Raw genomic sequence first — 72,089 nt, forward strand, 5'->3', positions numbered from 1 at the left:
CGATAGAGCCAATCCAACAATAACGAATTTTTTTTTACATTCACATGGTAAATGATTACCTACAGGTGACCTGAGGTGATTACCTAACCTACATCCCCATTACAAATCCGTTATCAAAGAAAATGATAAGAACAATCATTACATTGATACTTAAACCTCTGCACATTTCCAAGATACTGCACAAGAACAAGACTAAGCATTCGTAGAGCGAGATTGATTATACTGTATTACAAAAAGAAAACGCGGGCCGACCGCGCTGCCCAAGGCGCGCTCCGATAGAAAATTATTAAGAAAATTAAATGATCTACCGTGTGCCAGTGTACCGATATGCCAATTATTGATACCATCTCTGCCGCTGGTGCCAGTGAAAAATGTATAGGCAGCCCTAGCATGAGATTCAGTTGTATGCTTTATCTGTTACCCGTTTCTCTTTTAAGACTAATGGTAATTGATTCAAGTTGTAGAAAACTAGTACCGTGAGTTAGTGGACTGCAATTTGTTTATATAATGAAAATCAGCAGCGGAATTTACTACTTTAGTGCGGTTACACTAATAACTTGTAATGGCTTAGTATTTTATTTATGAGCTGTAAAGATTTGTTTTCGTTAAGGGCATTATTTATGTTTACAGCTGACTGGGAACTTAAAATAGAAAGATACGAGCAGATGGCAAAATGTTGGCGCCATTCTAGCTTACTATTCAAAAAAATATGTATGTTTAATCCATACTAATATTATAAATGGGAAAGTGTGTGTGTCTGTTTGTTTGTACGTCTTTCACGGCAGAACGAAGCGACGATTCGACGGAATTTTTTAAGCGGTGATAGTTGAAGGGATGGAGAGTGATATAGGCTACTTTTTGTCTCTTTCTAAGGCGAGCGAAGCCGCGGGAAAAAGCTAGTATAAAATATTTCACGGTTTATATTTCTTTTTCTGTTTCTTTTTTCTTCACTTTAGGAAAAATAAAGTAGGTATTTCTATCCAAAAAAATATTAATTTAAAGTACCTATACTCCGCTGTTAAAGTGGATGGGCACATTGGGCACTTTAGAAATTAATTCCACCGATTATTAATTAACCGATTATTTTTACCGCATCTCCACCAGAAAGCAGAAAAAGTGAAATGCAAGAAGCAGATTATATTATTTATACGTAGTTAGGCAATAATCTTAAATTGGCATTTCATTGGCAACCCTGCTGGTGTCGCTAACCAATGAGCCCATTAAAAGTTACCATAAATAAGGTTGCGCTATCGATGCCTGCAATTTTGAGCCATTGTATGGTATGAATGGTCACACGCATCTAAATTTAACTGACGCCTTCGCCCTTCCACGTGCAGTCAAAAACGGTATTAACCGTTTCTGAAACACTAAAGAAGGCTTTACGAGAATCTTGGCCTGCCGTCAAAGAAGTCGTCACGTAGGCTATAAACCAGAGGCCTGTGGACGGTGGGTCACAAAAACTTGGCTTCGAACTGCAATTGACTTAGGATATTATGGCTACCATCAGCCATGGAATTTTGGATAGGGGTGTGCTAAAATGTGTAATTTCTAGAGTATTTTTTTAAACTATTTTGGCATAAAACAAGTACGAGTACATGGCTCATTTGATGGCATATATATAACCATTTTTTGGTGAGCCAACGAGATCGATTTCTTCTGCGATTTGAAAAACCATCTGTCAGTATTTTAAATTGTTTCGACACGTCTGAAATATTGTGGTATATACAATAAAATGATTTAATACTCTTCAAACAATTGAAGCGCTACATTTGATGTTTCTCTCGGTCACGCGCTGCGGGCACGACCGGCGTACGCGCACAGAACTTAAATGAATTGTAAGCTCGTGTGTACCTACGTAATTTGTATTTTACTCGTGATTTCTGCTTAAAGTTTATTTGGGAACGAAAGCGGAGGATTATGTGAACTGTTTTAATGTTATTGTTGCCCTCGTGAATGTAACTTAATACAAGCATAAAAGGCTTAAAGGCATATGACGGCACAGCCATACACTAGTCAGTTCTGAATAGATTACATAGGTATACCGCCAACATCGAGAAGCGCAATAGCAATATAAAGTTTTTATTTGTTTTAGGTACTGATAGGCATCACGGATGTGATGATGTTTATCACTCGATTCTGTACAGTAGTCGCAACAGCTAACGTGTCACACTCAACACAGGAGCAAATAGTTACATAGTTACAGTCGGAAGAAGGAATAATAATAAATATATAAAGAAGAAGAAGGAAGACTAAAGTTACACTTACGAGAACATAAATAATTAAAACCAAATTCAAAGTTAATCGTTGTAGTAGTTTCGAACTAAAATTGCTTGACAGACAAACAGGCGGACATACGCACCAATTATTCCTAGGTACAAAACCAAAAATGAAATAATAATTTTATAATCTCAGTTGTCAACTCAGTCCTTGGGCATTTCCATATCCTCATTAAGTAGCCGAAAAAGTACATTCCGTCGTCGCGTGCGCGGCCCCGCCTGAGTCGAGACACGGCACGCCCACTCCGCCCCCCACTAATTATTAACCGGTTGTAATTAAACCTGACCGGTGGCGCCACCTGTTACTCGACGAACGTCATAGTTTATTAATTTTGAGATCTAGTTCCGAAATGTGGGGTAAATATTGTGACGACTATTGTCGTGGGCAGCAAAAACATTGACCATAGAGAATTTAATAAGATAGCTGTCATATTCTGAATAACTGTCATCGAGTGTTCTCGGTAGCTTAACAATACGAAGACGGCAGTCAAGATTATTATTTTTGCAATAATTTTCAATGAGTTAACATGTAAGTATACGTTTAAAATAAGTTCCAGTTCTTATCTTCACAATTAGAGTAGGTAAACTTACAACTATGTTCTTGGCTGTGAATATCACTAATTTGTGTGCAGGTAAGTGAATTCGTCCAAGTAAAGTAAACTGTAAACTTTGAGCAGAATTTGTTTGGAGCATTCCAAGAATGCATAAAATTTGGACAGCCTCAAAGTACAGTACACATGAGAGTCATTTTCGCTAAAAAAATAGAGATGTCAACAAGATATTTCCATAAAAGCAGTTCTACCTATGTATTTCTACATGCTTGTATCCCATAAAGGGGTAGGCAGAGCATATGAACTACTAAGTTTCAGCGTCTATGTATTTCTCCAGGTATAAATCTATATGTACCTAGGGAGCGTGTTGACTGAGAAAGGTGGAGCGGACGACGACATCGACAGCAGAATAAAAAAGGCGAAGGCTGCGTTTGCTCAGTTAAAGGCCGTCTGGGAGTCAAATGTGCTCACGCGTCGAATCAAGCTTTCCCTCTTCGAATCCATAGTGAAATCTGTGCTACTGTTTGGCTGCGAAACGTGGAGAGTGACAAAGGGCCTAACGAAAAAGCTCCAAGTATTCGTCAACAAGTCCCTGAGGTCGATCCTTCGCGTTTTCTGGCCAAACACTATCCGAAATCAAGACCTGTGGAGTATATGCCAGCAAACACCCATTGACGAGGAAATCGCGACACGAAAATGGAGATGGATTGGACACACTCTTCGGAGAGGGGAAAGAAATAATGCGAGCATTGCTTTCGACTGGAAACCGCAGAATGCAAGCCGTGGCCCCGGGCGCCCTGTTCACTCATGGAAGCGGTCCGTCGAAAATGAGCTACGAGCGGCTGGTCTGAGCTGGAGCGAGGCCACGAGGGTCGCTGAAGATAGAAAGGCGTGGCGCGAGCTTGTGGAGGCCCTTTGCACCTCTGGGGTGCCTTAGGACTACAACAACAACAACAACAACATAAATCTATATTATAAAATATTTATTTAGTGTATTCAGAAGTTCACTAGCCAAGATAACAATGGGCTGTAAAATTTTTTTTTCATTCCGATATATTTATCTTTTAATTTGGTAATGTTATATTTGGCTAAAAATAACAATGTACTCCAATACTTACATTTTCACTGATTTCGATTCCAATTACTATGTTTACATCAACATATTCTATAATTATGTCAACTACGAGCGAAGTTTATTTTTTTACTATAGATTAGGTACCTACTTATCAAAATTCGTAAGTAGTGTTATAATTATAAAAATACTTCACTGTATGTACGTCACCGGCTTAAAATGTAGGCCTCGCAGAATGGGTATGTACTATCTACTGGTCGCTTACAATTGGGCCAAATTACGCCCCGAAATGGCATAACCAATGCTTAAGCTTGTCCGTTTAGCATCCCCGTATAATTCCAGACCGGTTGTGGCCATCTATTTCAGATAGGCTAATGCCTTACTTCCGCAAATTATAGCAAAGTGCGGCTAAACAGGTTCTACAACGGACGGGCTTTAAATGTATGATAAGTTGCTAGATTAGTGACTGAAGAACGTAACACACCTATACCAGCACAAAGATGTAACGAACACATTTCAATTAAAATTATTGGATAGGAATTTTTCTAATATACGAAGGCTACTGGCAGCATAGCAGAGGAGGATTTAATAAAATACTTTTGTATGCAATTGGGGAAGAAATCAAACTATTAACTAATTAAAAATATGCCATGAACTAAACAGTGCTATATCCAAAATATAACCAGTGGTTTCAGTGTCACGGCTAGTGCCCTGCCACCTAGGAGAAATGAAAACGTATCTGAGCTTTCCAGTAGCTGGGTCTGGAATTGAACTAGGATCCAGCAGATTACTCGTCCAATGCCCTCTGTTGGTCAAGTAGATAGGTGTAGGTAAAATTAAAAAAATTTGAAGTGAAACTTCTAATGCGACTTCCAAATGAGAGCGTTAAACGTTTAACGCTCAGTGTTGATGTTGCCAACTCGAATTATGAAAAACAACTCATTACGAAGTTTCACTTCTTCCTCGCGGAGGGACTCCACGCCCTATTTTTTTTTATTTTAGCCATTTGTTCCATTTACTCTACATTAAATTTAGTATATTTTTCTACCTTCCACAAAAACCAAGAAAATAAACTTACTTGCAAATCAAGTTATACGACAGCCCCTCGAAACATCCCGCTGAAACTCGACAAGAACATTGATTTTAATTATACCCCATTTGATAATACGTTGCATTCACAATTACTGTAATTACTGAAGACAAATATTTACCAAGTTGCATGTGATCTTTAGTTGTGCCCACGCTGACAGCCACTATTACTGCTTTTGCTCCCTGGGGCATGGCTAGTAGGAAGTTCAGTGAAATATTATTGCTTAAGTACCTTGAATACTGGCTGGAGAATTTATTTCTCTGAATACGCAATGTTATAAGTACAATATTTAATTGAGCCTACCTGTCTCACCTAAGGCATTATTAATAAACTATAACATGCATTGACAAAAAAAGTCCACAAGACAGGGGTCCATATTGAGAAATTAAATATAAAGTCATGGGACATTACATGTGAGGTGAGGGTTAAGTGCATAATCCCACAAACAAGTAGGTATTTTGTTCAGCCGGTAGTTCTGGGTTCAAATCCCGGCGAGAACATTATTTGTGCTACGGCCACAAATATTTGCTACTAAGTGGATGTGTTTTATTTATTAATATTACCTATAAATGAACAGATATCATTGTCTATGTACTCTCAACACACGCTTTATAACCGTGAGCCTTAGTCACTTTCCTTAAGAAATTCATGCAATATTTATTTTATTTATTCAGGTTTATTGAACAATATTTGATTCGATTAGCCAACATCTTTGATATCTTGCATGTTATTTAAACCAATAAGGCGTACCAACTTCACAATCACATCAATCACAGCTATTTTAGCCCACAGCCGCCCACAGTTGGGTACCCGCCTATTATTTCTCACGCCTCTTGCCTGTTTGTATTTGTTATGCATTAAAACAGTTATTTTATTACTCATACTCATACTCGAACATGGCAATAGGTACTTACAATAGCCTAAAAACGTGACTTAAGGGCCACATTCTAAAGTGTGTTATCTCACGCTTCGTTGTGTCAAATGTTTTGCAGATGTCCGCCTAACAGTACAAATACTATAAATAGAATAGTAGTTGTTAAACTATGATAAATATTAAGTTTTGAATGATTCACGGTTAGTTTCATTAGATTTATAGTGACCATCATGATTATCATTTTGATTTTTGTTGAGCTCCCGATATGTCGATGCATACATTAAATTCATGATCATTGATCAAGGTAAAGTCAAAAAAATCAAATAGGGTAGGTAATAACGGTCTATATCCCGGTCAATATTATAGTCTTATGAGAAAAAATATTCTGAAACTTATAGTTCATAAAATCATACGTAAGTATAATCATCTAAACAATTAAATTTTCATATAAAACTAAATGAAACCTATTGAATAATTGCAAATAAAATAAAATAAACAAAACCAATCTTGCACGTCCATTTTATCCTTTTCAAATCAAACAGACATACCGTAAACTTGAAACAAAATGAACAAAATATAACGATCCGATATAACACAGCGTAATCTTAAGGACATTAAGAATGGTTCCACATGTTGGCCCGGCATCGGCAGTTACATAATCAACTTAAAATATCTCAACCCGATATCGCAAATCGCAACCTTATCCCTTGTAGCGGAATAAACAGTTCACAGATTATCACAGTTGTTTCGTTCCCATACACGCCTACAACAACGTTAGGCCTATTACGGCAACATTAGCAATATCAAGCTTGGAACCTGCATACATTCGAATTAACATACTGATGCTTTCTGTATTTTGTGATAGCCTGTAATACGATAAACCACAAGAGACGGCATAAACATTCGTCTATTCCTTATGAACCCATTATACACTACAAAATATCAGATTTGAACTTGTCATTAGGAACAGTTCAGCTAATATTTATATAACGTACCTATTACGATTCGTCTATTCCAACTTATGAACCCATTGTACTACAAAATATCAGATTTGCTCCGTAACTTGTCATTAGGAACAGTTCAGCTAATATTTATATAACGTAAGACCATAATGCATAATATATCCATTTTTTGACGTGACTTATAGAACATTGGATTCAGTAGGTACTTGGTACTTACCTATACAGACATTCGGATTGGGGTAAGCTTGAAGAAACGTATGTTGTTATTTAATTTTTTTCAGTAAACGCGGTACTAAGATTAATGAGAGGTGAGAGTGTATAAACTGCAGAACAGGATAAAATACTTAGAGAACGATGGTAGTATCTAAATATACTCGTAACTTTACCTACATGTTTATTTTTAAGCACTGGTTTATTTACAGATTTTTTCGACGCAAAAAAAAAAAAATATAAAAATAAAAATGTCAATCAATCGAACTTGCCAATTTTAGCGGCAACTCTGTTAAATTCTTAAAAAGTTAAGGTTATAAATTGTGCCCATTAGTAATCGGAATTAAACCAAACGAAAAGCAGCCGAAAAAATGTCTACATTTAAGGGACTATCCTGATTCGAAGGCACATAAGGAATAAGTAATGTGCTCAAGTTCTGTAATAAATCTTAAAAGAATGCTTTGGCCGCTCCCAAAAGGATACTCGTGGAAGCGTTCACCTTCTATTTTCCCTGTTATTTATGGGCCTATGCTTTATGCTAGAACCGCGAGCCAAGAATAAAATGGGTAACTAAAATATATGGAACTATGTTACAATGACAGCGAAATTATCAAATCGAACACAGTCAACCAAGCAAGGGAATCTTTAGGTATCTAAATCCGACGTTTGATTAAGTTACTTGTTTTAATTGAAATGCACTATTTTTATCTTAAAAGATAAACAGGGATTTTAATAAAATAGTAATAAATTTGATAAGGAAGCAGGCGGTTGCTTTAAAGCAAACATCTAACGCAGGTAGGACCGCCATTTTGTTAATACGATATCAACCAAACAAAAAGCCATTTCACTTATCTTATCTCACTAGTGATTTATTCGACAACGTCCAACCTGTTGTCTACGTATATAAGTAGCTGGGACTCCCAAATGTTAGTTCTATCTTCCATTTACACGTAATTTACATTAAGATGCTTTCTAATTTGCATGTCAGAATAACCTTTTCATAATCGTCACGTTGGTGGCTTCCAACTTAGCGATTAGCCTAATGGATTTCTCAATTTAATGAACTCCAAACTTGGTAATTGGCTTTTAAAAAGATAGGACCAAATTTACGATTGGTAACTTTTAATTTTTGTTACCTTCTTTTCTTCGACCGTTCAGATTTTTTCCGACCCTCCTTAATCAGAGATTGTATTGTCGTGGACCGTTATTTTAAATATATTCCGGTTAAGTACTTAAGCCCGCACGCTCAGTCTAACAACAGTGATTGAAATGAAGGGTTCCTTGGGGTTCTCTGACGCACAAATCTTTTTGTTTGATCAGGCGTTTGTTGACAACAAATTCGTTGACGTTAATCCTCAGACAATGGCAGTGTTCCATCAGAGAACCAAATGACGGTCCGACCAACGGTATCCTTTTTAAACAATGCTAAATCCGCAAGTTAATATTTATTTAAAGGATTCTGTTAGTGAGATTCCATTCAGGCGTCAAATCGATGAAAGTTTAGCCAAGCAAGTACTTTACAAAACGAGCTTTTAAATGGTTTGGACGGAACAAAGAAACTTTTAAGATTAAATCCAGCATTCCACGAAGAGAGAAAAAACAAACATCGATTCGCATTTAAGAATTATCCAATAAAAAGGAGAATCGTCTGGATATGCGTTTATAAGGGCCGCTACGAAACATTTGAAATGTGTCAAAAAACTCTTTCAAGGTGTCAAAGCCGTTCGTTAGGAGACATTTCATTGAAAATATTTGAAAATTATCTAAATTGGCACTTGGATTCATTTTTTTTTGGTCGCCCTGATTAAAGTTATTGGTCTTGTAACGAATTGAAATAAAATTAATTAACTGTTATAATTGACCAATTGTTGTTGTGTAGTGATCGATGGCTATAGCAGTCACTTTTGTATTTACCTATAGATAATGTTTGTGAAATGAAACGAAAACTATAATTTGGCAGACATATTTATTTATACTCGTTTAAGTTCAGCTTCATCAAATAGCACGTAATATTTATTTACAGATCGAGTAAAGGTACAAAATTAATCACAAATAAATAACTTTAATTAAGCGCTTAGCATAAACTATTCAGATTTTGGTTGTTTGAACCCAAATTTGTTCTTAGGAAGAGACAAATTTTGGTTTCTTTATATTCTCGGTTTTGCACTACATGACAAACTTAAATTATTAAGTACACGTTTAAAGCTAACATCAACTTTAAACAAATAGACTACAACATGAAATTTGATGATTATCAGCGGTATTTTACACGTTAATATGTATGTAGAAATTTATCTGCTTCAGAAAGTATAGCTAAATGTCATACTTTGTATCTGTCTGTAGGAAATGTTATACCGTTTTGCAAAGAAAAATAAGAGAATATACGAAATGTTTGCTTCCTTTATTTACATACATAATGCTTAGATTATTTCTGTTGACAGACAACAAAAATATAACCTCTTTGCCGTGTTTTTACAATAATTTTATCATGCTTTTATATACAATACACATGTATCTATTTATTGCTGAAGAAGACATCGTAAGTTCACTAGAATGAGTCAGGTCATCCCCATCAAAAGTATTTTAGTAAAATATATCTAATTCTATATTTAACTAAACAATAATAAGGACTAGTTGTAGAAATAGTTCTAATTTTACTGATAATACTATAAAACCTGCATTATTCATATCGAGATTGAAAACTATACCAAACAAATAGACGTCCAACATTTATTTATTTTGCGTTACATGTATCTATAGTCACTTTATGTACAAGCAGTACAAACCAATCGAATATTTAGAAAATTACTAATTTGATTTACTATTTTGTTCTTAACATATTTACAATTCTAAAGTTTCTGGTGTTAACCTTACTGTGATTCATAAATACATTTATAGGTATATTTTTTAATTTACAATCGCCTAAATCTACATAAAAGAATTTTCACATAAGAAGATAATTTATTACATAGCATTTACAACAGGTGACTTACAAAAAGTTCATAACGAAAAGTCTAAACGTAAATCACAAAACACCTCATCGTTTTTCAAACCAGCGTCACTATTTTCACTTGTCCAAATACTTTTTTTATATATCACATACGAAATTCCACTCCATTGCTTCCTTGTTCGTAACTTGTCAGTGTCCACGAAAATTCGTTCACTAGTTTAGGAACTGTAGGTACTGTTTTCTACAGACAGCATGTCGAAGCTGTGACGTCACACAACGACATCCCTTGAAGCAACTTCATTGTTGGGTGCCTCCGGAGCTATCACAGGTTGGAAACAATGAGCTGCGGGCGCAAAGTCTTCAACTAGCTTCCGCTTGAGCACAGATGACGATCCTACATAAACGTTGGTCCCAGGGAATGTACCTCGTCGTCTCCGCCGCCACAATACAGCGGCAAGCACAGCCAGACCAAAGGCGATCATGGCTGACAAGCAACCTAATACTAATTCAGAGTCAGGTGCTCGCTCGGGCACGCGCTCTCCTCTCATTGAACTAACAAGGACGGACATAAGTCGGTCACCTTCGCTGACCTGCACGTCTTGCACGCTTTCAGTTGAAACACGTTGAGCTCGACTCGTATCGATGGTCATCGTTTCTGATCTCTCGTTGTCAACGCCCGGCGTTCTAGAAACTAGTTCTACTTGGATATGGTAAATAGTGTCAGGCCATAGAGAAAGCGTTACTCGAGTTGAGTCTGTGAATAGGTTTCCTTTTAGTCCACCTCCATCGACTTCCCAGGTAACAAGGTATACGCCGCGTGCTATTCTTGGTTCCCAAGCGATTTCACCAATTACGAGTACTTTCTGGTGAATCAAGGATATTTCCTTTAATGTCCATTTGTGTTGGTCGTGATTTGATGAGTTGGAGTCGTGAGCGACCCAGGTTTCGTCTGGGCTGTAGATTGTGACGAGACCGAGTGGGTCCACGACTAGGACGCGAAGGAGAGCTCCTTCGTTGTTGGAAGGTACCCTCGTGGCGAGCGATTGGGTTTGAATGATTTGTCTCCACGGGCCCTCGGCAGCCCGTCGCATGACGACATAGACGAGGGGTGTAGGGCGGGACGTGGCGCGGGGCGCGGGGGGCGGCCAGCGGGCCAGCGCTCCGCTAACGCGCATGACTCCCTCGCCTTTCGTGTGGATCACCGGCTGTGTCTGCGATGCCCTCGCCGCTTCAGCGTGGAACTCACAGGCCACTTTGCATCCAGGGAACTGTAAACAAAATGAAACATGAATAATATGCAACGACAAGTGGTTTCTGAATGCTCGTTATAACAAGGAACTTGTTAAAGCCACTATCGACTTGCAATGTAGATCAAAGGTTTCTTGCAATTTGTATTTGTCACAACTGCATTCCTTCGTAGCGTGTGCTTTGTCATCATTATTACGGATGTCTTTGGAACAACGCGTTACATTACAAATTATGGAGGTACAGTTTGATATCTAATTATAATTGATCGGTTTACTTACGCAGATGTCCTTTTCTTCACAGACGGCTCCCCATATTTGGTAGTTAGACTGGAGAAGCTCGCAGTTCTCCCAGCACTGCAACAAAAAATTTAAACTGTTATAAAGTTACTTAATTGGCACTTTAGGATGATAGGTCCGCGACATCAAAACGATAGCTCATTAATAATACCTGTTATTTCCATTAGTATCAGTAAATTATGGAAATCGTTTCGTTTAATTATTCCACGGTATCGTTATCAGTTGTTTCATGTAACCTACGCGTATAGTCGCTACACACGAAACAAGTTCGGAAAGGCAGTCGTTAGTGCAAGAAATTAATCACTAGGCGAAACGGTCAAAATATTTTTTGTCAGGTCATTAATAATCTAGTTATCGTATCCACAGACTAGAAGTGTGCTGGCATTTCAAATATAGAATCATTTACGTCCCTATTTAGAATGAACAACAATTACAATCCAATTAAAAGCAATGATAAAACATAGGTTCGTTTTTGACTTTATTTGTCTCGGGTCAATTGCCATCAATTGATACAAGAGTAAGTAACATCATCTATAGCAACAGAACGTTATTCGACAAATATATAAAGCCGAAACAGAACTTGTATCCCCAGTGGAGTTTAAACAAAACAGCACTCCAATTAAGGAGCGTCGTAATTGACGCCTGTATCTAGCCAAATTTCACGACGGTGGCCGAATGCAGCATTTGTCATTTTGAACACTCATTAGTTCGAGTTGACGCTAACTTGACGCCAGCTTTCGCCTCGCTAAGCTTTAATAATTATAAGAACCAGCCGCTGATATTAATTGCTGGTATTGACAAAACGCTCTGTCGCTCCGATTTCGAGGATGAAATTAAACGCTTTCGTATTTCGTATTTTAATTACTGACGAAATAAATTGCTAAGTTAATTTTGTTACAACAATGCTTTATTAATAACATTTTTACAATTGATTGAGTCCCACGGTAAACTCAAGAAGGCTTGTGTTGTGGGTATTCAGACAACGATATACAGAGTGGGGCCTGTAACAAAGGCGAAGAATTGAACTCTAGGCTATTCTCCTTATACTGATCAACATTTGTTCGGCGACTTTTAAAAATAACTTGTATTTTGATTTTTATCACCCTTGAAAGTTTTTTCTAAGAGGTAATGTATTGCGAATTCTGTTAAGTCTAAAGTGTGACAGACAACGTCAATGACAACAATAATAGCGTACATTGAAGCTAATATTTATTTTGTATGAAAAATTAAAAATTTAAAGACTTCATAATTTTTAAAAGTCACTGAACAAATGTTGATCAGTATAAGGAGAAAAGCCTACAGTTCAATTCTTCGCCTTTGTTACAGGCCCCACTCTGTATATACCTACATATTTATAGATAGAATACTTTTTATTGCCACACCTTAGCAAAAGATACAGAAAAAAGGTACAGTGGAGACAAAACAAAATATTATAAATAGAGGCAGATAACAGGCGGCATTATCGCTAAAGAGCGATCTCTACCAGACAACCTTTGGGTAGCGGAAATAAAAAGCATACCTAATCAAAAAGAATACTTAGGTGTTACGAAGAAATAAAAAATCATAATTCTTCTAATTTCCAACACACATATAAGATAATATACATAGACTAGAAGAGAGTATGTAAATATAGATTCAGAAATTAATGAAATTATGCAGTTCTCATCAAATGACAAATTCCCGGCATTCAAACCCTTTATGTAGCAGAAAACACAACAACATAACGACAAAGTACTCAGAAACAAAGTCGCTTATTTGAATTAGTACTTAGCACATTGCCTACAAACTGTAACCGAGGAGCGTCGTAAAACCAACTAACCACGGGTTTAGAGACTACCATTATCAATAAACTCTGTCAGCATTTGTGAGTTATAGCTGAAAATTTATTTTCCAAGAAAAATGCATACATAATAAATAATTTAAATACAGATGGTAATTTTAGAATGTTAAAAACAAAATTAAAATTATTATGTTGTAAAACATTCATATTTTACGCTGGTTTTGAGATTTGATTACCAACGGGTCATAGGAATCCATGTTTACGAGTGAGCTTCATTATTATATCTCATAAAATACTCATGGAGTCGTTGGCTAGAGTCTGAGAAAGTTCTGTGATTTTTAAATATAGGTATTATTCTTTGCCTTTTTACACATACTTTTAATTTTGTTTTATTTGAAACAATTTGCCTTTTCGCAATTTCAAAATGGTATATGTATTTTCTAATACAACCGTATTTACCTATGTATACGTACTTCAATAAGTTCACATATTTGTGGACACGTATGCTATAGCATACGCGTAGTCATTTGTTTCCTTTGGTCTATGACAGATGACATCACTAGCCGTCCGTTAAGGTAGGCTTTCATATTTTGTTTTAATATTGATTATATGTATTTGTTGCTTTGACACATTGTTTCATATAAAATAATTATGGTCAATTTTACAGTAGGTATATTAGATAGGTACCCACTGTAAATTAACTGAAAATATAACTACTGTATATTTACATAATTATATAAGAAACTAAGACTAAACTAGCTAGCTAATATCTAAAATAGGCCCTTGAGGCATTGTACCAAGGATGCTGGCGATATTTCCTCGCAGTATCGCAATGCTGATACGTTGTGCGAGTAAGCCGCCAGCTCTTCGGTCACCAGTTACCTCAACTAGACGCTTTTTTATTAGATATGAATTGATTTATACCTAAAATCAAGCATTCTTAGAATATATTTAGATAATTTGTTAATAAATATACATAATATCGAAGACATATAACTCCGTATAGACAGATAAAGTCTAAGGAAAAAACGTACCTCAGTACTCTGGTAATTCCGAAAGGGGAATCTTGATATGATGGAAATAATGTTGATTTTTGTGCGACTTTCGAAATTAGACGACTTTCGGAATTACTCTAGTGCACCTTACCATACTGAAAATGTACGGTGGCCTAGATGGCGTTACACCTTTGGGGTACCCTCAGCTAGATGGCGCTTACGAGTATATTAATATTTGACATTTTAACACATACTAAGCTAAGAATATGGGCCAAACTGTCAAAACTGAGGTTCAAAAGTTCTAAGCATGTGTCAAGAGATGGCAGTCTATGCACTGTGATTACACATTTATTTTACTTCGACAGTAACTCTTTAATAATACTTGATCCTCTTTGATAATATATACAAGTATTATACTAGTAAAGGAAGATAGTACTCACCATAAAGCAATCTGGGCCTTGTAAACACGATGACTCCCCGCTAGCCCGTGGCATTGCAAACTGTGAACAAGCAAACGTTATGTCAGCGTACATGTATAATTGTATAAGACACACAAATCTTGAATAACCTAACCACAAAATTAAAAATTAAAAAAAAAAAAAACCCTATATAGTGGACCGATTTTCATGAAACATGGCTAAGAACACTCCCGACTCAGCTTTCAAACAAAAAAAAACATCTAAATCGATTCACCCGTTCGGGAGCTACGATGCCACAGACAGACACACAGACAGACAGACAGACAGAATACAGACAGACAAACAGACACGTCAAACTTATAACACCCCGTCGTTTTTGCGTCGGGGGTAAAAATAGTGCATCCGAATTTGCAGATGTAACTCTGTGTTGATTGCAGAGTACGTAGAATTAATAATATAAGATTGGAAAATAAAACGACAGTCTGTGACAAGTCGGATGTAGTAAAAAAAGCAATAAAGAGCGATGGAACCGACCTAGCTCCTGTCAGGCACAAAGTTAAACCATTCGTCGAATCGCACGTTAATATAAAAGGGGGACGTTTAATTATTTGCTGGAGAACCAATACATCGCTCTTTATCGAAGGCAGAGTTTAATACCCCAGTAAAAAAGCGAGCAAAAAATAAAATGTCGATTCGAGCACCAAGTTTAATGTATTTGATAAAAGTGACAGGCATCTGCTTACCGTCGGTCCGTATTTTTAATTGCCTGATACCGACGGAATACGGGTCCTGACACTTTGGCATAATACCAAAGCTAAAGTACTTACAATGTTATACAAAAAAGTTATAGTGGCAACTTTGAAGTGCTTTTTGCAAACTCGATAAATGTAAAGCAAGACATCATACGGTAAACGTAAATTGTTTTAATTATAAATAATTGCTAGGCAGCTCTTGTGACAGTAAATTATACAGTACTCTATAAACATGTTTGGCATTTTAAATACTTCATATTGAGTGACATTAAAATAAAAACGTTCATCCCATACAAATACATAATATCAGATCAGAGACTTCTGAATGCAACGAAGTTGTAAATACATCGGTAATGCATCATTATTCAGTATTTATTCATCTGTAAAATGCTACTTGATATCAATTAAAGCAATGTGATCCATCATTGATAATAATCTCACGATTAGCCTCTTCTTTTTGCCTCGAGGCACATGCTTGGCAATCTGTTGTTGATTTTCTAATTGACATTTATAAATGGTTATTATGTCCTTTCTATTGTTTTCTCTTTTCATCTTTCATTTTGTTACTAGACAAAAGCTGATACATTAACATTGTGAAACGAATAGATCTCGTTAACGCTTATTTCTTTGTATTAATGATTTCTAAGGTCAAGAAGGGTAAGAGTGACATAGTTTATTTTACTTGGTGCAAGAGGAACAGTATAAGGATTCCTTACAAGTGTTTGTCTTCTCCCAGTGTTAGTCTTAGGCTAATGCACGGTCGAGAAGTTTCCAAAGTTGCAGAACATTCCTCATGAGAATTTTCGGTAACTTCTTAGAATGTTCTCGAGAACGAGAATTTATCAGAATACTTAGTAACTTCGTAGTTTATACCATAATTTCGTCGAACTCAGCAAGTCAAGACGTAGTCCCGTGGTAGTGCGCTGGCTTCGTATGCCGATGTTCTCAGGTTTGATCCTGACAGCGATCTTTTTATTTTGTTTGTTTTTTTTTTTTGTATATACATATATTAGCATGACCAAAAACAGGCATCAAGAAATAATAGTTCGGTACCTAATTTAAAAAAGTCAAGACTAAAACTTGAAGTCTGAAAGTCGAAATGTTCCCTGAAGTATATAGTGAGAATTTAGGTAACTTATCACTTATCAACAAAATAGCTAACTGTAATAGACAATATTATACCTATAATAACATATAGTTTTATATTATGCCCATTTAAACATTATTTCAAGTATATTCTCTTGTTTAAATAATAAATTGCATGTTGCGGGAATGTTCTGCGAACATTCTCAAGAATGTTTCCGCTTTTTGGGAATGTTCTGCAATTTCTACATTACTACCATGGACCAAGACTCTTAGCCCATATAACCTTTGGTATTTCTAAAAGACGTATTTATACAAACGTAAGTATGTATAAAATAATGTTACGTATATATTCTTCGAGATTACATTTTCAAAGTATCTGGGATAAAATACTTCGTCAGTATGTAGTACCCAAGCTTGGAGTTATTGTTTCATACATTACTGTTCATACTTGAATATAAATTAAGTAAAACTTTGTGAATACGTTTTAAACTTGCATAAGATTTTAACACTAATTAAGCTTAAAGTTTTCACAGGGCACGTTTAAAACTTATAAATGCATTTTTATTTTTATGTAAAGTATACTGCTTACTTCTTTATGATTATGTTAGTAGTAGAGCTCATAACAACTAATAGTGTACGAGTATCTTGCCTAAAAGTTAACAGCTCTAATTGACGACGAGGTTAACTTTATAAGGCATGTCTAAGTAAATATACTTATTCGATCAGGTAAGCTTTCTCAACCAATGAAAAAATAGTAGCTGGAAAGTGGCTCCGTTCACTCACGTTCCGTGCCTCTAACATTTGAACTCGTCAGTATAAATCTGCTACCGCTGATCAGTTCAATTGACGAGACGATTTATTGTCCCACTGTTATTTTCTCACTGGACTTTCAAATTCATTCGTATGGAGCAATCGATACTACATGGTCTTGGAAATCCACGAGAAATATTCGAAATAGACAATAAAGAAAATAATGCGTAATGTTCATATCTTAAATAGCAAAAAGTCTTACAAACTCTTAGACAGCATGTGTAAATGTAATACAGAACTTTACAAGTGTACTCGGCCAGTTATATCTAAAAGTGATTTATAGTGTTGAATGAATGAAATATATTTAAAAGAAAGCATTGTCAGACAAAGAATCAGTAGCAAAGAAAACAAATAATTCATATTTAGGCCACTATCATTGTGGCTAATGATGCCAATCTCGGGCAGAGGCCATCAAGCGACTTCGTCCGACGGAGTTATTACAGTAATCATCGTAATTTTTCACACAATTTCTTTTTTTTGACCACTGTACTATCTCACGTCTACTAATGACAACAAAAAATGAAGTGAAGTATTGCACACGTAACTACTAACTCCCAACGGTTTTCTATTTTTGAAGTTATGATATAATCCTATAGGATTGACGTGACCGGCTTTGGTAGGTAGGTTGTAGTAAAAAACGTTATAAAATCCAAACAATTCGACAGCCAGCCTCAACTCTCACCTTTCGGGTTATGTCGTCTATAAATTCAACCAAATCAATTATTGCCAGTATTGTGCAAGGCCTTCTAGAATTCGAATATGAAAGTTAAACAAAACAAAACGAAATATACTTCGGCAACTGCAAAGGGAAGTGAGTGAATAATGAATGACGATTGAAAACGGCCGAGAGCCCTCGTATTTGTGTTAGATGCCGCCACAGATTACCCTTTTCTTAATCAAACAACGTTTATTGAATATTATTTAATTAATCTTTCGTGTTTGACTTCGAGTTGAATAGAAAGTAAGAATGAAAAATGATTTCCAAGCGAGATCGAAAGGTAGTTTTTTTTTTGTTATTGATTAATAGATTTCGAATCTAATTCATAATTATCGTTGTGATTATTAAGTAGGTAAGTTTAGTATGTAACTAGTGGATATTAAGGTCTTATTCGTATAAATTGACTAATTAACATGTTTCCAAATTAAGAACTCGAAAGTTCAGTAAAGCGGATCCCTGGAGGCAATCAAAGGCATATTAATAAGATACACACAATATAAAACGCACCAGGCATCTGACCCAACTAGCTGTTAAATATTACCCTCACGAGCCTCGATGTTATTATTCTAAGTCATCCGTTAATAGCCCGAATCGAAAATTAGGGTTCAAGATGGATTACATTTTTTCAAAGCAACCCAGGATCCCGACACTTAAAAGTTTACGAAATCCATTAAAGATAATCGTCCATAAGTCGGGCCTGCGGCTGCGCCCGGGCAGGAACTAATCGATCGATGCGCACACACGGTCGTTTACAATCAATCCATCAGCGTTTATGTAAAGCGTAACTACAGATGATCTTCATTTATCATTTTGTTTTGTGGGTAGTGACCGGACACACTTGGGGGTCACAAAATATTCATACAAAATAAACGGTCGAACGTCACGGCTAGATTTGTAAACAAGTTTTTGTTTCCAATCAGTCCTACCTGTGTTTATGATCGCGTTTGAGGCATAATTTAGATAAAATAATCAGAAACGAAATCTGTAACAGGAATGACCAGCTCTAGATAACTCCAGATTACTGCCGTCCTAAGGTAAAAGGCAGCTATTCGACATTTTGCCGAAATTGACTTATTGTAATATTCGTAATGTACAGGTTAAGCTGCATCGACCACTTTTTTCCGTTTTTCGATATGTTGCCTAGTTTCCGAGAAAATTTCTCTAAAAAGGCAGTATTTGCACTAATTTTCCAAGATTTCCTAGCCAAAAAAGCAGCTATTTAACAAAACTAAGCTAAATCAACGTATATGCAGATATACGTTTTTTTACGCTCTGGTTAGGTTGACATGTTATCCAGTATTACTAGCCTAAAAGTACGTAAAAGTGAAAAACTAGGCTAAAAATACGTACAAGACGTTATACGTAGTTTTAGCGTAGGATTTTGATCAATTTTTAAACTGATACTAGTCTAAAAAAGCGTATATACATTTTTTCTGTAAAAAATGTCAAATACGTCATTTAAGCCTAGTATCGCTCGATTGTTTTACAACACAATATTAGTCTATAAAAACGAATAAGTGTTATACGTTCTTCTTATTTTGTATGGGTGTCATATTAAACGTAAAAAAACTTTTAAAATGAGTGAAAGTGCTGCAAACTAGCCTATAAAACAGTATATGCTCCAACCTTTGTCAATCCACCCGCCAGCCGAAAGATACTTTATGCTATGGAAAAGCCATCAGTGACGAGCTGCGAGCACCGGCGCAGCTTGTGGCTGACAGTACGAGAGCGCAGCTGGCTTTTTTCGCGCGAAATATTGATCGAAACCAAACAAAGTTAGGAAAAATACTGAATGATTGCATTTTTGATACGTTTTAACAATAATAACTATTGTTTACATTTCCTACATCATTTCTATTGTCATTTTTATTCGAGATACAAACATTTAACTCGATTTTCAGATATTATTGCTCGAAAGCAAATACGTCTTTTTAGCGTAGTTTGCGGTGGGAAAGTTGTTCGTATATAGTTTTTTTTGCAGCAAACACTATATGAGGTATATTAATATTCCACGGTTTAAGTATTTAACGTTATCCTTTTTGGTTTAATTTACAGTAAAACAAGTAAATAATTTGCAATTAATGAATGAGAACGTTAGAGATGAATGTTGATATAGAGAGGGAGGGGTAAATCCATACAACGATGAATGGATTATGTGAAATAGGATATTAGAGAGAAAGATATGAGTGTTGAGATGACGAAAGAGGAGAATGAAAGAGGAAGACCTGTTCTACCTACCCCACATAAAATGAGATAAGGGTATGAGGAATAAGAAGGAGAAGAATACTTCTGCCAATAGGCAGTAGTCTACATTTTCAACTATGTTTTATTTTACAAACATGGAATATTAATATGAATATAATAGGAAATTGAATATGAAAATAACCATATTTTTGATAACCAGTATCAAAAAGCATAGGCATGTTCGTGTGAAAGTTAGGCCTATATAATAAACTTACGGGGTCATCTGCCACTGTTTCCAGAAAATCCATTAAATGACTATTTTGTTGTAGTCGAATTCAATTTATAACTAATTATTTTGATTGACTTTGATTTTGATACTCTCTATAAACTTTTGGATCGCAATTTTTGTATTGTAACATTGTTGAAGATTTTTATGGTTACTAATCCAGTCATTTCTGAATTGCTCGATGTTATCTGTTTCTTAGCTTAATTCATTTCAGGGTAGTTCGACGGATTTAATGTTTTCGCAACAAATTCGACATCATTCTCTTGATACCAGACCGGTACTTGGCGAGCGTAGTGAAAAGCAGCTTAATCGGACCAGAAGAATATTTGATCCCTGTACTTTCATATACTTAAGCAGAACCTGCTTATGAAGGCATTCCTTCTTGTAAATCTAGGAATGTAAGTTTTCTTAAACAAAAAACGAATGGACAAATTGCTTGCCAAACCACTTTTTGCCCAAATTTTTCGCAAAAAATCATTTTATCGTAGGTATTTGAACCCTATCAGAGGTTGAGGTACCTCTTGGTCGTTTAACTTCCGAGCTCGAGTTTTGACGGGAGATTCCTGAGTTTGGATGCGTTTTGGATGTATTTGTTTCATGTATATAACTAGCCGCAGTGAATGACGCTCTTTAGCTTACTGAACTATTGCTACATATTCGCACAATCTCTAATAGAAATTGGTAAAATTGTTTTTTGTTTGCAAACTGTTCGTCACATAATAATTATATTATCTTTTTCTCTAAATTTTTTTATAGAAAAGAGCCAGGTTTTTGGAGCGACCATGAAATTCTTCTAAACTGTATGTATAATTCATCAAACCATTTGGTAGTAGGTAGTGTAAACTGCTTTCTAACTCACATCTTGTGCGGCCAATTTCATAGTCATCCAAATCCTTTGCAGATAGATTGGTCACAATTAAAACCCGTTGTTGTTCTACCTCTCATCTTGGCATTAAAATTACATAATTATAATTTATTTTGCCTCCAATTCTCAGAAGTGACGCGATAGATTGACATATGACATATGATATAAAAATTGACCTTTTTTTCAAAGCAAAATAACAAATTGACCTTTTTTATCATTACTTACTAACTTGTTTCCATTAGCAACGTAAGAAAGTTTCCACAAAACTCCGAATTAGTACACGTATGTTTAGTATACAGACGGCACTCTTATCATCTAGGCTTTGAGGAAAAATGACGATTAGATACTAATAATTGACTACTTACTGACTAATTTAAAAGAGCAGGTATTATTGTGTACTGTAAAAGTTTATTATATTATATTTATCACTATCCAAAAAGAATCGATAGATCAAGTTTTTTTTAAGTAAATAGGGACAGAATGGCGTTTTCTTGTTTCTTTAATACATACGTTTTTAAACGACGTATTTGCATTTTGTTCCAATTTCTTCCAAATATACTAATCTATAAAGCCGTATATACGATTTTTTTGATAGTATGCGTTCTTTTAGACTAGCAGTACAGTCGAAAATCTGGAAAACTCACTAGGATACTAATTAAAAAGGCCGAATAACTACGATACTGCCTTTAACTTAGAATCTCGAGTGCTAGATGGGCATTGTTGCTAAGCAATAAGATAGTATGTGATTATATACGGCGTTATAGCCTAGTTTAAGAGAAAATCCTAGATTAGAACACCGTATAAAGCATGTTTTACCGCTTTCTTGACTAGTAATATCTACCATTTTTGAAGCTTAATACTATGCAAAAAGGCTTTTATCGAATTAAAAAAAAACCAGTCGCTGTACAAACACACAAATAATGTCTAAAATAAGTAAACACTTATACCTACTATATACAAAAAGAAATAATGAAAAAAGTTAATCCGTTTTGTAGAAATTCAAAAAAGAAGGTTTTTTGCGATTATCTCAAAACTAGCTTTTGTCGAATAGCTGCCTTTTACCTTAGGACGGCAGAGAATTTCTCCATTAACATTGTTCGCAGTTATCATTCGCAATAAACAATGGTAAGAGCGACATTTACATGCTAGCAGCATAGATAGAAAACGAAAAACATTAAACACCTAACAACTTCCATGAGAAAGAAGAACAAAAACAGTATGAATTATGATTTCGCATAAAGATAAAATATAATCTAAGCAAGCGCTAAATGGTAGAGAAAAAAACGGAATTTCGTGGAAGACAGGCCGCGGTTTCAGGAGCGAGACAAGAAAAAAGCGTAGATGATGCGGGTAATGAACTAATAGTTGTTCGACATGAAACCGATATTGTCATTTACAGCTTGTAAAGTGTTGCGGAGAAAAATATACTACCTAATCTCACCCGGATTAATTAGAAACTAATTAATGTAACTAGTGGACACTTTTCTATGAAAATAGAAGCGTTGATAACATAAAAAAGCCTCCGATTCTTAATCCCTTGATCCGACCAGTTGTCCCGACAACATAAATATCTGAGAGCACAGAGCACATACATAGCGGCACGGTGCGCGGGAAATGTGTTCCACCCAGCTCCTACGTCAGCTGTTATTTTATTTGATCTGCACTAGGTAAACTCTATTACCGATCCGTTTTTACAAGTAGAAATTCAATTTCAGTCCCCTTTTCTTAGTGAAAAATGTTATCCGATAGCAGACGGAACGAAGTAAATGAACTGACCGAGTAAAGCGATGTTATAAGACCCAGCTCACGATCAAATGTAATATTGTTTTAAGCGGTGAGTTGTTAACTGTTATTTATAACTTGAAGTTGCACTGAATGTCTTATAATGAGCGTGTCAATTGGCACAGCGATTAATGAAAAATACAACCCCGTTGGCGATAAAAGATGGCATCGACATCATTAGGTGGTCGCCATGATATGAATTTTTCATGAAATATGGACTCGTATAGCGCGCGTTTATTGCGACAAGTAGAACGCTCGAAGCATCTGTATTATTATTTTCATCGTTTACTTTGATAGAGTTTTTGCGGATGTTTGACAGATGCGAATGGTTTTATCGCGCTTGTAAAGTTAGCTGTGCAACGTTCTTACACATCTTTTGAATTCCATGTGTTTTGTCAGACAAACTGTCAAGGTCTGAATAACAGATATTATGGGAAATAACAATGCCTTTCAAAATACAAAGCAACGTGTCGATCGTTTACTTATTATGAACATATCCTGCCAATTTACTTTATTGATGTTATATTATAGGACCATTAAGTTTTTATGCCCTTTGCCTTTCTGACGGACCGCCTATAATTATAATGACGATCGAGACTATAGTCCTTAAACTATTTTAAAATTATACCACAAAAGCCTTAAATCTGGTCCAATAAGGATACGTATTACCGGCAAAATTGCTTAATTGGTAGGTACCTGCGCTGTTATAAACAAGCTTTAAAATCTTTAGTATGTTCCTATGCTGCAGTAAAAAATACTTATAAAACTAGTTTAGAATGAAATCTAGCAGAATGCTAATCAAGTTTCAAGCTTAAGTAATGATTAAATTTAAATATGAGATGCATCAATCACGCTACCAGTATTTCATTAATTAGTCGAAAGATGATCTCATACTATGAATACCTCAAATATTTAATATAACCGTCAATTATCTGAGACTAAGGGCCGGTTGCATCAAACTGTCTGTCACCGTTAAAGCGTTCGCTAAATTTTATTGTACGGGAAGTTCTATAGTCGTCTGCTGCGTGACGATGATGTGTCTGTCAAATGTGGTTGATGCAACTGGCCCTATATGGGAGACTGGCAACGATATAATAAATAAAATCATGTTGCTATACGCCGATCAATTTAAGATGACAAGAATGCGGTAAAAAGCTACTTTTGAGATTCGGTCTTAAAAAGCAGCAATCATAAATCCACCAACTTCACCCAATCCCAAACGAATACCATGTAAAGGCGAAGTAAATCATGCTGACTTACCAACAATAATGCAAATGGTACAAACGTGTACCAAATTTGATCATGGCGCGAATAAATTTAATAGTAACACAATCAGGGATTAAATTACCGGTTCATTATGCCTCCCACGCACGGCGCAGCGACACGTGCGGGACACTTCGCAAGCGCTATGTATGTAGCCTTAAGGCTATTTACCACGCGATCTATAAATAACCCGGCGTTCGCACTCTTTAAATATCTATTTTCTGGAGGTTGAACATCATCCTTTATAGTAGTATTTTTAACTTATCTGAAATATGGCGCTTGAAAGTACAGTCCAGTATATACAATACATTAAACACATTAGGAGAGACTTTTCGTCAAAAAACTGTAGACATTTTAAAGTACCATATCCACTCAGTTTGTGTTAGAGTTAAACAATGCTAAGTTGGTAACGATTTTGCCCGCCTATGCGAGGATTAATTAAAAGTTATTTCATAGGTTGCCAAAAGTGTATGTGCTACCAATTTAGCTCGGTATGCTTTAAAAAGGTTAAAAAGTGTGAATAAACAAAAAAAATTACCATCCTTACCTAGAGATTCCAAATGAAGATAATGAAGGCCTGGGTGGGACTTTGGGCGCAATGGCGCAACTTTAGTAGACACCATAAAAATGGTACGGTGCCAGCCCAGATTTTGGGAGGCAGAGCCTCGCCTTAACATATAATACTGTGGCACATTGTGCCGCTCGGCGACCGCATATAAATGCTCCGAGAGCAAATAAAATGGTGCTATAATTTCAAATCATACGGACAGAGAATGGGTGTGGACGGCGCTCTCATTGTGTGGAAATGATGTAACCGCTATTAAAAGTGTGGGTTGTATCCCTTGAATATTTCTTGCAACGAAGACGTAGGGTCATATCGGTATTTTATATCTAACCGGAGACAATAGCATACGTTTCCAACAAGAGAACTGGCTCTGTATGTTAAGTAGTTATGCATTACAATATTCGCCTCGGCCACTATCGCACCGATTATGTTATTAAACAAGCAATAGATTTTCTAACCGACAACATTTTACGACTAAATTTATGTAGCCTTATTTTTTTTTAATAACATGAATATTAATGACATTTGTCTGAGATGAGAAAAATTAGGCAACTGATTTTTATATGCACTGTCACAGATGAAACAACGGCTATAAATTTAAATACTTTATGTAAAATAAAACGGTCACTTTTATGGTATAGTAAACCCTTTTAGAATGTGTAACGTACAAAAACAATATTTTGTATCGGCTATAAAATGTTCAATTTATTTGTTTGTCACTATATTGGGTTTTTATTTTCATTAAAAGCTTGTCTTACTTAAGAGGAAACTCGTTACGAGTGTAACGACCGACATAGTCATGATACTGCCACTAAAAAACTTCTTTGTCATAAATATATCGTAAGTAGGTAATCATTAATTACTATCTATTTATTCATTTATTTAAGAAAGAAAGTATTAAATGAAATAACACCTTCATTACATTTGTCAGTCGTATCCTAAACTTTGTTATTTCCTGAAAGGGTACTACACGCAAAGTCCGATTTACGACATGCGTAAAGAATTACAAGAAGCCCAATAGCACTATTCCTTACGGAGAACCCCTATTCAACACACCTTTGTATATTTTTGGAGGAACATAAAAACAAATCTGGCATGCGAGGAAACGAGGCAAAAGTTCCAGAAGTTTTTCAGCTACCAAAAGGGAATAAGACATTGTCAATTCGAGTATTAGCGATATCATCACTGACAGCTTTTAAATTCCAAATATCAGCTTTTTCTTTCGACGCGCACAAAATCCTTCCAACTTTTATTGGAGGGGTTTGTTTTTATCTCTTACGGTTGCGTAGTAGTTTGGTATAGTGTTGTCTCTTTTTGGTGAGGCCCCGTCAGTTTTTGTGAGGATCACGGGTTCTTTCGAGCATGCGACAGATGCGCGCATGGATGCGGTTGCTAACGACGCATGTATCAAATTGAGATAATCAATCAATTTGATTGTATAGCCATGAATGACTGAACATTAATTTGAAAATTATATTTATTTAGGACGAACGGTATTTACGTTTTAAAGATTAGTCTACAATTCTACATCAATAAGGTAAAATAATATAGCCTACAACCACATACCTGTTCTATTCTTGAACAAATAATACTTAGGTCCAAGTCGCTATGAGCCTATTTAAAAAAAAAACGAGGTATTAAGCTAGCTTGAAGCTCTTCATTTTCTCAAAATGTTACATAACATGCGTCGAGCTTCTGCTTGTCTACAAACACACAATATCACGTAATTAATATCGATACATTAAATCTATGTCAATATATCAATAATAGGTTGCGTTTGACAGTTAATTAACCCCATAATTGACGCAGCAGATTCCCGCTACGCTATTCAGATACGTTCGACATCGCAATCCAATAGAACCAGGGGCGGCTCACTCCGCGATTCTATCGCCGCGCTACAAGTACATGCCGGCGGCCGCGAGTTCGCGGCCTAATCAGGGGTGGCGCGCGTTCTCACGGAACGCACGTTCGCATTTTCTAATGTTACTTTACGTCGCGAGTTTTTTGTTAAGGTTGATATGCGATGTCCGCGTGTGGAATGGCTAATAATGCTTATTTAAATAGATATCTTGAATAAAATAAATACCATAGGACATGTTTACACAGATCTACTATTGATTAAGGCCCCGAAAAGATTCAATAAGGCTTGTGATATTGGAACTTAAACAAAAATTTATAAATACTATATATTTATACCTACAAAGTACCCACGACTTGAATATAATAGTATAACATTTTATCTGAGTATTAAATCGTTTTAATCCGTAGGCAACCCTATCGCCGGGCGTCGCGCACGTGCGGCTCGTTTCTTTGTTAGAATTTTGTAGGCATTTAAAAAGGCGGCATGTCGTGAACATCAAAGCAGTGGGCCTTCTGTACTTGTACTATTATATATTCTGTGATAGAACCAAGAGAACAGAATGCAGTCCCGAGGACCGTTGCAACAATATCGGTTAGATCCGATAGTTGAAATGCGAAAATTATCCTCAACTATTGTATGCAAGTATAGTGAGGGCGTAAAGTGTTGTGGTTATGTTGGTATGTATCTGATTTAAGTTGACGCGTCGTTTGTATGGCTGCCGGTAGCATTATGAAAATGATTGCGCGATTTATGGCTATGACAATGTTGGATTCTGGAAATTGTTGAGAATATGCCATATGTGTCGGTTTTACGAGGTTATGCTTGCAAATATTCAGAAATATCGATGTTATGCTGAATATCAATCACAAAATAAGGTGAGAAACTGAGTAAATGAAAGCAGTATTTCACTTTTTCCTTATCAGTATTTATTTAATGGTTCTCTGGGCTTTTATAAATGTTGTATAAAATGGTAACACACCGTGTTATATACGTAACATTTATAACAGCCAGTGTGGGAGCACCACAAGAGTGCCGTAATGGACCTTTATTTAAAAAGGGTCTCTCCAAAAAAGATTATTTTAGTATATTGTACATATAGAAATAGTGAATAGCGACACCATAGTGCTACTAGATATAAACATTTTGGTAAAATGTAAAAAAATATACAAGACAAAGCAAGAGCTATGTCCCTCTCAGCTAAAATAGTTTTCCATTGAAACATGTTGTTGCAACGCAACGGTTCAAATACGGTTTGAACTAGAACAGCACAACATGAAGACTCATATATTTTTGCAAGGATGACAAACGATATCTGTCACTGTCTCTAGTTCCTATGATTCCCTCAGTTTGAACACCTAGTGCCACACAAGTCGCGGTAACGCGATCCTAGTCGCAAACACGGACGGCGCAGGGTGGTCGGGTGTCACTTCTCGGAATCGGACAATGGAATCATTTGATATTATATTATACAAGTCTAGGTGGATCAACTTTTTGCATACGTGTAAGTAATTTTCCTTATAACAGCTTTGAGTTGGTGTTATAAAGTAAAATAAAGATTAAAGTCATATCATTCTGACGACTGAACAGATTGTTTGAATTTCCGAATTGATAGCTGGGTATATAATTAAGGTCACCTGGAATAACTCTTTGTCTTCTTAGGCCGCAAAAATATTTGCCACGATAAATATTTGTAGACCCACAGGAGGATTAACATACCTATTATTGAAGGTGTACTGAAGGTGACTGTACTTACCAGTGACGGCAGTGACGCTGCCTATGAAGTCAATGGTCCTTCTAATCTCAGTGAAGCAATATTTGTTCCTGAGTCATGTATGTGTTCTACATAGGAGTTTAACATTGGGCTTAGTAAATTTTGGTAATGGAGTATGCATTAAGAAAATATCTACTTAAATACCTAAACAGTATTTGTATTAAGTAGTAATACTTCAATTCCCAACCCAACCCACTCATTTACTTCCAATTCTAGTATCATTTTTAATAAGCTTTTTTGTTACTGACGAAACACAGAAATGAACTCAAGTATTGAAAATGGGTTAGTTATACTAGGCATCCTTGCAAACAGGTTAGTACAGCTATCCCTAAAGTTATTTAGCATTCGATGTTTCCAATCGATCTGAAACGTGAACAACAGTGCAGCGACCACAATCGCCGATAATGAGAAACGGTACGCAATCAGATATCAAGGGTCATCCGATCAACGGGAGTCTTACTGTTAAACCCAATGCGTACGAAGCAAAATGCTTCCCTGTAAAAAAAATATCTAGCATTCGGGGCAAATGGAAACTTAGGTACCTATCTACACTATCTACTCGAATTTAGTAAGCTTATTAATTTAAATTACAAAACGAATTGAAGTATGTATAATTTTATCTACCAGTATGTGAGTTTTATTTGAAAATGAAGAACAAGTAGGCATATTTTAATTTATATGTTTCGATTGGCAAATATTACAGTGCACATTAATATATCTGCATTTTCAACCGCGTAAGTACATGATTGGTTATCACTTGTCAGGTTGTTATATTAAACAAAACTGTAAAAGCTTGCTCTTCCAAGATAAATAACTCTGTTTAAAACAATACTCAAGTTGTCAGTTACATAATATCTTTATTAAAACACGCCAGCGCGTACTAACTTTACGAAACAAAAGAACCCGCATTATTTTAGTAAAAGTAATCCAAAGCTGAATTTTTACGATTAACTTTACGACCGCGGCACGGCTAAAAGAATTTATCAAAGCTGTATTTCAAAAAGCATAAAATAAAAGCAATTAAAGGGTTCATAACCGTGAAAGTAAATAGCCTTGTACTCTTAAGAATATTTATATAGGCGGGCGGGCAAACAGTAGCGTTAAAAGCAAAGACATGCGTTTAATCCAAGACAAACAGGCTGAAAGAATTACAAGAGCGGGACACAAATACCATAAAGGACGCTCCTACCCCGAGGGTAAACAGGTACTCTAGCCAAGCGTACTCTAGTTGAAGCTCCGTGACTGGCTCTTTGTCTCGCTAATAATGAAGAGCGATAGAGAGAGAGTTAACTGCGATACGCTCCAGAGCAGCAACGATTGCGCTCTTGCTTAGAGGGCCAGGAGAGTAACGCAGCATAAAGTGAGGTAATCCCTCCTAGCGTGTAGTCGCACTATGTTAAGGCGGGTTGATACAAAATGTAAATGGCTCACTTAGAAATTCCCTTGCGGATTAAGATGCAATCTGCATACGCGTTAAGTGTTGTTTTTTTTTATTGGTGAAGGGTTAACGAAAAGAAAATAGGGATTACTAAATTCTCATAATAGATTTGTTGCTAAGCAGTTGGGATAACAGACGTTGCCATAAATTACATTTAGTTTGAAAGAGCAATAAAACCGAGTCCGAAATAAAACAGTTTAATGACGATAACAAATATTAAACTGTATCAATAAACTTTTTTTCGCTTTACCAAATGAGGTATATAATGAATGGAATGACTTAAGGAGCTAAGATTAACGACGTACGTCAGTTTTCAATTGATTATGATCATAAATAAATAGCTTGCACTCATTTAAAATAATAATCAACACTGTAAAAAAAGACCTAACCTAAAATAAGAATAGATATACAATACAATCATGCCTGATATAATAACCACAAAATTAAAATTTTGAATAAACCCCCAACCGCGACATAGTAGACCGATTTTCATGAAACATGGCTAAGAACACTCCCGACTAACTCAGCTTTCAGATAAAAAAAATCTAAATCGGTTCATCCGTTCGGGAGCTACGATGCCACAGACAGACACACACAGAGACAGACAGACAGACACGTCAAACTTATAACTAACACCCCGTCGTTTTTGCGTCGCGGGTTAAAAATAAGTATGGTCAAATTAACTTGTTACTATTAATTTGAACATTTATTATATTAACACCATATAAATATTATACTTCGTCGCTCTTGATAACTTTTCTGGTTAAAAAGTGCACGCACGTTTAGTCGACAAAAAAAGCAAGTCGCCTTAACAAACTAGCCCCATCGTTGTAAAAGTGGGCGTACTAGTGCGTACTTTAAGCTCGCCGCTAATTGTGACTCCACCTGCTTTGCTGCCGCGACCGGAGGGGAGACATATCTGTGCAATCGTCTTCCCTTACAATACCTAGGATGGTGGGAGTTGATACAGTTGAATGTAAAAAAATGTACAGCTAAAAATATAAAAAAGTGAAAATGGCATAATACCATAAATTAAATATAACAAGATCATACCATCCCATGCCTACGAACGCGCTTACACTCCACCACACATAGATGGCGCCACAAAAAATGCCTTGTTGCCACCGATTATTTGTAGATTGGCATTAAGTGTCAATTCCGAGCCGTAAATCTATGCCAAAAGTGACACTTAACGCCATCTACAAGTATAATCGAAAGCTACAAGACATTTTTTTTGTGGCGCCATCTATGTGTGGTGGAGTGTAAGCGCGTTCGTAGGCGGTCGCATTTTAATGTATGGGATGGTATGATCTTGTTATATTTAATTTATGATAATACTGAAACCAAAACTATTGGTCAATACGCTAATCTCATTACTGGAGCTGACTAGTACTGGAGCTGCCTATACGCAATAACAATAATAGGTACATGAATGATGAATTTCGATGAAACTCTTATGCAGATCGATAGAGGCTAAAAATTCCTAGAAAAAATATATAAAAAAACTAATTTTGGCCAAAATGGCTTCTACGCCAATTGAACCCAAAAGATATATTAACAGCACCGGACCGACGCGATAGGCTACACTACATCAGCGTGTTGATACAGCAGGTTAGTCTTTGAAATATACGATTAATAATAAACGGGTAGGTAGGAAAATATACTGCGATACAAGAATGAAAGTGTGTGGTTTTTAGACCAGGAGCGTCGGCGTCGTGATATTTGTGTTTAGTAAGTGACAAATATACTGCTCTCATAAAAAACTAAAATCAAGGTGTCAAACAAACTCCTATATGAAGGTGAAGCACACTTATTTAGCCTGCAACTACACTTTTCGTATTGACCTCTTACTCACTTACTCTCGCTACGCTACTCACGAAACTAGAAACATAAAGATTGAATTTAAATGCGTATCACGATATATTCATACACGTTTTTAGTTTTACTAGTAAATTGAGGAAACAAAGCTACTTCCACCCAAGCACGGCCCCCTGTCTTGCCTACAACAAGTAGCAAGATTACATTGTGGCCACGTAACTTTTTGGAGTATTGCTTTTAAAATTTTAAATTTTTAACAATTTGTTCGCCTCGGGTCTAATCTTATAAGCTAAATAGATCCCAATTTGTATTTTTCGATTGCGTATAAACTAGCTTTACTTACAAATGATGAGCAAGCACGCATACTAAAAAGGACTTTTCTAACTAAACAAGTCACAGCTAGGGAACAAATCAAATTATTTTATTGAATATTTTTCGATTTGTTATTTTTTTCAAGTAGTCACACTACTATATATAAATTATAAATTTAAATAGATATCATACACGAAAGAAAAAACGACAGGGCCCACTGGTGGCCGAGCCGGGAATCGAACCCGGGTCTTCAGCTTACGCGGCTAAGCCGTAGTAGTGTGACTACTTGAAAAAAGAACAAAATCGAAAAATATTCAATAAAATAATTTGATTTGTTCCCTAGCTGTATAGATGGCAACACCATCTCTCTCGCTATATCGTAATCCTGCAAAGGATTCGTATAGGAGGTGCAAGCACTAATTGCTCGCCCTTAGAGTTGGTCAAAGGCGCCTAGCCTTATCAGAGATAAGATAACATACACTAGAGAAATTTCGTCGGGTACCACGGCGGGCGGGTTGTCTAGTGGTGAGGACGTTAGCCGCATAAGCTGAAGACCCGGGTTCGATTCCCGGCTCGGCCACCAGTGGGCCCTGTCGTTTTTTATTTCGTGTATGATATCCAGTGATCGGGGATTTGGATGCCACACGGGGTGAATGACCTCAAACATTATGCTAGTATGGATATGCCGCGGAATTCCTGGCTTTATATGGTTAGAAAAAGGACAGTTTTTTTTTCATAATATTATGTACCTACCTTTAAATTATCAATTTATTTCTATTACGGGTCAGCGTTTTAAATACAACCGGTTTTTTAAGTTAACCGGTTTTTGCATACCCTAAGAAATCCCGAGTGCAAAATTCACGCCACCGCGATAACCAGATCTAACAAGACGAGAAAGCGCAATTGGATATCGCAAACCAGTAACTAGCTAACTTGCATGCACCTAATTTATAGCCAATTAAGTTAGTGTTAAGCTAAATAAACTGACGTTGAAGATAGCACAAGGAACCGTAATGCAACTGCCTGCCTTCAGCCAACCGCGCAACCGGCAGGTTCGAGAAGGACCGTAGGTACATAATACCCTCCCGACGATCGCACCGTTCAAATAACCCGGTTTATCTACCAACCAGCTTTGATTATTGCGGCACCGATGACAAGTACAAGAGTATTTGATTTATACTATTAACTAGCAAGCTGGAAAGTGCCCTGAAGAATTATAGCTCCGGGTAGTCCTGTCTTTTAATATTGCTCATTGAATCGACTTCCAAATGAGGATTAATAAGGATTTATGGTTGCTCAAACAGAATAGCGACTTTCTACTATATCAATACCACTGCTGCGTTTAGCTATAATACCGCGCATTATCCTACCATTCATCTGTCTCCTGTCGCAGTGTTTGTTCTTCAATCTATTTAAATGAAATTTATTACGCCGATCTCCAGGCAAAAGCAAAGTAAGATATAATGCTATTGTCAATCCAAGTTATGGACATTTGCGAGTGTCACTTGAACTCATTTCAGAGGCGAAGTTTAAAACGGCAAAGTTCCCGAAACAGCAACTAAAAACGGCTAAAGGAGCCAGATGCTGCAGACAGTTGGAAACAACTGGGCCGAGTTGCCTTATAAAAAGTTAGCTTTTAAAACCCAGAGCTATAAATCAATAGAGCGAAGTTCAGAGGAAGTGGAAGCGTAAGGCGGATATTTACTGTGATGGTTCACCCGGCGTTGGCCGTGTCGCGATAAATCTCCGGTCCACCTCGCTTTGTAGCTGTCTTTATGGAGGTGCTAATCACTGGAAAGGTAGCCCGCCGGCTAACTGATAAACGAAACGTACCGCAGTCCGTTGCAGGTTGCGAGTGTAGCGATGAAACGCAGAAAATGTTCGCGTATTTGTGAAGAAGAGCTACACTATGTGGCTTTCATGTCCAGTGAAAATTGATGTTAAATATTTGCGCTAATCACTGGGACATTTGTATTTGAGTTTGACTATTTGCTGTCTATTGTATTAAACTGGCACATTATATTTCTATTACTTTGTATACAAAATAACCTAGTCTAAATATATTCAACATCAACTGTTCATTACTTTTGAATATAGAGCTCGTGTGAAAATACCTCACACAGCGATTACAAAATGTTTATAATAAACAATTCGAATGAGAAAACGGATGCATAATAATCTCATATTTTACGTGTCTTAAATAACATAATGTCTCTAAAACAATGCGTATTCAAAGAATGCGGCTAAAGTTAAATCACGCAGATTAACTTGACGCATAATAAATCAACAAAATCTGTTACATAAAAATATCTCCGAGGCAAAAAGTCGGGTTTATTGTGTGCCCAGAATTAGTTACGTAAAGCGATCAGAGAAAGGGTTACGTATTTTTTGTGAGATAAAATCGTCACGCTCGGATTGATATCCAATTTACTTGGCGGAGACGGAGGCCGCTACCTGACGCTTTGTCACTAACGTGCCCGCCCGTTTGTAGATGAATAGCCTCTTATTTGTATGCTTTCTAATTAAAAGATCCGAACGATACAGCACGACAAAAAGGTTATAGAGGGCATAAAATAAATTACTTGAGTAGTGAACTAACTTTGTGGTGCCAGATTAGAAGAACGGACATGAAGTTTTAGTGGTCAGACTTAATAATACATGTAAATATAAAATTGCAGGTTGTAATCATTGCTAACTATGATTCTTAACTTACTCTTACCTGGCTGTGGCTCTAAAGAGCAAAAAATAATAAAATCTGCATCAATGAAAGGCGACCTGCTCGTAATGGCATCGTAAGGTCTAAGTGAAGATCGTACAACCCTAGCTAACTAGTAAACTATGTTCCGCGGCACATTAAATTTAATGGACGGTCTTGCTTACAAAACACGTTAATGGTCAAATAAATACTATTTGAAACTGTATGTATAGTACAAGCTATAAAGAAACCTGAGCTTTCATTGGCAATGGACCTACATGAATATCTTGCGTAAGATTCAATATTATGATAGGAAAGTGATTATATAATCGATAAGCACGAATACGTTCTACATACAAATGTAATAAGTATAGACGCACACATATATATATTTTTTTAAATTATGAATGGGCTTACTGTTGACCACAGACAAAGGCAAAGAGGTGGCCTACGATGGAGTGAGGTCGCCCAGAAGATGCCTGTTCACCCTTGATTTTGATATTAAATATATTGTTATACTCGTTTTTTGTAACTAAGTTATTATTTACTCGTTACCGTTGGTCATAGTAAGCAACTTTCTATAAGGGAATAACTTTAAAAAGGTGAAAAATTTTAACAGCCAGATCAGCAAAACGTATGGAATAATTAATATTTTTTTTTACTACTTCGAGGTTGGTAGGTGCCATAGTAAAAGTTGCTCAGTAAGCAATGCTTTTCGTTCAATTATTTATGGAGAATTAAAAAAATCCTACAACTAAAGTGTAACTAAGAAACCTTGTCCGTATTTTAGGCAAGTTTATTTCGACCAAAACAAAACCGAGGCAAGATAGCACTCCCGCTAAGTACTTGTTCTAATCCGCGCTGTGGCTTCCGAAACAGTTGGAAAGTGGGTCGAAAATGTGTGAACGTGAAGTGTTAAGTTTGCCGCTAATACTTACCAAATACAAGTGCTAAATATATTTATACGGATGTCGTTAATAAGAATCGACTTAGAAGGGATTTATATGTATATAGTGTCTTAGAGAAAAATACATAGGTATTATCTACATAAAATGCTGTCTTTGAGCACTCAATCAGCCAAGTTTCGAGCTTATCCTTATACATAGTGTGTACTAGGTAACGTATCTTCTAGCAACTTTATTCTAGGATAGATTACTCTTGAGAAAACTTGTTATCGATGTATTAACATACCCTTACTTTCCGAACTAATAACCGTGAATCCAACCTCCATATTACACCAACCTAAATACCCGATTACTTGGAATAAATTCATACAGCGCTCGGCTGTAGCCCGGCAGCCGTATCGAGGAAGTTATTGTGAGACGATACGGAGTCTAAGCCAGCTTTCTTATAGATAAGGCAGCTCAGCTTGACAAATGGACGCGTCAGTATGACGTCATTACTTGCTAGTTTATGATAGAGGTTATTTCTTGAGTGAGATTTAAAAATTGGTGCTAGGTGACGATTCATAGTTAGATTCTTTTTTACCCGACAGTTTCATCCTAAGAAACAGTAATTAGTGTGTTCAGCAGTCAGCAGACTATTGGAAGAAATCCCTCAAAGGTATAAGTTCGCCTTTGTATATTATTTACTGTAATTACTGTGTTTTTTTGTTATTAATTGTACAATAAAGAGTTTAGTACTACTAATAACAACTTTTATTCTGTCTAAGAGTCATTCTGAATGCGATCCTAAAGTTGAATGTCTTTTCTAAAAATCAATTAGACAAATTAAAAATACCTATATATTTATACAACACACATAGACGTTTAAGCAGGTATACTTAATAATGTAGTAATGATCTCAGTTGGTCCTTGAAATAAATGAATTGAATTGAATTTTAATACGATTTTAATCTCTTAGTTTCAAAAAACTTGTTTGATAACCTGATAAAAATGCACAGACAGTCATATAGATACTAAATGTACATGTTGCAATAATACCAATATCAATAAAAATATTACAATGTAAGTTCGTGAAGTCAATCGAGCTTTAGTATAAAGTATGTACAACAAATAATCGGAAAATGGCATCATCGGGACCGCACTAACATCAGCCTCTTATCAAGAAAGTCGTGACTCAAGATCCAGCTAATCGCTACTTACAACGAGTGATCCCTCTGAGCAACATACGCTGTGTCCTATCGATTTCCTTATCTGATACAGATCGGTTCAAAGATAACGTCTATCACGGTTAGTATATTTCTGGGAATTAATTACTAACAGACATAATAGGATTACTTATCACGCATTCTTGCGGCATCCATTGTAATCCGAACGGATGAAAGTAGCGCTTTAAGTAGGAGGATGTTTTGACTTAGCACTTAAGATTAGTGAGGTATTTTGAGGGAAGCTGATAAATTGAGGTGAAAGCTTTGAGTTAAGTAGCTGTAATGAGTTATTGTTAACCTACTTTAAAACTAAAGGTTACTTCTGTATTTTATGACACAAATCATTCAGCGTACCGCTTATATAATCTATGTTTCATTTGTTAGAGTTGGTATCTGTTTTACATACACACCAAGAGAATTTACAGATATTATACATGACTAAAGATCGTTATCAGCGTGCTGTATTGGTGGCAGAGTATGGTTGGCAAAAAAACAAATACACAAGTATTTAAAACATTATATACTTAACAAATTATGAAATATACACATATTTATAATTATTTATCTAAATTACATTGAATAAATAACTAAAATTTGTTCAACAGATTTGGCTTCGGCACTACTTTTGACTTGAACTGGGTACTTGAATAACAATTCTAGATAGTCTTATTTAGAGTGCATTTGATTATTTGGATTAAAATAATATGTCTACACGTACCTATATTGTTTTAAAAATATATAGTTCATCGGAAAAGGCTTTGTACCGTAGAGGTGTAATCCTAAGAAGGTAAGTATTTATTTTGTAGTTAAGAACAAAGTGAATATTTAAATGTAAGTATTTGTATTTTTTGCCAACCGTACCGGTTGCCACGAAAAGTGCACCCTGATAACGATCTCTATACATGACAAATAACTTTGGCTTTGCAAATTGTGTGAACAAGTATTAACTGTAATCTGCGTGCTTACGCAGATGTGTTGAAGTTCATATCCTATATTACAATGAAATTACAACGCTCTGGGATATTAAGCTGCTTATTAATGATAGTATAATTTTACTTAAATATATGACGCTCCAATCAGCCAATGCTCACTATTAAGTTTCAGCACATACTAAGGTATTAAAAATTCCGACTAATGGACACGTCACATTAGAAATCATCTAATCAACTTTCTAGAAAGCTCATGAAGCTTAATGAAAAAACAAATAAGATATGTTCAAGCAGTCAACATAAACAACGTACTACAAATAGTACACGCTGTACATAAAAGCAAGCCGGCGACTCGATCCAAATAGCAAAAAATTAACAAAATATACAATGCCGTGGAACACGTTTAATTAATCCGGGGTATCAGTGTCACTAGTTATAAACTGCGAGAAAACATTTCAGCCGTCACCATAATCGTTTAGCCGCGTTTCAATTTCCGAAATACCCAAAGAAACCACTAGATTACTGTCATCGTCAACAGCTGTTGCTGAATCTTTGCTACGTCAAAATGTAGAACTTAAAAATTTAAGTCACTTTAAATTTCAGTGTGTTTCCGCATTAGACATAATGAAGACGTTTAAAATGTTACAAGTAAAGAAAACTGAAGATTTATGGGGTGTTTCGGTCCAGGTACTGAAATCGATTTTGGAGATTGTGGCACCAACTCTGGCATTAATTTTTAACAATTGTATAGATATCGGTGTATTCCCAAGTTTAATGAAATTCAGTAAAGTAGTACCAATTTTCAAATCAGGTGATAGCCATAATCCGACTGACTATCGTCCAGTGTCTATATTGCCTGCATTCAGTAAAATATTTGAAAAGATGATCCTTAATCAATTGATTTCCTATTTCAATCGTAATAAAATTCTACATGAACAACAATTTGGCTTTACCAAAAATAAATCTACTGCTGACGCAGGTATAAGTCTAATCAAATTTATTTTGCAAGCTTGGGAACTAAAATGGACACGTCACATTAGAAATCATCTAATCAACTTTCTAGAAAGCTCATGAAGCTTAATGAAAAAACAAATAAGATATGTTCAAGCAGTCAACATAAACAACGTACTACAAATAGTACACGCTGTACATAAAAGCAAGCCGGCGACTCGATCCAAATAGCAAAAAGCCGTGGAACACGTTTAATTAATCCGGGGTATCAGTGTCACTAGTTATAAACTGCGAGAAAACATTTCAGCCGTCACCATAATCGTTTAGCCGCGTTTCAATTTTGTTCGTCGTGTAAAAAGCCAATTAGAAGGATATCGGGCGCGCGCCTGACAATGGCCGCGCCACCCGGACCAACAATGCACAAATTATAAACAGTCCACTTGCTTCAATACACGGACTCACATCACTTCCTGCGCCCATTGTCAGTTTTCAATACAATAACTTTTATTGAAATGATCCTAGAACGCGAGCTCTGAATAGGAAGGCGGTAGATTCTATTTGTGGGTTCGGGCGACATTGTTATGAGCTCGGCCAATTTCAATTTCGGCGATTTCCGTTCAGTATAAAAAGAATGACTTGAACGTTCACGGAATGTTGGCGAAATGCTACGGAACTACAAAGACGGTCCATTATAAAGATGGTTTATTCACGACAAATTTATGTCAGTTACGTATAAAAGAATTGACAGCCATTCATTCGTAGCGTGCGGTCGCAATAAAGTACGATTATCATAGAAGTCTTCCTTCCTTCTGTTGGAGAATTTTGTAGTAATGGTAATAATTTTCCGGTTACATCTCCAAATTGCGGATGTGGTTTTTTGTCCGTATAATGAGATCTGCAGATGCTTTGCTACTAAAGAGTAATAAGTTGAGTTTCGAATTCTTTTGAAACTTACACCTGGTAAAGTAATGGCTTGTTGGAAACTGGTTTGATTCTATTCATTCGCCGCAATAATCCACTTACATAATGTAGCATCTCATAAATTATCGGGTATCATTCTACATTAGCTTATTACTATTATATTCTTCACATGAGTATAATAAGCACCTATGTTTGCACATTAGCTACTTAGGAAGTTGATGCGGACATGCTTTGAGTACGAAGACATTCCTTATAATAATTATTATACATGTTAAATAGCTATTACTGTTCATTTACAGCGATGATGGAGGGTCAATGCACCGGTTACCGTTATCTCAGGGCGGGAGACATTCAGAGCTATTCACAACACGTACAGCTAAGTTGGGCGTTAAATGATTAAGTTTGGTAGTCGAATATTGATACATTTACCCGCATTTTATGCATCAGTTTTATGTTTTGAAGCCGAGTTTACTCTGGTTGTTTGGTATTCGTTCTGATCAAGTTTTAAATAATCTAAATACTTATAAGTGTATTTAATTCTTTAGACCTGTTGGCGATCGACGGATTAATAAATTTGTAACAAACTTAAATAACAACCTAAATCAAGACCTTTTGTTTTATTGTTCAACGAAATGGCTATAATTAAATACACCAAGGAATTGACTAAAACAATTGAAGACAACAGGGCTACTGCTAAACAACAAAGCATTATTTCAATGTTATCGCCTTTCTACTTATTATTACGGTATTGTATAGAGCCTCCGCTGGCTTTATTACGCGCCAGTAAAGGACCTAATTTTCATGCGACATCACACAATGATGTGACCGCCAGAGATTAGGCAGTTGTTACTTGGTACTTTAGCGACGGTTTTGTCCTTATGTGTGTGAACGGCCTTCTTATCGCAGATGAAATTACAAAATCTAATCCTCGAAACATTCGTTTTCACCAGTTTCACCACACCAACCGGTAAACGCTCTGTTTGCTATTCGAAAACAGGTAGCAAAATTGCATTTTATCCACAAGTGCAAAGTAATTTTATACAAATTTTAACTTGATGTCTTAAGCTGGCTGGTAGATATTTAACCTATAAATGATGATTTTGAATCATAAATATTGAATAAATTGATGGATTTGATTTAGTTTGATGTTTTGTAGTCAGTATTTTTCCGTGTCGGTGTGGTGAAAAATTTTGTATTTCACTCGGTGGCAAAGTTTGTTTAACCTTCGTGCCTTGAAACCCTCGCAACGCTCAAGATTCCAGTTTTTGAACTACTCGCTACGCTCGAGGTTCAATACTGGAATCTTTCGCTTGCTCGGGTATAAATATTGGCACGTACGGTTAAAGAACAACTTTGACCCCTTGTAAAACAAATAACTATTAAACAGATTTGTTCAAATCGGTAAGTACCTAACTGTGTAATAACCGTTATTTTTCAATAAACACGGTTATTGATTTTTAATAACTACGATTGTATTGCTCATTAGTAGTCCAAGTGGGTTCATAAATCGTGAGGTACTTCACTGCTGCGTGATCGTGATACGTGGAATTTTATACTCACTGGCGGGGCTAGGTATAAAGATTCTTAACTTGGTAACAATGTAATGGCGCTACCAATCTTTTAATCGACGCTGGCAATTATTTAATAAATCGTGCGATAAACATACAATGAAACACCAAACGACCGCCTACGCAAAAAGATCCATCCTTTTAATTAAAAAAAGATCCTATAATTTATGCAACGCTGCGTAAAGACCGCATGGGGCAACAATAAGAATACTTCATTCCAAACTTAACGTCACATAAGTCGTGGGTGAAGAGGATTCGCAAATAAAAATAAAATACTTTTTTAATTTAAGCGGAGAGACAATGAGCAAACACAGCTGGCGGAATGCAAAACGAAGCTAAATAAAGGGAACCTCACAAGCACGGTGACGCCGGCCGAAGCGATCCTCGGTAGCCAAAGAGCGAAGTAATTTATGTGGAAACAAAGTGTCAGGAATAAAAGAATTGTCACGTCACGTGCGATAAACGAGTATTCGGTCAGGGGAAGAATGGGCAGGGACGAGGCAAAGACCGGTGGAAAGGCTTTTTATTTAGTGAGCTGATAAGTAGCAACGGGACAACGGATGTCTGACGCGGCCCGATAGCCTCGCGATACTCACGACATCTGATAAACCTCAAGCGCCCTCGAGCTACTTAGAAAACGCGACCGTTATACACTCATACGTATTATTGTTGTGACTGCCACCTACCATAAAGTTTGGCCACGGTCCTTTAATTAACACGCAGCGGAAACGTATCTGTACCGGCCGGTATACTAGTACATCGAGTTTAAGTGCGCTTTCATGTCGTCAAATAAATATGTCTTAGTAACACGATTCACGAGTAAAACGGAGAATGTTTAGGAGTTGATTGGGAATAAATTTATAGGAACGCCTGACGAGCGTCGCGTAAAAGTACTAATAAGCAGGAGTTTAGATATGGCAAGTTGAAACAGCAGGAAACCTTGTCAGAGCCCGCGCAGTGCGCAGCGCCGCGGGCGCCGCGAGCTTGGGCCATGTTTACCACACTCCTCCTGTTATTATTGATTGACTTAGCCACAAATTAAAAAGTTTATTGCTCCATTCCGTAAACTCGATTCGGGCTTTCTTGCCGCTCTCTCGATAAACTTTACAATTTCAATGACTTTGAAACGCTTTCGGCTCAGACCGATACACTTACAATTTCTGAGATTGTTTAGAACCTTTTGTTTAATTTCGTGGTTAGTCGAGCTTAATTAAAATGTTGTCGAACAACACCATTTACGAATAGGTACAAATGCGTATTGTAGTTTTCTAAGCCAGGGAATCTAAAGCAGACATCGAAGTGCTAATGCGAAGTAATGAAGCGAGGGAAACAATGAAATGAAATAAAAAGACAATAGTAGCTATTGTGTAACGTGATATGATTTTACGACTTACGAAGCCATACGTCCGCTCGCCGTCGATGCATTGAGGTGCCGTTCTTAAAAATGCAACTGATATCCGCTAAAATTTTTTACCGTGCATGAAAATCAATTGTTCGAAACGGATTGTGATTACCTAATGTTTGATGCGCTTTAGGTTTTTAACCCCCGACGCAAAAAGGACGAGGTGTTATAAGTTTGACGTGTCTGTCTGTGTGTGTGTCTGTGTCATCGTATCTCCGGAACGGATGAACCGATTTAGATTGTTTTTTTTTTTTTGAAAGCTGAATTAGTCGGGAGTGTTCTTAGCCATGTTTCATGAAAATCAGTCCACTATATCGGGGGTTTTTCAAAATTTTGATTTTGTTTTAAAAGTAGGCATCAAAAGACATGTCACATGATCAAGTCGGCGTCCCCTTCAAAGAAAATCTCGAAGACGTCAATTTGTTTACGCATTACGCATAAATTCGTCCCGAAGACAAGGCATCTCGTACGGCGATCGTTGCTGGGGCATTTCAATAAAATTTACGATAGTGACTTAAATGGCGTGTCCACGATACAAAAATATTTCTGTCGTGTGCCTCTTTTATTTTAAACTTTACACATAGGCACATCGGTTCGTTAAAATATTTTGTTCTATAATAAAGCTACGACTCTTTATAGATACGAGTATGAAAAATAAATGGTTTAGATTGAATATGTTTAGGACAAACCTCTCAGCTCCCGGGAGAGAGTTCGTTTAATTGTTTCACTTTAGTATTAATTTACTAAGCCTGTAAGCAAAATTTATTTCACGTTAAAAGTACATAGTAAACTAATACAGCCTATAAGTATAATAAGTATTACTTAAATATGTTTTTAAACTTATTGCCAACGGCTAATATTTTCTGAAAATATTTTTGTTTAATACCCAATTTAACTTAGGCGTATTTTGCTATCTTACACAGTAATATGTAGGTTAACATTAACATAGGTACCGTCCTCTAAAACGAAAAGTCTAAAATCTAAACTACAATAAATATACGTGTGAGCCAAACAAAAGCCCTTACAATTTTAATCAATTAATCTTACTTTAAACACAATCCAATTTTCAGCTTATTTATAGTACCGTGTTGCTAGATTCCTAAATAAGTATGTTTCGAGTGGCGTGGCCAACTGCACGCAACATTGATCTGTGTTATTGGCCATGACAGGCGACTCCGCGAGACAAATCTACCCCAATCGGTATTTTTGTCTGCTTTCTGTCTTCTGAAGCAACATCGTAAGTGTTCTTTAGTTTCCCTATGTACTTAACGCCTTTTTCTACCGAGCAGCGTCCACGTTCGTGTTTATTCAGATGAATTGGCTTCTAAAACTGTTGCCTTACGATTTTAAGAAACCAATTTGAAACTTGATATTAAGGAGAAGCTTGTTTGAATCCTGAGGCGCCATTTACTGACTATAATTAAACAATAGGGGACCCTAAAACACCGAAATTGTTTAATCGCGCCTGAATAAACTGATATGTAATAAAACATCCCATATAAACTAACTCACCAATCAAACTGTTACAAAGGGCCACAATCGAATTTTAATGTCACCTCGCTGTGGGTTGTTCATTTAAATACGACACTTTAAAATTCTGAACGTTTTTCTCGTATGTCGAAAAAAAGGTTAAGAAACATATTTCATTATTTTTTTCCTCTTAAACAACGGGGTGCCAGTTGTTTTTTTGTAAAAGAATGCCAACTGTGCCACGGCCCACGCAAGTCCCATGATCGCTTCACACTTTAAGTGGCAGTACAGTAGTGATTTAAAAGTGGTCTAGCTATTTTTAAACTAAAACTTTTTACAGGAACATGTATACCCGCTTGACAACGCACAGATTGTAGTGGTATTAGGAAAGCTCGAGCATTATGAAATGTATAAAATGAAATAAAATATATAAAATTTTACATGTAAATAGCCAAGAAAAACAACTGATCCAATGACGTTACCATAAAAAATCATAAGTCACATAAAACAAATTATAAATAAAGCTTTAACAACTATGGCATACTCATACGTTGTATCGACACCTCTAGGAATTTTGATCGTCTCAGATTCAAGCCTTAGATAAGGGACGGTTCCTCCATCAATTTCGTACAAAATATTTGTTAAGATCCAAAGATTCGTTTTTATGGGTTTCAAAAGATTAATGCTCAGATAAAGGGATTTGGGGCTGCAGACGAAACGAAGTTGGGAGACAATAAATTTTGACACCTATCCCTATAAAAATTCTGGCTAGTTAAGATTTGTGAGCAATCTTACGGTGTTTTTAAGTAGACGCTCGTTGTAGTAACATTTTAATTAGTTTTAAATTGGGTTCCCCTCTTTGTCACACCACTCCCCCTTTGCTGTAACTATTGAATGCGCGTACGCATGGCGAAGGCTGGGCTCCGCCCATCGTGGACATCCTACTGTGCTTTGTTTAAAATAACAAATTCACTGAGGCATGACGCTAAATGTGGGTAATCATAGGCCTGAGCTTGATCCAACAATTTGGTATTGATTTAATTTTAATAACATAATGACGCCCAGTTCCTTTATTGAAACTTTTTTATTGATTAGGCACTTAGTGACTGTTTCATCTACGTTCGACTACATAATATTTTAGTTTAAATAATTTGTAAAAACGAGTATAGTAAACTGTTACCTCTACACTTATCTTCAGGTTAAACAGCTCTCCAATTAACGCTATGGCTTTGGGTTTGGTCACATAAAGTGTCACCCATATACCGTTTATCCGACCTTAACTTAGATAGGAGTACTTATGTCTGTAAAGGATCTTCTTGACCCTTTAGAATAACACCCTCAATGTTACAACGCCATTAATGTATGAATTGCGATATTACCAAATCGAGCACAAAATTTAGTTTCAAACTTAGGCAAACATCCCGACGAAAGCGATTAGTCGATCGGACGGAGTCTCTAAACGAAATTTACGAGCATTAAAACTATCTCCATTTCATCGGTGGCTGCAGGGCTTAGTACATGCTTTCAGTGAGCAGCTGCTTTTAATCGAATCCCAATCAACTTCGGGACGATGTTAAATAGTTTACTGAAACATTAAATATGTAATCAAAACGGCCGCTCGCGCTCACAAAACTATTAAAACTGATAAACAGTTTCATAATTTTTAATGTTCGGTATAACCGGCCCGATCGTGTTTATCTAACAGATACTTTGTTTATGACATTACGTTCTTGTTTACGAGTGGGAACATTTTAATCTTGATTGCAATTTCGGTAGTTAACCCCGCTCCTTCATTTAACAACGTTCCGATCGGTGATAAGTAAAGTGAATACTTCTTTACCTGCCCTCTGACATCAGACAGGAAACATGTAAAGTGTTGGGAAAAAGCTACGTATTTACCTTAAAAACTGCATATAATAATTTGTATTATAGATAATATAGTTACATGTTGATTATTCATACATGATAATTGATAATGTAAGAGAGTAGAGACTGCTCGATCCCACAGACAAACCGTGAAAACTGTTTTGTGGGACACTGTTACATATAATGTAAACTGTTTATTTTTGCATTAATAAATAAATACAATAAATAATGTAATCGAAAAGCATAAACAATTACAATGTACTTTAATGCAGCGATATTATTATTATTATTTAGTGTTCGCAGTAAATTGTGTTTAACATGCAGAGATACTACGAACAGATAAATCGACACGACAAATCATTAAATAGGTGGCCAATTGATTTCGAACCGAGATACAGATAGGCCATTAATTTCTTATTTACCAAACCGTGTGGGCGGTGGTAGGAAACCGTTGATGTCAAAAATCGGACGTCGACACAATGGTGTTGGAGGATTAAAAGCGAAGCGGTGTAGTAGCGGGCACATCATTTATCAGTAGAACAAGTCTTCCGCGAGCTTTAATGTCGCTAGATGGGATCTGTGAGGAAAAACACACACTCGGAACGACTCGCATTAATAAGGCGGGATTTTAAAGGCGTGTTGTTTTGTGCATTTTAAAGCGTGTCATTAATATTTTATCTATTTCATTCAGAAAACTTACCTCGCATTTTTTTCTGTTCTACTTTTGAATTCAAATTGCCTACCACCAAAAAGGAACAAAATTTGAAGTCGTCTTAGATGAATTTTATCTTGGTATTTTAAACTTATTTTCTCGACATTCGTGTAAAACCTATACTTACTGTATTTGTCAATGATCCATTCTGCCTTCTACTTAATTTGCCTCGGAAACCGGCTTTATCGCCGTATTGCGTGACAAGAAGCTCTACGTCATTTTTGGGAGTAACGGAACTTCATGTAATTTCCAGTAATGATGTGTTTTTTAGTGTCATTTGACACTGTACTAAATATACGATGTCTCATCAGCAACTAATGAACATTTAATAAAATAAGTTTCTACTTTAATTATCTACTCAATATTGCTCAAGTTATACTTGATAATAAAACTGTTAGTAAATCTAATTAGCTTTCAAACGATCTCAAAGTTTTTAAATATTGTGCTACTTTTAGTGTTTTAAACAAGTTTCTTGGCACTTTTATAATCCGATATACATATCTCTTCACAGAAATTCCGATACATATCAGCGTTAACAAATAAATTCCCAACACCAACAGAGATTGTAACATCAGCATATTGACACCAAACAAATAAATTCATCGACTTATCTCCAATCTTTTAAGTGAAACCCGAAACCGTAAACTTGCACGTTGAGCATACAGTGTTAACTATTCATTCAGCGTCTAGGGAATATATTGAACAAAAGACGGGCTCAGCATCTGACTACACTATTTCTCACTACATCGGTGCGATGTAATCAGAGAAGACGACGTGTCGTGCTTATTTATGTATGAACAGGGCGCGGGCGAGGGTGGGCCAAACGTGCGGGATACAAACAGAATAATATTGATGACACTGCGCTACGAGGGGTCATGAATCATTAATCGTCTGCTCTCGTCTACGGCTCTATTACGACTGTCTTGCCGGATAAGGCAAGACACCCTTCTCGTGAGTTGCGTAGATGTAATGCCACCTCGCGACACTTAGTCCGATTCGCTTGACCTTTTTCATAAATTATCGCGTTCAGGGAATTCGCGAGGCGACTTCCTCCAATGGCAAATCCAACGGGTAATAAAACACAACGTCATCTTTAAACCAATATTCGAATGATAATGAGATTTTGAGTCCAGCACTTTCAATTCCATCGGTCAGCTTAAAAATTATGGCTTCGAAAGAAATAAACCAATGCTTTTAAACACAAAAAGCGAAGGCAATTTAAGTTAATTCAGTAAGCAACAGACATGGCTACTTCCAAATGAACTCAAACGTAACAAAAACAAATCTTGAACAAAAACGCAGGTCATTTCGGCGTTGACTTTCTCGTTTATTTTTTCTAACCGCAGCGTGGCCCGAGGACGTGCATCCGAAACCTTCACTTTTTTTTCGATTTTCCGTCGAACAACATTTTTATTCTACCTCTTGTGCATGGCTGAACACCAATAAAATAATAATGCTCACTCCGGGAATGGCCGCTTCAAAAGGGACCATAAGGGAAGGTCTGAGAGTTCCTAAATTTCTAATCGAGATTTTATTTCGCAATCGCCCGGTTCTTTATGGTTTCTTTTTTGCATTATTTAGGGTCTCAAGGTGAAACGGGTATTTTTTTTATGCTGACGTTAGTTAGTACTGCTATTGGTGCTATGGTTTAAAATACTAGTCGCTGTTAGTTCAACAACCGAAGTTATTAATGTATGTAAATATGTACAATTAGGTATTCCGAAAGAAGCAGGTGAAAGGGACAAGCAAGAATGTGTTGACATGTTTCTGAATGGTGTTTAAATATTTTCAAGTCATGTAGATAACAAAAACCTTCTAGACATGGACACAAACGTTTATGAACATGCTCTTTAAAATTCATATCGTGTTTTTAAAGCCCGCGTTGGCAACTAGGGGCAGCAGGGGCAAGCTTTCTTTAAAAAAGTTACTAACTCGAAAAATATGAAGATAATAGAAAACCCAAACCCATAGACAAAACAGACTCCACTGTAGTAGTTCCAATAAGTTTCCAAAGCTTCAAGTATACCATACAATGGTTCATATTCCTTAACTCGAATTTAGTTATCAACGAAAGTAAGTTTAAAATAAAAACAGCTGTTAGCACGTACCAATTTATTTATATAGTGGACCCGGGACAACAGTTTGAATAAATTTTAGTTTTACTACGTTTTAGTTACTTTTTAGTACTAAGACCATATCATTTGTGTATTACAACCGCACCATAAAATTTTGCAACATTTTTCACCAATACATGCACTATTTAACTTCCAAAAGGTATCTATCAGGTAAAAGGCTGCTCCATTAGGGCCAATTATATTTTTTAGGACTAACCCACTTCCTGATTATACGGCTACTCTAATTTTGTGAACAATAAAAGCCTTTGCCTATCCTTCCGCCCTTGGAAACGTCACGCACATCCCTTTGCAAACAAAATGGAAAAAAGTTTAAATGGCTGCTCTTTGTGCACGACCTTAGTCCTTTGCAGGTAGTATAATAACAAAAAATAGGCCAAGTGCGAGTCCAACTCGCGCACTGAGGGTTCTGTATATCACAAAACTGTATTAATGTTTTTCCTTAAGATTAGCTCACGCTTGACCTTGTGTTCCCTTAACTTACACAATACACATGTAGGACTAAGGGCTCTAAAATTATAAAAAAATATTCTAGATCTTTTGAATTTTTTTTTTTTCATTTGAAGTTTTGATTTTTATAATTTTTAATTTGTCTCACTTCTTCAAAAGAGTCTCCATTTTTTCCCCTCTTCAGCCCAATTGGACCAGCAATTTTGAAAAGACTTGACTGTGGCAGACTAACGCACAAGTGATCCTATAATGGTTTCCTTTTTTGCTTTTGACGTACGGAACCCTAAAAAAATACAGAAGGCAAAAAAATTGGACGAAGCGTGATCATGCCCAAATACTTGGATTTATCAACATACGTCGATTTTGATGCACGCGAGATTGGCAGGACCCATATCATGATTTTTTTTACCAACGGCTTACCTGGCATTCGCAACTGAATTGAAATTTTGAAATTTGAATTTATTTCGTGATGCTGAATATATTATTTAGACTCATAAGCTCATAGAAAATCGATACCGCGGACGAAGCAAATATTGGTTCATTAAAATTAAAACATCAAATTAAAATGGATATAAATTACTTTAATTAATATACAAGACAGAGAAGCTACACGAACTCACTCCAAATATGTTAATTAAAATTTTAATACGGAACTTAATAATTTGAAGCATAATTTATTGAGCAATCTCGATGGCTGAAACAAATAAGTTTATTACAATTCGAAAGATAGAAATATATTTATTGTAGCCCGGACCCAATAGCGATAACTAAGCAACCTGTTCGGAATGCTTCAAATAAATAACACAACCAGTTTAGATAAATTGTATCTGTAAATATTGGTCGATATAAATCGTACTTATCGTTTTAGAGAGTTGGAGATAAGCATTTTAGCTTAGCGTACCTATTAGGGATGTGATTTGATCTAAAATAAAACTTTTTTTAAATAATTTGACTGATTTAAATAATATACTTAATTGACTCCGTTACAGAAGGTTTGTTTTGTTTTCTTCCAGTGTAATCAGATGGTTTATAACTTAAATTCCATCAGAAATTACGCAAAGGTCCTTATTTCATACTAAGTCCGACTACCCATACCTACGGTCCTACGTGTAGATATAATAATTTATATATTTGTAAAAAAAAAAATATTAAAATGGATTATTTGCGTATACTATAGATGGTAGTTTGAGGTAATTGAGGTTAAGGTCTAGGGAAGGATGTAGGAAAATTTTTTTGACAATCACCATCATCACAGTATAAGGATAAATCAGTAGTTAATCTCCGGCAGCGGCGACGCGGTCGTTACTACTGCGCAAGGTCACGCAGGGTTGTACCTGTGCTACTGTCCTACTCGTAGTAACTGTGTATGGCGCTATGCTAGTACCAACGCTCTTTCTACCTTTTTATCTAATAAAGATTCAAGTACGTGTTTGTTTCTTAAATACTGACGAAATCGTATTTACATAAAATGTTTGAATAGATGTTTGCACAATATTTAAGTAGGTACCAAACTTTCGAGCTAGATAGATCGCAGCATCTACCTAAATGTCGTTACAGATAAATCCTTATTGATTTTAATGTGTCATTCTAGCTTTAAATCTCACTTTTACGCCATTTACGTAAGCAATAATGTACCTAACACTGCAAAAATATAACAACCACTTACTTTTCTGGGTGTCTAGGAATTCTAAAGAACATTCTGACATTTCCGCATTTTGAGAACTGTTCTCCATACACCCATAAGCACTACAGTAACGAAAACATGTCTTCGGTGCTGACGTCATTTTCTCCCGAACTCAACACGTCAACACAGCGCGCGAACGCGGCCCCGACTGTCCAGCCCAATACTTACCAGTTTCGCATGTATTCGGTGCATATGGAGAGTAGTTTTCGACACACCGCGCGGAGTGAAGTTTGTTAGAAGAGTTATTACTGCTTTATACTGTGCCATCATCAATATCATAGTTCTATGTAGACGAAAGTCGAGGGCTGGATGCAAACATAAATTTTAACAGACTGGCATAGAAATCATACGGACCATAATTATGGAATCAAAAGTGGCTCATCGTTTTGACCGTTTGAAAAAAGAAACTGATTTGACCAGTATTTTTTTTTTACTGTGTAAATACATATTTTTCTATCTATTTTTGTCATATGGCATTATGCAGTAAAGCAAAAATAAATGATACCATGTGTAAAAAATACAAAACAACAATTTTTCTACAAACCGCCGTCGACTTTTCGACAGCATAATAAATGAGGTTCCCCTACAACGACAGTTTCAATATTTTGGTACGAAAGGTGAGATAAATTACAATAACTCTGCCGTGATTTATGACTAGCTCGGTATTTGATTATGTTAAAGGATCCGTTTTAACATTGTTTCAATTTTTGGGTTTAAAGGAGGCACATTACAATTCTTATAATCTGACTTTATATTTTTTTTGATGTTGGCCTAATGTTTGTCTCAATGCTCTTACATTCATTACATTTTATATAAGCGTGAATGAGATACACATTGATTTTGATTCCTGTCAAATCAATAAATGATGTTTAAGTTTAGATTGAAGACTACATTCAGGTTATCTAGGTTCACGTTTTATAGTTTTCAGTTTTAAATCGTAAAATGAACTTCAAACTGACAAAAACAACCCCTTAAAAAGCTACAAGCGGAGTAAAAATAAAGATGTTGAAACTAACCATTTCATTGAACACACGCAAACAGAATGGAATCAACCAAATTCTGAAATATATTTTGAGATTTTATACAAAAAAGGGTAGCGACTACCTACCAAAAACAACCTGTATTAACGTGCTTACCAGAAAAACCTTTTGACGATTTCCGACGCCTCATTTAACCGGATCGGTTGTTCTTTGATCTATGATCTGTAACGATCCTCGCAGGCAAGTGGCTAATCAGCTCGAACACCGGATTATCGTGGGTCTAACGGGTAACGGATGGCCTTCGCTGCGATTGATTGAGGGACAAATGGACAAAGACCCGGGACTATTCTAATTGGGCCATGTGGGTTCTTTTACATAAAGCATCCACCGGATTCCGCCCTCTAATAAGGTCCTCTGTGGTTCCATAATAGTCTCCCGATAAAAGGCAAAGGATTCAATTTGTTTCAGGATTTAGGTGTAGGAAGCGCTGGTGGCCTAGCGGTAGAAGCGCGCTACTTTCAATCCTGAGGTCGCGGGTTCGAACCCTGGCTCGTACCAATGAGTTTTTCGGAACTTATGTGCGAAATGTCATTTGATATAATTTGTGAAGTCGCTTTTCGGTGAAGGAAAACATCGCGAGGAAACCGGACTAATTCCAATAAGGCCTAGTTACCCTTTGGGTTGGAAGGTCAGATGGCAGTCGCTTTCGTAAAACTAGTGCCTACGCCAAATCTTGGAATTAGTTGTCACAGCGGATCCCAGGCTCCCATGAGCCGTGGCAAATGCCAGGATAACGCAAGGACGATGATGATTTAGGTGTAGGAAAAAAATCGTGTCTTACCTTCTGCAAGCATGTCGCCCTGCACTGCGCTACCCGCAACGGCGAGGACACCTCCTCTTCAGCTAACACCCCAATCCATATGGCCGAAAACAAAGTAAAACTATACAAAAACATTTTGGCACACATTATCTTTGGTATCCTTGACTCGCAATAAGAGTTATGGTCAATCCTCTTTCCTTATCATAACGCACACATAAATCCAAGTGAAAAATTGCTGGTCATAATAATACAGTCTTACAAAATTCTTCAGTTGCCAAGTGCAAAAATTTTCAACAGTTTTTCTTGACACAGAAACATGTTCCTTTTAAGTTTTCAGTAAACAAACTTCCAATTTTGTCACAATTCACGGTCCAAGTTCATGTCACGTAGTTCCATATCAATCCTTGATAGATCACAGTACGAAACGTAAACGCTCACAAGAAAAATGTTTTCACAACTCGAATCGTGCGCTAAAGAGCGGTTTCGATGAGCCAACGCTACCGCGCGCGCGGTCGAATGCAGACTAACCACCCCGCCTGAAGAAGCTCGGTTCCTCTCCCCTCTGTTGGTTAATTTCTGTTTCTCTCTCGGTCGCTCATGAGGGTTCTCGACCGTCTCTTTCCCGCTGAGGACAAAGTATACGTCCGTGGCTACTACTACGTATGTCGCTCTCTCTGTCCTCTCTACTAGTGCATATATTTTATTCTATCTCGTTTCATCTCGGGCGGTTTTACGTTGTTTTTCGTTGATGCAGTTTAACGGATAGGAATGTAGTGGTTATTGTTAGACAAAGACAGTGGTAGGTCGTAGAAATTTAAGGGTTGTTCAAAAGGGGTGACAAAGAGTCGAGCTAATTCAGGGCCTGCGTTTTTATGGGAGCTCAGGCGGTAAAAAATATCCCGCCTCTCTCGTTTGTTCAACTTTATGGTTCTCGCGTCATGAAGCCATATTAATAATATTAATGGCTGCCGCATCAGCCACACTATTTTTATATGGTTTTATGAATATGTTATTAAACAGCGCTTTATTCCTAATTTGTATTTTTATATCAAGATGTGATTTAGGGTGCAACGTTTCTTTACGATAATTATATCCTCATTAAGGGTCACCGTTCACAAACTACTTAATTGGACGTCATTTCTGATTCGTTGTCGTAGAATGGAGTAAGGAATAGGCGTCATTATTTTCCAGTAATGACTGCAGGTAATGCCGCTTGTGTTGGTCTGGCTCTAATGACGAATTAATTTATGACGCGATAACAAATGCCGGGAAACAAAGCAAAAACAATTCATTCAGAAGAACGCGTATATTCTAAGCATAAAAATAAAAAAATACGGTATTTAAACAACTTGATACGCGCCAAATGGGAAACTTATACAAATCAAAATCAAAATCAAAATAATTTATTCAGCAAATAGGCCACAGGGGCACTTTTACACGTCACATGTACATAGGTATTTAAAAAAATATTTAAATATGTATCTTTATTCAAAATGACAAGAATGACATTACCTAGATATCATAGAAATACGGCCTTTAGGTTAGTAAAGTAGATTTATCAGTTACTCGTATTACCCAAATAGTTTTACCATTTAGCCTTTTAGTCTGAATGGAGAAAAAGATCTTAGCAAAAATTTAAAGCTTACCTTATAGAAAAGGGCTTTGAAATGATTTTCTTTACATATTTGAATTACGGGAATATCTTTAGGCTTTAGGTTATGTAACAGACGTGAGTAAAGGTGATATCCGTAGCAGACAAATCCTGCTAAACAAACCTCCAAAGCAACATCCAGATTCTGAAAAAGGCAAATAGCCGTTGACAAAACCTCTGCAAAAAGATTAAATAACACAGTGTACGTGACAGCGCACAAGCCTTCCAACGTAAAGGCATTTTTCGTTTTCTTTCTTTAGGCTGGTCCTATTCATGCTGCTGTCTTTAATCTTCCAGTCTTCCTAGACTTTGTCTAGACGAGAGTCCACGAAGGAAAATTACGATACACTTCGAACATACAAGTATTCGTGGAAATTACATCACTGTACTCGGAATGTGGGATGGTTTTACTTATATTTCGCTGGAAACGGTTTCGTTTAAGGATAATAATAAGCGTCCATGTAGACGGTTAAATAATTTTCATGTGATTTTAATTACATTGCCCTATCAACAGTAGGTATGTATTTTTTCTATGGACTGGATAGGTAAAGTCGACTACAAAGAGATTTTTTAACATTATTGCATTGTAATAAGGTGAAAAAGTGGATACATCTCTTTGTAGTCGACTGTACTGACGGACAGTGTAGGTACCTCTGTACGTTATGCTTGTATATCCTGGCGTACCTGTAAAGTACAAATTATATTTGAGTTTAGAACTCTTAAGAAATAAAAGAAAGTACTAAATTCAAAATCGGGAAAATTGGCCTAGGTCTTACGAGGCTATATAAGTACCTACCACAGAATTAGATTTAGATAGAAGAAACGAGTTCATTTATTTGTATGGCGGCCAAGCGTGTCAGATTTTGTACTGAAGTTGTTACTTGCCTGTGATTTTAAATATGTCTCAGGCCCTTGAGTGTTGATAAGTTTTATGTTGTTGCAATTAAATATCATGTAACGAGGCATTTTTAATGTTTTTGTTGACTTCAACTTACAAAAATTGACGCCCGAAAGCTGCAAGCTGCGATTAAAGACGGACAACTCAGTGGATTTCACTGAGTTCATTTGACACGCTAAGTATGTAGATACGTTTGCTTGATCTATGGTTTATATGACATCTGTGGTACCTACCGTCAAATGCACAAATTATGTATCGAAAAAATCGTCTTATAAATATGGTACTACTATGTTCTTATTACACCGGATTTAAAAGCTATGTAGGGGGTGGGGGGCACCTTTTTAGGGTACCATAGTCAACTAGCCTATCCTTATAGTTTCGCCATGTCTATCTATCCGTCCGTCCGTCCGCGGATAATCTCAGTGACCGTTAGCACTACGAAGCTGAAATTTGGTACCAATGTGTATCTCAATCACGCCAACAAAGTGCAAAAATAAAAAGTGATAATATATGCTTTATTGGGGTACCCCCCCTACACATAAAATGGGGAGGGTTTTTTTTTTCATTTCAACCCTAACGTGTGATACATTGTTGGACAGGTATTTAAAAATGCATAGGGGTTTACTAAAATCATTTTTTGATAATGTTGATATTTTCGGAATAATCGCTCCAAAAGTAAAAAAAAATGTTCCCCCTCTAACTTTTGAATAACAAGTTTAAAAAATCTCAGAAGTAGCACTTTATGAACCCTTTCTAGGAAAATTATTTTGAAATTGATTGGTTGAACAGTTTTTAAAAAAAAATGTAACTATGTATTTCTGAAAGTAAGTTTGTAATTTCACCGTATAAGCAGGTGTTTATTGTATCTAAACTGTAGGTACTCTACTGAACAGTGTGTCGAATGTCGGATATAAGTTCTATCTAAATAGGGGCTTTTAATGTAGTTAATACATGATGACGTAACAGTTTTACCGTGAATAGTGTTTGCCTTTCTAATTAGCTAAGTAGTTTCTTTTGTCGAGCACAGAATGACACCATTAAGGATATTTCAGTATCAATGGTATATAATAGCTATTGATTTATTTTACCCATTGTGCGTTTTTATTTAATGTACCCAAATACAAAGTTTTTTTTTAACTTTATCGTACAACACATGCCTATTACGTAAGAAAGACAATTATAGATTTATTAGTTGCCTAATAAACCAGAAATTAAGTACATTTTTTAGGTACCTATCCCCTTGTTTCCTCGACAAACTTTTCATGGAAATTTGAGTTCCAGTAAAATAGGTGTTATTTTCTTTCAATCACTACGTATTTAATTTAAATTGTTCTTACTTCAGAAACACTACTCAATGAATATTACTTAATGATTCATATATAAGTGCCTAATTTCGTCGTATCAATGCAGCGACCACAGAGAAACGAATGTTTTTGTGTACAGGTTCTGATTAGGTTAGAAATTGGTAAACTACTGGTTTACAAAATGGTTAGGTTAGAACTGTGACCTCGCAAAAATACGCATGGCTTTCATAGTAAGTGTAAGTTAAAACTGCAAACCAGCACTTATTTTTTTTAATAACTTTATGCGTAGTATATTCAACGTAATTTAAACCAAAATGGCATATGTTACATTTGTAAGAAACTGCCTTCATATAAAATAAACACAAAATAAATAAGTATTTTTTTTCTAGCCTGCGTTAGTGTCCCACTGTTAGTGTGAAAGAAATAAGTAACTCATAAAAAGAAATGTAGATAAAATGAAAACACTCTTATTTGGAACGTTGTCTTTAAAATAAAATTTAATTAAAATGTTCAAAAGTAAACCACCGTATAATAATTTTAAATATACCTCATATATAATAAAATGTGGTGACTGTTATGCAAACCTATAATACCTATAGTATTCGGTTACCGCGATAGTTACTCATGAAATAAAACTATGGAAACGGATTATACGCCTATAATGAATTTACAATTCATCCCGACGTTTCGAACACTTTACACAGTCACAGCGTTCGTGGTCAACGGGTGACTGAGGAAAAATTACAATGTGCAAAAACTACCCACATACAAGAAATATTAAAAACCATAAATAATATATATTTTTAAGGCTGGTTTACACACTGTTAATAAAGTTAGTTGTTACAAAAAAATAATACTATGTTTAAAAAATATGTAATATTTTACAAAATATTTCATATTTTAACGGTTTTACTTCGATATAAATAATAAAACGTGGATACTTGATTACTATTTTGTGAGGGACGCTTAAATTTTTATGACCTGATATTTTCCGTGCATATCCCCAGTATTATTACTATGCAGGCTATGGCGTGTAACAGTGATTGCTTTCAAAATTTTGATAGTCTCGCAAGAAGCTAAGATGCAATTCATTAACGATTAAGTAGATAAAACCTAGGACACGTTTAAAACCTTGTTGTATCAACTTGTAAAGGTTCTAGTGTCATATTGGATTCCCTATTGGGGTCCGGTCTATTATGTTATTTTCTTCATTCTTAATTAAAGAGTGCCTACTATTGATGCACAGTATCGTTCTAAGTGTAAGCGTTGAATAAAATTCCGGTACTAATGATAATAATAGACTTACTGGAAGTTTGCTACTCTAGCTAAAGTAAAAGATTTTGAGTGAAACCCCCGTATGTGATATAAAATTGTAATGTGATATACATGCTTTTCTATGTCTAAAAAATGGCTATTTCACCCTATGTCTATAGTGTGAGGTCTGAGATTTACCAGAATAACCATTATTATTTAAAGTAGGTACCTACTCTGTTGTAAATTACCACATACAGGAGAGTCACTATTGATCTTTTGCTTCTATCCAAATAGGATTTATAAATAAATAGTAAGTAGCTGTCTGCTGATTTAAGTACACAAGTTGTTGTGCAATAAATTTATTATTATTCTGCTGCGCAAGCAGATGTGTTGACTATGCAGTATTTGTATCAGCTCATATCCTAGATTTGGCGTTACAAAGAAAAGACCCGAAATTTGTTTTTTATTCGAATACCTACTCTAATAATTTCCGCTTGCGCAAGGCGTAAAGAGACATCATTATAATAACATTGTTGCTTGGGATATCCATTGAGACCATTTGCGAGGCTGGGCAAATGTTAGCGGGAAATCCGTGTAAATAGGAAAGTTTCCGCCAAGCCTATGTATCTAATTCTAATCTTAATTACTCGTACTTCCGTCTGCGCAAGACGTGTAAGTATTTCTACTTACCCAACAAATAACAAGCCTGCGCAAGGCCTTTGTTTGTTATTTTTTTGTTATTTGACTGCTACACTAGCAGACGAAATAAAAGAAAGGAGCCTATGAGACTATCTATCTAGTGTAATGAATTACTAATAATATAGCAAGCCCGTCCTGGCATGCGCAATGTAGCTTATGTAGCGTGATCATAGAACTTGCCTTTTTGTAAAATTTTATCTGCCATTCCATAATATTCATAATTTGCCTGCGTAAGGCGTGTGAATGTTATGAATATATTGTGAATATTCAGCCAACGAAACATAATCTCTGAAGAGATTTTGGCCGTCACGGCTATAGCCTCCGCAGGGCGTGTTAAACTTACAACTCAGCTCTCTGCTAGAACTATCAGGAACCGGATATTCTTAAATTAATGTAAACAGCATTCTTAAACTGGTTTTGCAGGGTTTAAGTAGGTAAGCAAGATATGATAAAACATATGTATTAGCCTGTTACATATCGCTAAACAAGTGCTTTGATAATGCAAGTAGTATTTGCTTCGGCAGTACATATACTTAAATTGGAATGACAGAATATTAGCATAGCCCCTGCGTAGGGAAGACCCGCAAAGTGGTTAATTAAGCGTCTGGCCATATTACAATAACATAAATATATGCTTCCGCAAAGCAACCACAAGTCATATACTGTGTATTATTGCGTATCGGGCTACTACCACGAAAACGCATGCTATTAAGTAAATATACATTTCAAATACAAATCATCATATTCATGAAATATCTAACCTAACCTAACCTATTCAGCCGCCAGCGACTAGCTAAGCGAACTTACCGGTCAATGGCTCTTTTCAACCACATATGTATTGCCGGCTCCGCTAGCAGCGTGAAGCTCGCACTAGCGCTGAAACCAGCACCAGGGGCGGCTCACTCCGCATTTCTTCCATACATTCCGGCGGCCGCGAGTTCGCGGCTCATAAAGTTTGACGACCTTGTCGCTGCGCAATATAACTCAATGTCGTATGCAGTCCATTGACAGGTTGTTGACAGTGAGCCTTCTGTACTTGTACTTTTATATATTCTGTGCCAGCACCAAATCAATGACTTTGAATACAAGTCACGTGGAACGGGATGAGCCTAGTTCCTTATTAAATAAAGGTTGGATTAGTGGGTGTAATCTTCGTAATCCAGCTTGCCTGGTAAAAGTGGTAAATAACCAAATTGTTCCTATATCTAAGATTGTGGTAATCTATACTGGAACTGAGTAATTGGCTTGCAAAAACCTGACAATTTGTGTTGACTATCAAATTCACGTCATCAAAGACTCAGATCTTTAACCCTTTATTAATTTCCTATGAGTTAGACACTTCACTTCCTTCTGTGGACATAATAATATATAAGGTTGTACCCCGCTGTATGTGAATATAACGTTGGAATTCTTTAACCTTCCACGTATAATATATATAAGAACAATTTTGATGTTTACCGTATGTAAATACCTATGACCCACATAGGGTATGATATGATCAGAGATGAATAAAATTTATCTGTACGGTACCTGTCCGAACGACAATAAGCCATGCTATACAAGGCTTTTAAATCAAATGATTGATATCGATTCCAAATCAAGAACCTTCTAGATTTCCTAGACAACTTGTCTAACATCCCACAGAAACCCGCTCTCTGGGTAAGAAGGAGGCCAAAGTTCTTTTCGAGAAAAGGGATGCACCGTAATCCTAAATGTGACGTTAGAAGAATGTACATACAACATGTACCTCTTCATTAGCTTGAATCTGCTCCTAACGCTAAAAGACGGCTCTTTAAGATTTTTAGTATTAAACGCTAATTATTCTGGGAGCTTCATTCAGGCAAATAACCGCGAAGGTTATTGCTGCAAGAATATTACCAATGTTCAACAAGAACTGATCGCCGAGTCTGCCTACATTCTTCCCTTGTTTTTGACAAAAATAAGTTATGAATTATTTAGTGTCTTGCTTGGCTACTCGTCTAAAATACATAAAATGTACTAATATTAGAGCTATGCGCCTGTGACATAACTAATTTATGGGGCCAAATCAATGCTAAAATCTATTTTGGAACTATTTTTAGTCTTGTTTCAAATATAACTAAAACTTCAGTTAGGCCTACAGTCCAAGTTATTTATTTATCTTACCATAATGGGTATCCAGCAGATATAGTTGGTACTTATATATTACAATGATAAGTGAAAACCAGTGTTTTTCTAGCTATACTACAACTTATTAGCAAAGGTAGTGCTGCTTACCATATCAACCCAACTAATTGCAAATACGTATATGTACAACAAAATGAAACCATTTATAGGGTGGTACTTATTAAAAATGGACTGAAACGAAAATCTTATAAATTAAAAGATAATTTATTGCCTAAATAGCTGCGCTCTGTATACTACTATTATTCACCTTTAGGTGGGCACATGAAATTCGTCTTTTGTTCGTATATGCCAACTTAAATCGGCTTGGAAATACAATGCATGTACATACTGTGACATCACGCAATGATCACCTTTGTTCAAATTTGTACGTACACACTTGACATTGTTTAGCCATTATATGCTAACAACAAAGTAAGGAAATATTGTAGTCGATTTTATATATCTTCAAGGGAGATCCCGTTGTTTTTGTAAAATGTTGTATAAGTGCACTTGATTCCTCATAAAGACTAAGAACTTTCAAATAAATATTAATACAAAGGAATAAGCCATGAAGATAATTTTGTGTCAGTAACGTAACCTAAACAGTATTATGCCTTAGTTATACTGAGATCTATAGATCTAACATATATGCTTTGCTGTGATAAAGACAAATAGCATTGTGGCTTGTAATGCCTCAACAAGATTTCACTTTCTTTTTGCGAAATAGATCGATGCATAATGATAAAGGATCCTGAAATTAATAGAAACAGACAATACCGAAAATTATGATTTGATGGGTGAAATGAAATAAAAATATGAACTCGCTTTTAGAAATAAGATTTAATCTTATAACTTGATTCACATTGATTTATTAAAAATACAGTATTCACAAAAATAGTAACATGTATCACTGCAGATTCCACTTAGTTGGTTGAATTGAAATGATTCACCCACACACGCAGATTATTAAGTGCACTAGTTGTTTCCACCAGTTTCACTAATGATGAGGAATTAATCACATTGGCGTTATGCTGGCCACCAGGCGGTCACAGACAGGTCTCAAATATAATAAATAGGCTTCAAATAACGGTAGGAAGCTTAATAGCAGCGTTTTACCTTACAATAAAACGCATATTAAGCGAAGTACCTTATTTGAAGCCTATAGTTTTTAGGCCGCCAGTGGCTAAAGTACTCCGTTGCAATACACCACTTTACTTTTATTACACCCATGGAGGGTAGGTTTAACTCACTAATGTATTTTATCACCTTCACCATTCAGGTTGCAAAATCCAACACCTATACACTCCAATGTATACTGATATGTCCCTGTTTTTATTTATTATAATCCGTTTCCATAGTTTTAAAACTATACTTATTATCTCCTATCACATCTAACCGATTGCAAATGCCAACAAGATGCTCCCTATACCTAATCCGTGTAAATATCGAAAACCTTGCAACAGTTTAATCTCACCTAAAGGAGCTGGTTCCATAAAATACTAAAGCTAACAACGACCTTGGTCCCGACACAATCTGTATAGGTACCACTAGTTCTTGTACATAACTCGATAGTGAGATTTTATAGATCACAGAAAATAACATTCGTTATATCAAGAACGATATAAGACGTCTGACAAAGCCCATACAAAAAAGCGTACCCTTGAAATGTATGGGCTTTTAGGCTTACAACTAGATGGCGCTGTTCCGCAGCCTGAAATAGGCCAAAAACATATTTTCACCAAAAATGTTTGCCTCTTTTATTTTTTATAAGAACAAATGACATATTTCTTATAATATCATGATATTATGTCAATACACATAGGTATTAAAAAAAATTGTAGGCGTCATCAATCAAATGTAGTTATGATATTATTTAATAGGTGTCGCTAAAAAATGGAGGTACGATTCTTAGTATGAAGATTGTAAATCCTACTTATATAAATTTTCCTTGGTTATATGGAGAAAATTAACTAATTAATATCGTATGTATCTTAAGCTATTTAAAGAAGTATAAACAAAATGTACCTTCAAAAGGTTCCTAACGCCAGTGTACAGCTGAGATACTCTCTTGAAAATGTTACATGATCAAATAAGTAGGTTAAAAAGGTCGACCAGTGCCAGTTTTGTATGTGGTTTGTTAATCGAAAAATATTTTAAACTACTCGTACACTGTCTAAAATTTATACTAATGATTTTATTATATTTATTTGTTTGTGTACAATAGTTATTTGTTTTACAAGGTTTAATCGCAAGTACCAATATTGATACCCGAGCAAGCGAAAGATTCCAATATTGAACCGAGAGCGTAGCGAGTGGTTCAAAAAGTGGAATCTTGAGCGTTGCTAGGGTATCAAGGCATGAAGGTTAAACAAACTTTGCCACCGAGTGAAACAGAAAATTTTTCACCACACCAACACAATCAAATCCATCAATTTATTCAATATTTATTATTCAAAATCATAATTTATGAAATTACTTTTCACTCTTGTAGGTACAATGCTATTTTGCTATCTGTTTTCGAATAGCAAAGAGAGCCTTTACCAGTTGGTGTGGCGAAAATAATATTTAACATACAACATACAATCACGCCTGTATCCCGTAAGGGGGTAGGCAGAGCACATGAAACTACTAAAGCTTCAGTGCCACTCTTGGCAAAATAAGGGGTTGAAAGAAAACGAAACTGTGGCATTGTGACAGTGACAGGTTGCCAGCCTCTCGCCTACGCCACAATTTAACCCAAATCCCATAGTCGCCTTCTACGACACCCACGGGAAGAAAGGGGGTGGTGAATTTCTTAACCCATCACCACACAGGCTAAAATAATATTTATTTTTGTTTATTACAGTACAGACTATAAAGCGAATAGCAAGTATTATCCGTGGCGCACTCGCTATCGAGAAAATATAAAACTCATAGTAACCACAATCTGGAGTTTATATTGTTGACAGGAGGCGATCCACCGTCGGCAGTTTACGGGTGACGGCAGTGACAGGCGGGCATTGTCGGGTATGCTCCAAAGTTTACTGTCTTGGTATTAAAGCTAGACTGGGATTGGTTCTAGGTAGACTGAAGCGGATTATTTTGTTGATATAGTAAGAAGAAGAAAGTGTAACTCACGTGATAATAACTATGTTGTTTGTATAATCTCGGCATTTTCAACTGCTCTTGGGAGTGGCAGAAATTATTACATAATATATTATGAATAAAATAGAATATGCAGTGGATATCTAACCATCAAGATGTTAAAAACTGAGGAAAAAACTATAATATGTACCAAGTATTTGATTTCCCATCAAACTAACAGCGTCCCTTGTAACTCTCGGCACTTATCACCTAAGCCTGTCTGAACAAACTGAAATCAAATACAACACAACACTATAGGTATAATCAGTAGTAAATCATAAAAACATCTAAAATATATTCCTACTATTGTACCCATTCATTCTTAGTGATTGATACTTACCAGTGTATACAGTTATCTATTACTGTGTCTGCGATTTGCGAATCTAGGATCTATGAATATCAAACTGAACTGTAATGTAAACACATCCAATCATCAATTACTTACTGAACGAACGGCATCCTGCCTTTAGCCCGCGTATAGATTGTAACTCTAAAATAATCTGCAACGTTTATATACTTAAATTGCTGTTACGCCTTAGTGATTATAAATTTCTATTATCTATTTTTGGCATTTTTTTGAAAACACATCACAAGCCTGTATCTATTATCAAACTGAAATCAAATACTTTTGTAATACACAACACGACCGGTCCGGTTTGACGACCGATCTGGCTCAGTCGGTAGTGAACCTGCCTGCTGAGCCGCGGTCCTAGGTTCGAAACCCGGTAAGGGCATTTATTTGTGTGATGAGCACAGATATTTGTTCCTGAGTCATGGATGTTTTCTATGTATTTTAAGTTTTTATTAGTTGTTCACAGAAATCGCGAAGCGTCTGGTTGAGGTAACTGGTGACCGAAGAGCTAGCGACTTCCTCGCACAACGTATCAGCATTGCGATACAGCGAGGAAATGTCGCCAGTATCCTTGGTACAATGCCTCAAGGGCCTATTTTAGACATTAGCTAGCTTTTAAGTTTAGTCTTAGTTTCTTATATAATTATGTAAATACTAAATATGTTCATGTAAATAAATATTTTTTAAGAAAATTGATCTATTTAAGTATGTATATCGTCGCTTAGCACCATAGTACAAGCTTTGCTTAGTTTGGGGCTAAGTTGATCTATGTAAGGTGTCCCCAATATTTATATAATTATTTATTTATTTATCACACAACTAGCTTTTGCCCGCGGCTTCGCTCGCGTTAAAAAGAGACAAAAAGTAGCCTATGTCACTCTCCATCCCTTCAACTATCTCCACTTAAAAAATCACGACAATTCGTCGCTCCGTTTTGCCGTGAAGGACGGACAAACAAACAGACACACACATTTTCCTATTTATAATATTAGTATGGATACACAGTATAAAAACATCTGATTCCCACAAATGTAGGTATGTAACAGTATTCGATTTCTCATCAAACCAACGGCGTCCCTTGTAACTCGGCACTTATCACCTAAGCCTGAATCTAGTAGCCTGCTGTTTGTAATTAGCGCTCTTGTCTGGAAACAGAATTACGACGCCGCGCTCTAGTGTTCTTCTATGTGGAATCGTTACGTTTACTTTTTCTACCGAGGATTATATACTTTTCCTTTGTAGATGTTTTACCTCTGCGTAGTATGTAAGTTGTATTTTATTATTTAGGGTCAGGGTGTGATTCCATTTTTTTACAGAAATAGTACATATTTGTGTTATGTACATACATACATACATACATACAATCACGCCTGTATCCCATGAAGGGGTAGGCAGAGCACATGAAACTACTCAAGTTTCAGTGCCACTCTTGGCAAATAAGGGGTTGAATGAAATGAGGGGGTGTGTTATGTAAGTAGGATTATATACGAGTACATCTTTTATTTTTACATATACTTAATAAATGTCTACTATATCAGTAGAATAATGTTTAACTTTAAACTTATTGCTATTAAGTAGTTAGGTATCTGTTCCTGTCCAAAATATTTGCATTTGGCTTAGAAAAGAGAATGCATTAACTGTTATAAGTTCAATTAATATCTTGGTTCAAAACTATAAAGTGATTAAACATTAGAAACTCAGGACATTAAAATGAATAAATAACAAACAATTCAAAGAGATGAAGTTTTGAAGATAGATTGAAATGCTACAACAGGTTGATGTGCATAACAACGGATTTAAAATTCGTGAACATTCGAGGAGAAGCCCGGTTTAAAATTCCATTACGACCTACGTTAATCTGGAGCAGAAAGCAATCCGACTTTCAGAAATTTGGCGGAAAATTTTACCGTAACCGAAACAAGAAAAATACACGTGTTTTGCAGAATCATCTCCGGGCCTAGCCAAAGTGACAATCGTTGACGCTACGTGGTGATGGAAACGCAGTCTGGCTCTGTTGCGCTACTATAGAAGAGCGATAGGGAAAGCTAGCTACGATAACGATATGAGCGAAGGGACAGTGACGTTGGCTAGGTAGCAGTACCTACACATAAAACCGCCGAGGGATGTGTTTTTTTGCCATGCAGCGATGCTTTGGGTACTGCTCGCACTTGAGGATAAGATGATTGAAATTGTTGAACATAGGTGTGACGACACATTCATATTTTTGTACTATTATGAACATGAACAACTTTTATTAAAATGACACGTTTCACAGATCTGAAGTCGTGCACTTGGATGAAACAAAAATCTTCGCAATATTATTATCTATGGAAAAATCATAGATAATGTTTAGTCACTAAAATAGTGAAGCTTGTTGCATTGTGGAATTGGTATGTATTTTATTAGGCTTTGGCTAAAACTTCCTGTGACCATAAAGGTTCTAAACGTCCCGACGATAAGGTTTACAAAATCCTGAAAGTTATAATCACTATACCAAAATTAAAATTAAGTATTTCATAAAATTCTCCTTATCCCTCATAATCCTCAAAAATCTCAAAATATGCTCTCACATTTTTAAAAATGCTTAATCCTTCATCAGATTAATATTTTTGTCACATAATTGAAATCTCCAAGGATTCCAGTTCAGAGTCGTCATCATAATAATGCATACTTTCGTTTATTTTCATAGTCTCCGTTTTTTATTTCACTCGTTCTGTTCGCTATGCACTACAGACTTGTGGTTAAGCAGAGGCCGCAGCATGAGATATAAATAAATGTTAAGAACATTTTTCAAATGACTTTCTTTGTGTTTAGTTCATGAAACGTCAATGTCTTCATCTCAGGAATCAAACACTAGCGGCGTGGCCAACATGCCAATGTGGCGAGCTAAAAGCAAATGCTAAAATCGAATGATATAAAAAAACGAATTGTCTTCTAGTGGAAGCGATTAAAACCATCTTGGTTAGGCTGGCAGGTACGACAAATCAAAGAAACTGTGATTATGATTCTCAATATTGATGCAATTATAAGGAAGAAAGATCATGTTTATCAGCGAAGTTTTCTCAAAAGTCTGTAAATATTTGAACAGCTTCAGTATAAATTGCAGTCCAAGAATTTGAATGAAACAAAAGCAATTTCTAAACAACTAGAACAATCTTTCACAGACAGAGCATTCCTCTCTGTTTTAATATTGTAAATAACAAATTGGCAATGTCTGCGTATTCGTTACTCTGTAGCGAGAAATGTACAGTTTGAAAGATGGAACTGTTACACCAGAGCAAGAATAGAGCCATCTTTCCTTATTTAACAATTTTTATGGCATTATTTTTACAACGAAATGAGTTTTGCAGATTTTTTGTGATTGCGAGAGCTCTTGTTGGCTTGCGGCATGTTTCTTTCGTAACAATGTTACTTAGTTCTCTTAAGGGTTGTCTCAGCAATACTAATTGTGTTCTAGCGTTAAAATTTTAAATTGAATAAATAAAGGTTGGGCATCATTTCGACTTAGTGCGCCCACTACAATTTTAGTCATAATTATATCAATGTAAGTAAATAAAGTGTTATACAGGGTGTAACAAAAATGGTGGTGATCCGTTTAAGGGCGTAATATCGTATTCTCATCAGGAAAAAGTAGGATAAAAATTTTTATTCGCAAAAAAAATTTTTATCTTTGTATGGAGATTCGACCGATTCGCGCGGCCCGGCTCATACAAAAGTGAAAATTTTTTTAGCGAAAAAAAAATTTTCTTCTACTTTTTCCTGATAATAATACGATACTGAGTACGCCCTTAAACGGATCACCACCATTTTTGTTACACTCTGTATTTTTGTTGTACTGTGTGTGTGTAGGTTTGAAGTTTAGTCAAATAAGTAGATTTATGTGACAAACAATTCAAAATCTACAAATGGAAATGAAAATTTTGCAACCCCGCAACGGGCTGCAAAATTTTGCAAATGCGGGCTGAATTTGCAAATGCAACTGTACAATATATGCTAGTAGGTATATAACCTATTAATTTACGTCCATCATTTATACGATAATCTCATGCGCGGATCCAGGGGTGGGTCATGGGGGTCATGACCCCCCCATCCCCTGGAGCCTAAGTTGGCATACAAATAGACCACGTGACCCCCCTCTGGGGCCTGGGCCTTTACCACGTGACCCCCACACGGGGCAAGAAGCTGGATCCGCGCTTGGATAATCTGCATTCTTTAACAAAAACCTGTTATTCTTTTTAACTAACATAATATTTGTGATTAGGTATCATATCAGATCTACATGTTTACCAATGTTTATTACAGAAACTTACGTCTGTATTCCCAAAAGAAAAACCAGTGACGTACGTATATTATCAAACCAACTGGCAACGGCTTAAAAATAAAAAATAAATGTAAACAAACACGATCACGAACCAGTTGCCCGTATTTTTCTAATATGATAGGTACCCGAAGGGACTAGATAAAATCATCATACATTTATAAAAGTTTATCCTTAAGGACTACGAAATTCTTAGAAAGAAACTTCGAATCGCTCAAATGAAACCTATTTCACTTACACAGTCACGTCTAACCTTCGTTACATTATATTCACCGGTCAAATACCTGCTGAAACGAACTCGAGAAAAACTCGTATTTCAAAAGTTCGCAAGTTACTCCTTTGACTATAAAATAGTTTCTGGTCTCAAAGGATGCGATGAGCGCGTTGTTACTTTGATTAGAAGTTCTGCTTATTGTGTTAAAGTTTGACCGGATAGATGCGGGCACCTTTAATTTACATAGGTATAAATATTGTGCAGTTACTTAGATAGTCCGTCTTAGTTGAACTTTAAACTTGTTCAGATTTGATTGAAATATTGATTCATGAAAATTATAGGCACATACAGTACAACTAGGGAACAAATCAAATTATTTTATTAAATATTTTTTGATTTGTTCTTTTTTAATTAGTCACACTACTATATTATATAAATTATAGACTGAAATGATATCATACCATACACGAAAGAAAAAATGCGCGGACGGGCGGGTGGTCTAGTGGTAAAGACGTTAGCCACGTAAGCTGAAGACCCGAGTTCTATTCCCGGCTCGGCCACCAGTTGGGCCTTGTCTTTCGGTTATGATAATCTATTTAATTTTATAAGGTACATAAATACTTATTTAAATACTCGCCTTGGTCTCTCGTTCTTGTTCGTACAATAAGTACCTAAAGACGTGGACTAGACGCACCATAATTAAATTACAATATTACTGATCTCAGTGTTTTTCAATTTGGACTAATACATTTATTTCTGTTGTATATATCCTAATTCAACTTGAAACTCAACTGTTTTTCATGTTTTGTTTTGTATGACACCTTGGACATTTATAGAGAGTAAAGAAAGGATTAAGATTGACTCCTAACCGTTTGACTCACTAGTGTTTAAGTAAATTTAATTATCTATCTCCAAAAAGACTTGCTTTTCAATAACTACGCTTGTATTTCAATATTTAAAACATACCGCCTTTTCAGAGAGATTTAAAGTTACACACTAAGGACATCTTCGCATACAACACATGCTAGAGTTTCTTTAAATGACGACTATTGAAATAGCACTTATTTGCGTCTGACGACAAAGCGAAGGATTGCAACTTCAGCGTTTGCTTTAAGAGTCCGTCGTCCGCCCAGTGGCGCCATCACTGGCGGAATTGTGTTTTTTAATAAATCGTGTAGTTATAAAAAAAACATATACCTACATACATACATAAATTCACACAATATACGAATACCTACAAACATACATAAATTTTATTCATACATGTAAAATCCCCGAAGAAGTCAGGCTGAGTGAGTACATGAAAGTTTCTGTGCCGCACTTAGCAATTAAGGGGTTGAAAGAAAACGAAATAATATTGCAGTGACAAAATTCCAACCCATCGCCACACCACAATTGTACCCATGTACCACAGTTGACTTATACGATAACCGCGGGGAGAAATGGGGTGGTGATTTCTTAACCCGTCACCACACACGGCCACCATTTTGACGTTTTGTAAGCAAATAAAGCAAACGATAAGCAAAATAAAACTATACGAAAAATAAAAAGTGGGGCAATTTACGAGACAAGCATAGTTATTAATAATGAAAACCACTGGTCGGCCGATGGCATCTTAAAGAAACTTTCCCGACTAACATTTCTCCCTCATATCGGGCATAATGCGGAAATGCAATTTCCATAAATTTTACACACCGCAGGCAGGGACGAAAAGATTGGACGTGACCACGCTGTATTAACCCCTTGTCCACTTGATGGGGGTTTGATAACGAGAGGTTACATTATCTGCTGGAATATACAAATTGGTTATAGTTTTCGTTATAGATTCTGGAGTTTATCTGTTGGAGTTAATTGACATTTAGAAAAGAAGTAGGGGAAGACCGAGGCGTGCGTTTTGAGATCGAAAAAAAAAACATAAATCAAAAACATTTATTCAGCATGTACATAGACTACAGGGGTATTTACATGTCAACAATTACAATAAATAGTATGAATTCAACTAAAGTACAAAGTTACTATGATTAATAATCAAGTTAAAGACAAGACTCAAAACAGCCTCAGATAGAAGAGCGAAATGGCGATTACTCCACAGACAAGAGCCTGGCTCTTAAAAATATTTTATTTTATTTGTTAGGAAAACTTACAGCTAAAGTTACAACATAAAAACAATGAGCCAATAACAAGTTTCCACAGATGATGATGATGATGACGTTTATTGGGGTAACTTACCAGATTCAATAAATGTAAGTGTTAAAAATTTTAAAATTAAAATGATCGATATAAATATCAATACTGAAATGAAAATAACCGTAAATAATTCAAACTTTTTGCAATACATGTTTGTTATAATTTTAGTCATATTATTAAACAAATACACTATTTTAAGACTAGTAGATGGAGATAGGCACTGAGTTAGTTGATATTTGTTTTAAAAAGTAATTAATATTATGATTAAAGTACAAACACGAACACGTTACAGACACGTTATGCATATTTTACAGGTTTATGTTTAAGATTATAATACATACGGTTTCTTGTTCTACAAGGGACATTCTGTCGTAAAGCAAATAAATTATAAAAAGAGATCCGAGTGGCAAGACCGGGCTTTTCTGAGACAAGTCGTAAATTTAATGGACGGAGAAATTCCTATTTTCCAAGCCTATTTTCGCGGTTAACTTAGTGAAACTATTGCAAGAATACCTGAGTAGATTAGACTGCCTCGTCTTGATGTTGCAACTCAAATTTATTTTTCATCGACGATGACCCCGATATCATTGATTAAAATGTATGCTATTCAAAGTAGATCTGATTTACTACCTATCCTGCTAGAACCTCAAAAAACTTATTTTTGTTTACAAGAAGTAACGAATTCATAGGTCACATTGAGAGTCTTTAGAAAGGGTACATAACGTAGAGACCAAAGAAGAAAAAGAGGTATAAATCTAAACCCTGTAATTTTAGAATTGAAATAAATAAAAAAAATATTATAGGACATACTTGCACAGATTGACTGAGTCCCCCGGTAAGCTCAAGAAGGCTTGTGTTGTGGGTACTCAGAAGTCTCAAATACTTATACCAGATTGTATGAAAATGACAATACATTTACGCGTATAACTGTTTAAAGTCATAAGTTTGTTAATTTATTTCCATATTAAGATGTCTTTTAGCAATTCTTGACCGGTAAGTCAACCGGCGGCAAACTACAGA

General features: G+C 36.1%; 1 protein-coding gene, 1 non-coding gene and 1 pseudogene across 2 annotated transcripts; 2 read left to right on the forward strand and 1 right to left on the reverse strand.

The window, feature by feature from the left end:
- Nucleotides 1–8,984: 8,984 nt before the first annotated feature.
- LOC125235476 lies at nucleotides 8,985–53,430 on the reverse strand. Its single transcript, XM_048142048.1, has 4 exons — nucleotides 52,946–53,430; nucleotides 14,745–14,804; nucleotides 11,512–11,586; nucleotides 8,985–11,253 (listed from the first exon to the last, which is right to left on the reverse strand). The coding sequence occupies exons 1-4, from the start codon at nucleotides 53,069–53,071 to the stop codon at nucleotides 10,255–10,257; spliced, it is 1,260 nt and encodes a 419-aa protein (XP_047998005.1). The 5' UTR covers nucleotides 53,072–53,430; the 3' UTR covers nucleotides 8,985–10,254.
- Nucleotides 32,743–32,814, forward strand: Trnam-cau. Its single transcript has one exon. It is a non-coding gene; the product is annotated as a tRNA-Met (tRNA).
- Nucleotides 53,431–59,238: 5,808 nt separating the features above from the next.
- On the forward strand, nucleotides 59,239–59,336 carry LOC125235665 (annotated as a pseudogene).
- The last annotated feature ends 12,753 nt before the right edge of the window (nucleotides 59,337–72,089 follow it).

The sequence above is a fragment of the Leguminivora glycinivorella genome, chromosome 17 (assembly GCF_023078275.1).
Source record: "Leguminivora glycinivorella isolate SPB_JAAS2020 chromosome 17, LegGlyc_1.1, whole genome shotgun sequence".
In the NCBI taxonomy this organism is placed as follows: Eukaryota; Metazoa; Arthropoda; class Insecta; order Lepidoptera; family Tortricidae; genus Leguminivora; species Leguminivora glycinivorella.

Coding starts and splice junctions, on each gene's coding strand:
- LOC125235476 (XM_048142048.1), bottom strand. CDS start 53,071: ATGTGTGCCAAAATGTTTTTGTATAGTTTTACTTTGTTTTCGGCCATA. Junction 14,805..52,945: donor GGGCGACATGCTTGCAGAAG/GTAAGACACGAT, acceptor GCTTGTTCACAG/TTTGCAATGCCACGGGCTAG. Junction 11,587..14,744: donor AAGGCCCAGATTGCTTTATG/GTGAGTACTATC, acceptor TTTTTGTTGCAG/TGCTGGGAGAACTGCGAGCT.